The sequence below is a fragment of the Notolepis coatsorum genome (assembly GCF_963971535.1).
Source record: "Notolepis coatsorum genome assembly, chromosome: 8".
NCBI classification, from domain to species: domain Eukaryota; kingdom Metazoa; phylum Chordata; class Actinopteri; order Aulopiformes; family Paralepididae; genus Notolepis; species Notolepis coatsorum.
In genome coordinates, this window is record NC_140172.1 from 145,914,639 (window position 1) to 145,986,727 (window position 72,089).

Genomic DNA, 72,089 nt, shown 5'->3' on the forward strand with positions numbered 1-72,089 from the left:
AGTACAATGCCAAAGCAACAGATGGCGATGTACAAACATGAAGGCCATTTTCAGCCAATGAGAAGGGTGAACCTGTGATATCCGGTTCAGGCTTTGTCACTGTAGAGACGCCCACACTCACTCCTGTTAGAAAAAGTATCGACGCCATTGTTGTTGACGTTAGCTTACATGCTAACGTTAATGGCAGCGACCATAGCATTGTGGCTCGGCTAGCCTATCATCGCTTAATATAGCTAGTGAATGGATAAACAACGTTATTTAACATTGCAGAATGGGTACAATTACAATGCGGCTCAATACAAACAATTGTTAAGGGGCCCAGGGGGTGTAGACTGTTGTAGTTTGAGCTAATTTACACCATGCTCCAAAAAAAAAAAAAAAAATCTGCCGAGCGATCTGGCGCGGAGCTCGATTCAAGGTGAGCGGGGAGCGAGCGGAGAGCGACTTGGGGGCGGGGTCAACATGATCGATTAGCGGAGCGGACCAAGCTTTAAAGAGCGAAGAGCGGATTTCTCGGCCGCGCCGATCCGCTCACGTGGCCTGGTTACTGTGTGTAGTGCCTTCCATACACTTTGAGTCATTGCTGCCTAATTGTTCTTCAATCTTGACTCTGTAATCCTTTTTAGCTGCTGTGATCTCACTGCAGAGGTTGTACCTTGTTCTGTTCTCCTCTCTGTCCCCGGATCTGTGTGCTGTGTCCCTCTCTGCTAGAGCCACACGCACGGAACTGTTAATCCATGGCTTCTGGTTTAGAAACACACAGATTTCTTTCCTCGGCACAAGGTCCTCGATGCATTTCTGTATGAAACCATCTTACTTACTTATGTGTCCAATGGAGAATGAACTGTCACCTCATGCTATGTGTCCAATGGAGAATGAACTGTCACCTCATGCTATGTGTCCAGTGGAGAATGAACTGTCACCTCATGCTATGTGTCCAGTGGAGAATGAACAGTCACCTCATGCTATGTGTCCAGTGGAGAATGAACAGTCACCTCATGCTATGTGTCCAGTGGAGAGTCACCTCATGCTATGTGTCCAGTGGAGAATGAACAGTCACCTCTGTAATTTCACTGTAAGGCAGGGTTTATCAGAAGGTCTTAAAAGTATACATCTACACATAGCCTTAGACTGCCATTAGACAGCCAGTTTATAAACTCTTCATTTGAATGTTTCTGTCTCTCTGTTCCCCAGATCCACCCCCTGTCCTGCTGCCCGGCAACCAATAGAGACATGGAGGAATTGAGACGTCGTTCCTGTGACCAGTGTGGGAAGAGCTTCAAGACGATGAGAGAACTTAAAAGACACCACATGGTACACACAGGAGAGAAACTATACTGCTGTGACCAGTGTGAGAAGAGCTTCAAGACAAAGTCAGAACTTAAAAGTCACCACATGGTACACACAGGACAGAAACCTTACTGCTGTGACCAGTGTGGGGAGAGCTTCAAGAGAAAGTCAGAACTTAAACTACACCACATGGTACACACGGGAGAGAAACCTTACTGCTGTAACCAGTGTGGGAAGAGCTTCAAGACAAAGTCAGAACTTAAATGTCACCACATGGTACACACAGGAGAGAAACCTTACTGCTGTGACCAGTGTGAGAAGAGCTTCAAGACGATGACAAAACTTAAACTACACCACATGGTACACACAGGAGAGAAACCGGTACACACAGGAGAGAAACCTTACTGCTGTGACCAGTGTGGGAAGAGCTTCAAGACGATGAGAGAACTTAAAAGTCACCACATGGTACACACAGGAGAGAAACCTTACTGCTGTGACCAGTGTGGGAAGAGCTTCAAGACAAAGTCAGAACTTAAATGTCACCACATGGTACACACAGGAGAGAAACTTTACTTCTGTGACCAGTGTGGGAAGAGCTTCAAGACGATGAAAGAACTTAAACTACACCACATGGTACACACAGGAGAGAAACCTTACTGCTGTGACCAGTGTGGGAAGAGCTTCAAGACAAAGTCAGAACTTAAATGTCACCACATGGTACACACAGGACAGAAACCATACTGCTGTGGCCAGTGTGGGAAGAGCTTCCAAACAAAGGGAAATCTTGAAAGACACCACATGGTACACACAGGAGAGAAACCTTACTGCTGTGACCAGTGTGGGGAGAGCTTCAAGACAAAGGCAGAGCTTAAAAGTCACCACGTGGTACACACAGAAGAGAAACCTTACTGCTGTGACCAGTGTGGGAAGAGCTTCAAGACGATGGGAGCACTTAAAAGTCACCACATGGTACACACAGGAGAGAAACCGTACTGCTGTGACCAGTGTGGGGAGAGCTTCAAGAGAAAGGCAGATCTTAAAGTACACCACATGGTACACACAGGAGAGAAACCTTACTGCTGTGACCAGTGTGGGGAGAGCTTCAAGAGAAAGGCAGATCTTAAACTACACCACATGGTACACACAGGAGAGAAACCATACTGCTGTGGCCAGTGTGGGAAGAGCTTCAAGACAAAGGCAGAGCTTAAAAGTCACCACATGGTACACACAGTAGAGAAACCTTACTGCTGTGACCAGTGTGGGAAGAGCTTCAAGACAAAGGCAGAGCTTAAAAGTCACCACATGGTACACACAGGAGAGAAACCTTACTGCTGTGACCAGTGTGGGAAGAGCTTCAAGACGATGGGAGCACTTAAAAGACACTACAGATGGCGGAGGACACCATGCAAGGTGCCAACCTACTTATCGAGAGCAGTTAGGGGTTATGTGTCTAGCTCAAGGACACTTCGACACACTCCTCAGGACAAGCTGGAATCTAACCGGGAACCTTCTGATTACCAGACGACCGCTCTACCTCCTGAGCCACTGTTTAAGCAGGTGGTTATATCACTGTAATGATGTGTTTCGATGTAAATCAAGATCCGTGGTCCGAGGTATTAAGAATAGAAATTGGAGGTGGCTGGGTGGCGCAGCGGACTTAGCGCTCGTCACCAACGCGAGAGACACTGGTATCAAATCTGGCTGTCAGTGTTGCCTCCGGCTTGGCCGGCAGTCATACTGGCTCAATTGGCAGAATCAGCGGGAGGGAAGCCGGTGGGGTGGTATTCTGTTTGTTGTAAACAGCGACTCCTACAGGTCTGTCAGGGCGCCTGCACAGCGAGGGAGGGAGAAGTTGAGGGTAGTGTGACCTCCCACACGTTACACCTCACCAATGAGAGTCCGCGCTGGCAGGTGAAAAGATGCTGCTGGCTGTCTCCTATGTCTCGGAGGAAGCATCTGATAGACTTCAGGGCTCCCTAGACCGACCAGTGGGGGGCACATGCGAGCAACGACCAGGAAGGGGAGGGGGGAATTGGCATAACGACTAAATTGGGATGGGAGAAAAACAGAAAAACAGGAGGAGAAAAAGTGGATACAAAAAAAGAATAGAAATTGGAATACTAATATTGAAAGGAATATCCGAATGATTAGGGGACAATTCCTAAAGTTCAATAAGATTGTTTATTATAATATGGATTAGGGCTGAATGATTAATCAATTTTAAATCGAAATCGTGATTTGAAATGACGCAATTAGCAAATCGCAAAGCCTGCGATTTGGGATACGTTATACAGCGAGTCTGATTCAAGTTTTTTTCTTGCGTGCCAGTCATGCTTACCAATCAGAAGTGCTGTGCTCTCATTGCTCACCAATCAGAAGTAGCCCAAGGTAGCTACGTATACGCCCAACAACAACAGCTCATGAAACGCCTGTGTGTGAAGACGTTACAGCAGGGCTCCAGAGTGTGCCTATTTGGTCGTATTTTGCAACCCAAAATAAGTCCCTGTTTTTTTCCCCGCGCTGTTTCTATGTGCAGTGAAAACTCCAATGCGTCTAACAAGCTTTGCATCCTCGTCATTCCTGATGCCCACGTCAGGGTAAACTAACGTTAGCCACAGTGCTAACTAAGCTAAGCTAGCTAACCCTGCTCACAGACAGAAAACAGCAGAGTTTCAATAGTAGCGAAAGGGGGGCGGGCGGGGCTGAGCCTGTCTCTCTCTCTCCCTCCCTCCCTCTCTACTGTACGTTCAATTAACATTTAAGTATCAAAACGTTACACTATAAAAACGAACTGGATAGTTGATGATGATAAACATTTTACTTCATTAGCTGAAGTGTGTCTGTGCGCAAATTGAATCGCAATCGCAATATCTGTCCGAAAAATAGCTATTAGATATTTCCCCAAAATCCCTAATATTAGGGATGCCCCGATCACGTTTTTTGCCACCGATACCGATCACCGATCGTCGTGATCCATATCGGCCGATACCGATCCGATACCGATTGTTTTTGATTAAAAAGAAATTAAAAATTTTTATATAATTTTTTTTTTTTTTTTTTTTATAAAATATATATATTATATAATTAGACTTGTACTTGTATTATCTGCGACTGCGAGACATCGCCACCACGCAACAAGTCAAAATGCTCACTATCTGCAAACAGCTCCACTGTCTGTGTGTACTCTAGTAGCCCAGCTCAAAAGGATTCTCCGGCGCTGCAGCGGGACCCCATTGGTACAGTAACGTTAAGTGCTTTGGTCGTTTCACATTCAGCAAGCCCTCAGCTCGAATACGCATTAAATCAATGTTATAAGACATTGATATCAAGAGCTATCTGTAGCTACTGCTAGCCGGCTAGATGACGTTAAGACAGAACTTCGTTTTGAACAGTAAACGAACGTCAGCTAACGCAAGCTAACTGAGGTATGAACATGAACTACTAGACTTTCTGGATCATTTGTTGATATCAGGAGCTATCGGTAGCTAGCCGGCTAAATACCGTTAGACAATGCCTACTAAACGTGAATAGTTGACTGGGTAATTTTGTTTAAACAGTAACGATAGCTAGGTAGCTAACGTTAGCGCAGGTCGAATGCAGTGCACTACAGACTCGAGCAGAGGAGCCGCACCTCTTTGTTTACAAACTCTACACGGGGGCGGGCGGGGCTAGGGAGGAGGAGCAGCGGCAGTTTGCAGGTCGTGTGTGTCTGAGACAGACAGCGAGTGAGAGCTTCGCTTGATCGGTTTCCGCTATCGGCGAATATGACTAATTATCGGAATTCACAGATTGCATATTTATACTGAGTATCGGCCGATAACGATCGGTGGCCGATCGATCGGGGCATCCCTACCTAATATGGATCCATACAGTTTGTGAAGTAAAAATGCTCTTTCATCAGTAATAGAGTGGGGAAGAAGGGAGGAGAGGATAAAGAGCAGAGGATAGAAGAGACCGTAACACAGTAATGTTTTATATCTCTCACAGACAGAGAGTCATATTACTTGATACATATTTAACATGTAAATTCGGACATGTAAGTTCTCATGATGCATATACTGTGTCTCGTCTATGTCCATATCCATAATAAGGTACATCTCCCATTGCTGTTTATATATCATAGGCCATTTACCTTATAGTGTCAGAAGCAGATACTGAGCAGAGACAGGAGTGCATTCATGGCTATAGAGTGACTGAGAACATAGTGTACAGAATATGTTCACGTAAGGATGTGTGAATAATCTTTCCTCCTTACAATCACATTGTAGGAGTCATATGGTAGGTCCATATCATATAAACATCAGTAGCTATTCTCTATATTTACTAACTGCAATTAACACTTTGATCGCCATGGGTTAAATTCATAATTTACCATCCCTCGCCAGCTCTATTTGTCTATCGAGAAGTTCCCCTTCTTTGCAGGGCTATAACTTTTTAAATTCTATTGCTAAATTGCCATTATTATGGCCCATTCAATGTCCTATATGTATTGTTCAGGGTGTAGCAACGTTAAACTTTTTCATTCACATATTCATACTAAAATATGGTCTAAAGTATAAGTATGTTATCGTTTTCTGCAGCTTTCTTCAACGTGATTTATAGCCCTAAATGCATTATATTGATGATCAAATACAGTTTGGTAGGAATCTGTGCGAGATTAAAAAAAAATTCAACTGGACGTGGTTCTAGTAGTTTCTACGCATCATCTGATGATGACCGGATGGGCGGGGGATCGTTTATAATTCCGTGGGCAGCGTTAGATGATTCATCCAGAGTGGGTCATATGTTCATCATAGCAGTTTATATGGAACACGTTAGAATATAACGCTGAATCTTACCGTGGCTTCCTCGCGCCGCTGGCAGATGAGCGTGGAACAGAATTGTTTCTATTATGGGATGGTTGAAATGCCCGATCCATTCCCAGGTTGTATAATAGTATATACGTCCAAATCATGTTGTTTTTTCGAGTTATTTGCACCGATCGATGTTCACTGTGTCAATACGGAGTCTCTCTAACGATAGCGAGTGCCCGGACCACATATGGATGAGCACTACCGGTTCAAAGGGTAATTTCCGGTTGGCGATCTGCCGATCGGCCACCAGATGGCGCTCTTGAACAGCTAGAGAGTTGAGTGGAGCTTTGCAGTGTGTCTCAGGGCTCCGGAAAGGAAATATGATTTCGATGACAGATATTTGAAATATTGACATCAAAGACGAGTTACGGCGTCTTCGGCAGAATGAGCATGGCTAGGAATGACGTCTTAACTCGTCCACGGCGATCATCTATATCTATATTTACAAACAGGTAAAATATGACTATTCTTTATATTTACTAACTGAGGTAAAATCTGACTATTAACTATACTGTATTTACTAACTGAAGTTAAATCTGCCTATTCTCTATATTTACTAACTGAAATTAAATCTGACTTCTCTATATTTACTAACTGAAATTAAATCGGACTATTAACTATACTGTATTTACTAACTGAAGTTAAATCTGCCTATTCTCTATATTTACTAACTGAAGTTAAATCTGACTTATCTATATTTACTAACTAAAGTTAAATCTGACTATTCTCTATATTTACTAACTGAAGTTAAATCTGACTATTCTCTGGTATATATAGAGGTTGAGTAGTTTCCTGTGATATATCACATTCACACTCCAAGTGAGTTAGATTATCTGCAAATATACCCTACCTGCAGTATTTTAGCCTGGTATCACCCTCAGTACCTGCAGTATTTTAGCCTGGTATCACCCTCAGTACCTGCAGTATTTTAGCCTGGTATCACCCTCAGTACCTGCAGTATTTTAGCATGGTATCACCCTCAGTACCTGCAGTATTTTAGCCTGGTATCACCCTCAGTACCTGCAGTATTTCAGCCTGGTATCACCCTCAGTACCTGCAGTATTTTAGCCTGGTATCACCCTCAGTACCTGCAGTATTTTAGCCTGGTATCACCCTCAGTACCTGCAGTATTTCAGCCTGGTATCACCCTCAGTACCTGCAGTATTTCAGCCTGGTATCACCCTCAGTACCTGCAGTATTTCAGCCTGGTATCATCTTCAATGCCGGCATCAATATCTGTGTATCCACATCAGTATGCATGGGATGTATGAATCAGAGATTTGAACCTATACTGAATCGTCTAAACATGCACTCTTTAACTCTTCACAGTGTGAAAGTGCGGTGAAGACTGAAGCTTCACTTAAAGAGGAAGGGTTGGAACATGAAGATCTGCAACGTAAACAATCCATCGATCTAGACTCCACCTCAAAACTAGCAGCGGCGTCTGCCTCCTCTGACATAGAGGTGTTTGACTCTTTCAACAGTTTCCTAAAGGCGAAGAACATCAATTATGCCCACTGTGCCATTTTCTCTGCCCCAGAGGAGGAGGACAGCGACATTCAGACCGGGGATCAGAACCCGAGGCCACAAATGACACCTTCATGTGAAGTTGAGTCTGACCCTGAATGTGATGGGGACCTAAGTACCTCTGAAACTGAACACAGTTCTGATTACTCAACATCTTGAGCTTCCAAAGATCTCCCTCCAAGTCAGATAGTAAGGATGAAGAAGGCGAGGACATGTCAGACGTAGCCTATCGCAGAGTCCTCCTTTACCCGAGTCTGACTCTGAGAGTGATGATGGCAATTTTGCAAAGAATGTACGCAAGTGCGAAGAGAGGAGACTTCCAACCACAACCGAAAGCAATGACACTTCTGATGAGTCCGATTGTATGATAACAAACGGACAATCTGCTGAATCCAAAACTGCCATTCAGCGCAGGTCACCAACGACTTCAAGTGGCAAACACATGGCGACTTCTGAATCAGAACCTGAGCAGTACAGTGAGAACACACATAGGCTGAAGAGGAAACTAATCTACACTGCGCCAGAGGGAAAACTTCTAGAAAACATTTCAGTTCAGAGTTAAGATAAGGCACATCATCCTCCAGAGAAGGTTTGTCATCTTCGAGAGAAGGTTTGTCATCTTCAAGAGAAGGTTTGACCTCTTCGAGAGAAGGTATGGCCTCTTCGAGAGAAGGTTTGGCCTCTTCAAGAGAAGGTTTGGCCTCTTCAAGAGAAGGCTTGGCCTCTTCAAGAGAAGGTTTGGCCTCTTCAAGAGAAGGTTTGGCCTCTTCAAGAGAAGGCTTGTCGTCTTCAAGAGAAGGTTTGGCCTCTTCAAGAGAAGGTTCGGCCTCTTCAAGAGAAGGCTTGGCCTCTTCAAGGGAAGGTTTGTCGTCTTCAAGAGAAGGTTTGGCCTCTTCAAGAGAAGGTTTGGCCTCTTCAAGAGAAGGTTTGTCGTCTTCAAGAGAAGGTTTGTCATCTTCCAGAGAAGGTTTGGCCTCTTCAAGAGAAGGTTCGGCCTCTTCAAGAGAAGGCTTGGCCTCTTCAAGAGAAGGTTCGGCCTCTTCAAGAGAAGGCTTGGCCTCTTCAAGAGAAGGTTTGTCGTCTTCAAGAGAAGGCTTGACCTCTTCAAGAGAAGGTTCGGCCTCTTCAAGAGAAGGCTTGGCCTCTTCAAGAGAAGGTTTGTCGTCTTCAAGAGAAGGTTTGGCCTCTTCAAGAGAAGGTTTGGCCTCTTCAAGAGAAGGTTCGGCCTCTTCAAGAGAAGGCTTGACCTCTTCAAGAGAAGGTTCGGCCTCTTCAAGAGAAGGCTTGGCCTCTTCAAGAGAAGGTTTGTCGTCTTCAAGAGAAGGTTTGGCCTCTTCAAGAGAAGGTTTGGCCTCTTCAAGAGAAGGTTCGGCCTCTTCAAGAGAAGGCTTGACCTCTTCAAGAGAAGGTTCGGCCTCTTCAAGAGAAGGCTTGGCCTCTTCAAGAGAAGGTTTGTCGTCTTCAAGAGAAGGTTTGGCCTCTTCAAGAGAAGGTTCGGCCTCTTCAAGAGAAGGTTTGGCCTCTTCAAGAGAAGGTTTGTCGTCTTCAAGAGAAGGCTTGACCTCTTCAAGAGAAGGTTTGGCCTCTTCAAGAGAAGGCTTGTCTAAGCCCTCCAGAGAAGGCCCCTCCACTTCCAGACTTGCTCCATTCACCTCAAGGTTGAAAGAAAGTATTCTTTTCAGCGACTGTTAACCTCTTCCACCCGTGCGGTCAGCAGATGACATCACGTCATAAATCAATCTGTCTAGACTGTATGACATAATGTTGCGTTTCTTTTTACAAATGTATCCAAGAGTAAACACCCTAACCATGTCACAACAGCAGTCATAGTGTATATTTTCAGCAATACGTTTGTTTACCAATAGGTTAAAGTGTTATTAATGAGATTTTAGTTTTTGAAATGTGGTAATATTACCGTGGAGGTCGGCCATTTTGAATCGCCGACTGATGATGCTTTGTAGTCATATAAGCACAGGGCACCCAGAGCTCTCAATGAGTTTTTTTTATTTCTCTTATTTCTAGGGATACTATATCACAAAACTGAATGTTATTGGCATATATTGGAGTGCAGTTAGTGTGCCTACCTTCTGTGAACATGTAGCAACAATCCGCACTGCAAACAGATTAAAAATGGCGGACCTGTCGCACAAATAAAAAGCTGACTGTATTTACAGTAGATTTCATTCCCGGTTCTTCATGCACGCCTGGTGATACTAAATCCAAATTGAACTCTGCCATTGGAAAGAGTAGATTTGGCCCGATCCATAGATGTGCAAGTTGGCTATAATAAGGTCCTTTATAGGCCTCATATTCTATATTCTATAATAATATTTCAAATTGCATGGGTCCGGATGGCAGAATTCAGTACTGTATCTACAAAACCATCTATTTAATCATCTTCCCTTTATTCATTTCCTTAGAGCTCAGTGGCAGTTTTCATGTCTGGTCATTTTTAACAGGTGTTATTCACTGTCAAATATGCAAAGAAAAATCATAATTCATATTCTCCTTTGTTTCATCACAATTTAAGCAAGCCTAGTAATAGACACAATATTTCTGACACTGGGAATACATTCACTGAGGTCCATAGATGTCCCTAGATACCAAGAACATGCAAATGGGCTTGTAGAAGTGGAGCAATCTTCCATTTACTTGGGTATGTACTTTAGGCAGATTTTCAGAAAATAGGCCTCCAGGCTTAATTACTGTTATTACTATTGTCAGAACAGTATTATGTTTGTAGGTGAAGTATATATTTGCTATAGATACAATTAATGTTGCAGCAGCAGTGTTTCCCACAGGATTTTCAGAGACTATGGGGGGAGAACCTCCGACCCTCTAGGGGGGTCCAGGGGAATGCCCCCCGTAACTTTTTTTGTTTTGTACATTTTAAAGTAAAATGCATCAATCTGGTGCACTTTGAGAGCAAAATAAAGAGGCTAGATCTATGATGAACTTTGTGCTCAAAACACAAAATCGACTAGACCAGTGCTTCCCAATTCTCTCCTCGAAGCACCCCAGCCGTTCAATGTATTTGTTAAATTCCACCACCAGCACACCTGATTCAACTTAACTAGCCCTTTATTAGTTGAATCAAGGTGTGCTGGTGGTGGAATTTAACAAATACATGGAACGGCTGGGGTGTCTCGAGGAGAGGTTTGGGAACCACTGGACTAGAACTAGAGCATACATTTGAGCCATCAAAGAAATTAAGCAAAAGTGGTTACCTGTGTTGAACTGGTTAATTTTTTAGAAAATAAAAAAATATAGTGGATTACTATTACGACTACTACAACTGCCAATACTACTGATACATCCCTATTGGCAAACGTTATATTTAAAAAAATATATATATATATATATTTTCTTTTCTTTTTTAAACTTTTTTTTTGGTTCATTATACAACTGTGGCGGGACTAATTAGACTGTGGCGGGCCTCCACAGTCTAGGTAATTAATGGGAAACCCTGCAGCAGGCATGTATCCCCTCCCTACTTCCCATTTCCCCACGTGGAATGCACCTGATTGGATAAATGACATGCTGGTGCTCTAGTGCAGGGGTGGCCAACCAGTCAGAGACTAAGAGCCACAAAAATTACTGTGGTACCACAAAGAGCCACGCCATATACCAGCGTTTCTCAACTTTTTTTTCAGTCACGGCACCCTTCATGTGTTTATAGGTCCCACCCTCTGGCCTCTGAAGTTGCTAATGTCTTTTTTATTTGGGCCTCACAGGGTTAACCTCTTAAGCCCGAGATATACAGTAAAAGTGTATATTTTCAGCATTACGTTTGTTTACCAATTATTTTAACTGTTATTAGTGAAATATAAGATTATAAAAATCTCAGGGTATTGAGTCGGAAACCAGACAGGAGGAAGTGGCACAGCCAAAAGTGAGTGTAGTCTTTTGAAGGAAGAGACTCTGGGCTTTCGAATTTCGAAAATCTACCCTACCCAGCTCACACCAGCCCCTGTCAATCATCTGACTTCTGGATTAACTTTTTTATTTCTCTTATTTTTTGGGATTATCTCCCACAAACCTGAATGTTATTGCCATAAAACAGAACGCAGTTAGTTTCTCTACCTTTCTGTGAACGTCTTGCAAAAAACAGTGTTGCAATACGATGAAAAATTGTGGAGAAATTTACATTATAAAAAAGATGGCAGAATTCAGTACTGTATCTACAAAACCTTCTGTTTAATCATCTTCCCTTTATTCATTTGCTTAGATTTTTTCGGTCTGGTCAATTTTAGCATGGTGTTATTCACAGTCAAAGATAAAAAAAATAAATGTTAAATAGAATTGATATTCTCCTTTGGTTCATTACAATTTACTCAAGCCTAGTAACAGACACACTATTTCTGACACTGATCCATATATGTCCCTAGATTCAGATACCAAGAACATGCAAATGGACCATTTAAAAAAAATTGTAAATGTTTATTCTATGTCCTTGTGGAATGAGTGACATAAAAAAATTATAATATATTTATTTTTTATTTTTATTTTTTTATTGATGGAAGAGCCGCACATTGACGGGCAAAGAGCCGCGGGTTGGCCACCCCTGAACTAGACTATTACAAATTAAAATAAATAAATCATTTCATTTGGGCTGTGGGGGGGCTTAATGTAAAAGACTGACCTGAGGAAAAGGCTGCAGGGAGACCATCTGGCCGCTTGTATGCGTCTCAGCATCAATGGGCCCCTACCAGTGAATTCCCCACCAAAGAGCCCTGGAGCTTTTCTTTCAAAAGCCCAGGAAAATGAAATGCTCTAAGGCAGAATGTAGCCTATGCCACTGAGACTTCTTAGGTGTAAAGTGCTGTTGTAGTGTTATGGTTTGTGTATGTTAGACAGTTAGTATTTATATTATCTATTAAATCATCTATATCTATGTTCAATACAAATAGTGTACAAGTGTTGAGATTTAAGTGTTAAATCTTGACATTTACTTTGATTACAACTACACTGCAAAAAAAAGTATCTTATGAAGTGAACATATCTTATATATTTTTTTACAATAAGTCTATATTGAGTAGAATTATCTTGAATTATCTTATCCCACTGGCAGATAATTTAGCTTTTTTTTCCTGATTTTGGTCAATTTAATCTTGTTTTAAGAAAATGTTAAAATGACAAATCAAGAAGTGAATAAGAAATATTATCTGTGGAATAAGATAATTCTACTCAATATTGGACTTATTGTACCAAATACAAGATATTTTCACTTGATAAGATTTCTTTTTTGCAGTGTACAAATATGCAGCTACCTGGGCCTCCAGAGCACTTCTAGTGTCAGCGGACACACCAACAACATCCTAGCAAATTCACACGCACATGACTCCATGAACATGAACATGAATAAACTATCTCGAACAATTCTAAGGTAGTTTTAAGTTATTTCTCCGGCAGCGTGCGCTAATATGGATTCCGACGGCATGTGCACACGGCCGCACGCACAAATATGGATTCCGGCAGATTGCGTGCAGCACAGCACCGCTGTTGAAATTTTTTTCAGGGGAAACACTATGTTTATTATATATAGAGACTAGAGGGATTGGAATTTATTCAAAAGCTTATTTCTAGTATGTACCTATTGTTATTTTTCGTTCGGTCTCAAGTGTCGGAGAGGAGACGGGCAGAAATGACAGCTGGCAACAAATCCATTCCGAATAAGAGACAACGGACCCAGTACTTTGTTGGTGGTGTGAAAATATGCCTACAAACATTAAATATCTTTGGAACCGTTTGTATTCAATTATATCTGAATCGGGAGATTATCTTCTCTATCAAAATTTTAAGTGTATCTCTCCGTGCATAAAGGCTGGCTGTACAGTGGGCATAGAATATGGCATATTATTGAAATAATTGTTCTCTAATGAACACATCTATTTCTATATTTTATATAATTTCATATATACTCAAGTGCGCCGTCGGACAGATTCGGCCGTCAGACGTGCGTAATGGAGAGAGGAGCTCTTGTGGAGAGAACTAGGTCACAAGGTTGCCCTGACGACAGGCAGCTGGACTGCCCTGACGACCGAAAGCTATGTTACCGTCACTTGCGGGGGGATTCCCCGGCTGGCAGAGCTGGCAAAGTCTGCGACATCGGTACCATCCGAGTGAGTGTGTTTGGACTGATTGTGACCAGGCTGCATGCGCTCATGTCTGACACCCCGGGACCATGTGAGTCAGCTGAGACAGGCTATTTATGTTCTATTAGGCTATCTTGTTGCAAAATAATAATAATAATAATAATAATAATAATAATAATAATAATAATAATAATAATAATAATAATAATAATAATAATAATAATAATAATAATAATAATAATAATAATAATAGCCTCATTGAAAATACTCTTGGTGCTTAGTACAGTTGGTTATTTTCAGCGTTTATATGCGCTTATCTGTTATTTATTATCTGTTATATATTCTATTATCTGTTACATTTTCGTTGACATAAGTCGATTTTTCATTTTTGTTTATTTATGAAGTTAATATAAAACCGTGTTTAGAAATATTTTTAGTTCGTTAAATACATGCTTTCGATAATTTTTTGCGGGAAAGATGTTTTTTTGTTTTGTTGCTAATTTTCTCGCCACATATCAAGCAGGTACGCCCGCATCGTTAGTAGTGAAAGCTAATTAATCTGTCCTCGCTTAATTAAACCCTCCACTTAATGTTTTGGGGATTTATCCATGGTTAGCTTATTGGGGGGTTGGAAACTTAGCCACCTGCAGACGGCAGGGAGAGGCGCGGGGTGTTACATATATTTTAGTAGATGAAATATTAAACACTTTTTAATTTCAGTTATTTCCATAGTGGCTAAAGAGCCGCATGCGGCTCCAGAGCCACGGGTTGCCGACCCCTGTCTGAACTAAACATTAAATACAACTTCATTTCTCACTCAGAAAATATTACTAAATGAGAAAATATTTTCACTGGCACAGTGCCTAACTTCGGTCTAAAGATTCAGCACCATGGACAGGTCTGCTCAAAATAATTTTTTGGGGATGACATGACAAACAAATGCAATGACGAAAGATAGTGACAAAAACAAAGGATGCAATGCGTCATGAAAATACAAATTACGAAATAAACAAAATACAACACGAAATACAAATGGTGAAAAATACTGTTAAGAGCTTCCCTCTCCCTCATTTCGGGTTTATGTTTTAAACTGCTCCGCGAGCCAACTGCGCTGACATATATCAGGAGCAAATTGCACACCTATGGGCGTGTTTGCGCTAGGATATCATCCTTGCAATATGTTCAGTGAATAGCTCGCAAAGACAAATAGAGCAAATAGCGGGCACTAATCGTGCGCAGTTAGGGGTGCTATTAGCGCGCGCAATCCATTCTTTGTGAATTCGCCCCTATGTGACTTCCTTCCCAAGCTGTCTTAAGAAATCTTATGTATAAATGTATTTGCCAGGTAAATTACTCTGTAAATGAGATCTTATTGGTTTTGTCCTTCAATCCCAGCAGTGGAAACACTGAGACAGTTGTCTTTATGCAAGACATTAATCTGTATTTTGTTTTATTTTCTTATCTTTTAAACTATGTTTTTTCATGGTGCTTTTATATGTAATCTATTCTATGTATTGTCCTGTATTTTATATGGACCCGAGTCCGTAATAAAATGTAGATTGATTGACATCCATGAGGTGTTTAGGAATAATAAAAATTAAGAACAAAATTACTTTAAAGAATGTAAATAAAGTAGTAAACCGATCACCTCTGGCAAGCTTGTCTATGTCCAGCAGAACATCCTTGTTGCCACGGGTGATGGGAAGCATGTGGCCGTCTGGACAATCCATTAGGATTTTATCTAGACGTTGACACAAAGATGCCCAAAACAAATTCATCATGGTGGACGCAGTGGATTATTTGCCAAAAAACTAAAGGCTAAATTACAGCAGGTTAAGAGAAAAAGATACCTTCATGTCGTTCATAATGTACTGAAAATAGCCTAAATCTGCCAGACTTCTTTTTGTCGTACTGTACTTGTGCTGTATAATGACAGCTAATCTAATCTAAATGAGGGAAACCTCCACTTCCTAACAAGTTGAAATAAAGGTTTGAAACGGAAAAAAAGGAAATGTTAGCTTTAGGCTAGAGCGTGTTTACTTATGTCTTACTTTCACACTAAACTCTTGAGTCTCTTCTAAGGTTGATTGATTGATTGCTTGATTGAAAACTTTATTAACAGATTGCAGAATGGGTACAATACAGTACATCTCAATACACACAATTGTTAAGGGGATGCAGACCAGAGAAAGACTTTCGGCTCTCCAAACCATGCAACGTAAAATATGATTGTTATAACAGAACAGAACAATCACAAACTGAGAAGGTTTAGTCAAGCAAACAACACATTGGATATGTGACATGTTAAAATATGACTTACCAAAGAGCAGATAACTTTGCGTCGCTCCAGATGTAAAAAGGGATGTGGATAATTATATGTACTGACCACAGATATGTAGGATAGTTCTATGTACTGATCAGTCACAGACATGTAGGATACTGTGGTGGGAAGGAGCTTTTTCCAACTTAGGAGGCTGTCCAAGGTCAAACCTTTTTTATCCCGTTCCGTTTTTGAAATGGTTATCCATGCTTTTATGACCTCTCTCCCTCTCTCGTTTGCAGTTGGTGCAAAACGCCGCTGCCCGTCTGCTGACGGGAACGCAAAAGCGGGAGCACATTTCCCCTGTGCTGGCTGCCCTCCACTGGCTTCCTGTGCGTTTTAGGGTTGATTTTAAGGTTTTACTGTTCGTTTTTAAATGTTTGAACGGCTTGGCACCGGGTTACCTCTCAGACCTGCTGGAACCCTATGTTCCTCCAAGGTCCCTCAGGTCCTCTGACCAGCTCCTCTTGGCCGTTCCAAACTCCAGGCTGAAGCTTAGGGGGGACCGTGCTTTTGCAGTGGCAGCCCCAAAGCTCTGGAATGAGCTGCCACTGCATGTTAGGCAGGCCCCCACTCTGCAGGTGTTTAAATCACGCCTCAAAACACTTATTTGCTCTGGCTTTTGTTTTTTAAACCGTTTTTGAGAGACTGGCCTTTTTTATGTGACACATTGTACTGTTTTATTGTGTGCTTTTATTCAATTTTTATGTTTTATCCTATGTTTGTGGACTTGTACAGCACTTTGGTTTTGATTGATTGATTGAAAAGTTTATTAACAGATTGCAGAATGGGTACAGTACAGTACAGCTCAATACATCAGGGTCCCCCATTTTCAATTCATCATATTCATGTCAACTTTGTTGTTTTAAATGTGCTATATAAATAAAGTGGATTGGATTGGATAGTTCTATGTACTGATCACAGACATGTAGGATAGTTAGTTATATGTACTGATCACAGACATGTAGGATAGTTCTATGTACTGATCACAGACATGTAGGATAGTTCTATGTACTGATCACAGACATGTAGAATAGTTCTATGTACTGATCACAGACATGTAGGATAGTTCTATGTACTGATCACAGACATGTAGGATAGTTCTATATACTGATCACTGACATGTAGGATAGTTCTATGTACTGATCACAGATATGTAGGATTAGGCCTGCCACGATAACACATTTTGCTGGGCGATTAATTGCCCCTGAAAATATCGCGATAAGCGATATTATTGCGACCGGTTAGAGAATTTTTTTTTTTGAGACATTTATTTCCCAAAACTTTTATTTTGAAGCCCACCGCTCCGTCTTTTCCGGTGTTTAAGACTTTTATTTTGAAGCCCACCGACCGGACCGGAAGTATTGTTGTGATTATTTCAGGTACTTTTTGGGTACCAGAAAAGTCACGTGAAACACTGCAGACCACTGAATAGAGACGCGTCTCTAGGATTTCATAATCATTATGTTTGCAGCAGGCACAAGTGCAATAAACAAAGGATACAGTCACTGTGTATTCTGCCTCATTTATTGATTAAACAAAACCGACATCAACACAATTTGCCACCGAGCGGAGAGTTTAGTCTCGCAAAAAGATCGCTGACTTGTTAAGGCTTGTTGTTAGGTTAGGTGCTAATGTTGTGCTAGCGTTTTAGCATGGCTATCGTACATAGCGTGATCAATATAACTCGCTATTGATTGTTTGTATGAGTAACGTTAATGCTAGTAGAATAGACACAACGTGAGGTAATCACCATCCATTTTAAACCGGTTATTACCTAATGCTAACGTTAGCAAATAGACGCGACTGGTAACGTTACAGCTTGTTAGCCTAATGCTCGTTAACGTTAGCATAGACAGCCTAGCTAACGTTAACGCTTGTAGAATAGACACAATGAGAGGTAACGTTAGCGTTAGCAGAATAGACACAACGAGGGTCTCGTTAATGTTGTTATTGATTGATTGATTGAAAACTGTGTTTACTCTGTTTGTATGAGTAACGTTAATGCTAGTAGAATAGACACAACACGGACAGTGACTGACAAGGGGCACTGGGTCCGCCTCATTAAAACAAACGCGCAAATAGCAATTAATCGCGCCCGTCAAAATCATTGCATTCATTTTAATTATCGCGGCAATTAATCGATTTATTGCTTATCGCGGCAGGCCTATGTAGGATAGTTATATGTACTGATCACAGACATGTAGGATAGTTATATGTACTGATCACAGACATGTAGGATAGTTATATATACTGATCACAGACATGTAGGATAGTTATATGTACTGATCACAGACATGTAGGATAGTTCTATGTACTGATCACAGACAGGATAGTTCTATGTACTGACCACAGACCATTTGTGACCATGTCACAAATGTATGATCAGTACTAAATACCTATATGTCCCTATGCCATAAATGGCATGTATGTTGTGTATGTCATAAATGTCTATATGAATTGAAAATGGGGGACCCTGATGGAAACAAGACAAACGTCTTTCTCAGGTCTGCATCCCCTTAACAATTGTATGTATTGAGCCGTACTGTATTGTACCCATTCTGCAATCTGTTAAATAAAGTTTTCATTCATTCATTCATTCATTCAGACATGTAGGATAGTTCTATGTACTGATCACAGACATGTAGGATAGTTATATGTACTGACCACAGACATGTAGGATAGTTCTATACTGATCACAGACATGCAACTGTTAAGGTAGTGCAACAGAGTCCATTCTCTTCGGTTCAAATAACAAACTCAGCAAAACAGACGGCTTCTCAGTTACAGTGGGTGACAATATTGTCACAAGGAAAGATGAAATTACCTACCTGGGTTCCATCCTAGAGGCTAATCTTTCCTGTGACAAAATGGCATCCAATGTAATAAAAAAAGTCAATCAACGAACTCGATTCTTGTACCGGATCTCCTCCCTGGTAAACAAGAATACCCTGAAGACTCTGGCAGGAGCACTCATTCAAGGGTACTACGACTATGCTTGCACCTCATGGTACCAAAGCACCTCAAAGGCACTAAAAACCAAATTACAAACATCTCAAAACAAACTAGTCAGACTACTGCTTGACCTGACTCCTAGAACCCACCTCACCCCTGCACACTTTGCCAACCTAGGATGGCTTAGAGTAGACAACAGAGTACAGCAACTTGCAATGGGCCTGGTCTACAAGATACACTACACGACCAAGGTACCCATGTACATGTCAAAATACTTCCCAAAGGTCAGTGAATACCACGATCACAACACCAGAGGGAGCTCCACAAATCATGTAAAACCCAGATTCGGCTCAAACAAGGGACTAAACACGTTTCGCAATTATGCCACAACAATGTGGAACGCCCTACCCAAAGCTGTAAAGTAGGGATGTCCGATATTATCGGCCGACCGATATTATCGGCCGATATCGGCAGTAAAATGTGATATCGGAAAATATCGGTATCGGTTTAAAAAAAGAAAAAAACAATAACAATATTTGTTATATATATCCAGTGAAATGATTAGTTACCTGAAATTATTCAGTTTTTTTGGGGTGGGAAACCCTGCATATATCGGTATCGGTTGATATCGGTATCGGAAATTAAGAGTTGGACAATATCGGAATATCGGTATCGGTAAAAAAGCCAATATCGAGCATCCCTACTGTAAAGTAATGTAAATCACTACCCACCTTCAAAAACACTCTCAAAGAACACCTACGGGAGACTGCAATTCAAAACTGGCCCCTACAAATGTCCTAACCCAGTTGTACAATAAAGACCAAGCATGGCTTTGTCAGTATTCCAATGTACAGCCCTACCCAACCTCCTCCAATGTACAGTTTCCATGTCAAATGTATGTCAGTATTCCAATGTACAGTGTCCCCCCCCCCCCTACCCAACCCCCCACCTCCAATGTACAGCCCCACCCCACCTACCCAACCTCCCCCAATGCACAGTTTCTATGTCAAATGTATATACTCTTCTTCTGGATTTTTTTGGTATCACAAACAGTACTGTATTTGAAAATCTGGTATGTCATAAATGTATAGATGTAGCAGTACTGTCTATCTGTATGTCATGTGTGTCATATGATGAATTGAAAATGGGGGAACCTGATGGAAACAAGACGAAAGTCTTTCTCAGGTCTGCATCCTCTTAACAATTGTATGTATTGAGCTGTACTGTACTGTACCCATTCTGCAATCTGTTAATAAACTTTTCAATCAATTCAATCAATCATGTACCGATCACAGATATATAGGATATAGTTAACTTATACGTACTTATGTTAATTTACGTATCGTAAATGTCTATCGTCGATTACTTTATCAATTTTGATTGGAAGCTGGAATCAAAATGCTTGAATGTTCCGAGAGATTGTATCGCAAGCTTCGTAACAAAGACCTGCGTCAAGCTAGCGACAACAATCGTTGTTTCCGTTAATATGTCCATTTGAATATCACCAAAGCCTAAACACCACCAACACGTAGTCCATAGTAAACTATAGCTCAATACAGCAGAAAAAGCAGTATAGCATCACTTGTAAAAGGTGTAAGACATTTTAAAACATTGCCTACCTGGTGTTTGGGGCTCGCTATCAATGACGACACTCATTGTATTTCAGACTCGCATCCTGTCGCGCTCCGTGCAGAATCAATGCTACGCAGTCTGCTTCTACACTCTTGAGAGCGCCCTCTGCTGACCTGGAGGTATCGTAACATCTCTCTTCACATAAGCTGAAAGCATAATGTTTCTTTTAGACTAACCACACCTGTGTCTCTTAGACTAACTCAAAGAGTGTATTCCTGGGTTATGATAACATCCCATAACCTTAACATCAACCTTAAGCTTACCCCACATTTTGCATAAAACTAAATATTATACTGTATTCTTATAGCACATGCATGAGATGGTCTATTTTGAAAGGTAACATTCTGAAGTTTCTTACACAATAAAGAAAAATCACGTTGAGTGCTAATGTATTAGAGAAACAGAGGTTTGAAGTAAACACACTGAAATAAAATATGTTCTCCTTACTTTTGTGTTGACTTGCTGCCAGATGCCTGTTTTTGGGTTCCAGCTGAGAGGTAGGAGCTGAAGTCTTATGTAGTACAAGTTTATAAAAATCAGACAGAAAATGAGTGTTTAACAAAGGGTTTTGTAATGTGTGTACCGCAATAATTCAGCGTGATTATTCAAAATGGCTGTCCACTTCCATTCATAGACGTGCGAGTCAAAACAAAGAACAAAAGTCTTCTTCTGCCCCCCCAAAGATTCAGTGATTTTATAAAGGAAAAAACACCTTATCCTTCCCCATCACACCCCTGGACCCATGCATGCTGAACACATTCACAGGAGTCATTTTTACTTACTGTACTTAGATTGTACTTAGGTTGTACTTTAGATTGTATATTGTATTGTATATTCCTCTTGTAGACACGTGAATGTGTCTAACTATAATCCATTGTGCTCCAACTGTATTCCTTGCGACCTAACTGTATTTATGATAACTGCTGTGTAATCTCTTGACCCGTTTTGCCCTGGGACTCAGTGGGACAGTGTGGAAGACTATCGCCAGGGGGAGCTGGTGGGCGTTGGGCTGGCAAAGGAGACAGGTGAAGGAGAGGCTGGTATGAAGGAGGAGCTGGATACACGGGACTCTCTCTTTCGTCGAATTCCACAGAAGCAAGCAGGTGTGTCGGCGAAGAGCTTACCATACAAAGGACACGTGGGATACGGCTCCTGCGTCCAGTCCGAACAAGTAACGTCGCTGGCCAATAGGTTATCATCCCAGTATAGTGATTAGGGCACGTTGACCCCAGAAGAAGACGGTCGACAGCCGGACGGCACCGCTGACCCGCCGCGAGCAGCGTTTAGAACGTATAGTCGGGAGAATCGTTTGGTCACACTGACCAGAGCTTAGCTCCAAGTATAGGCCTGTTAGCCTAGTTAGCTCACGCGTCGCTCCGCCGTCTTCCAGCCCTCGGAGCAGACACCGCCGCCAGACTTCTCCGGACTTCACCCGCCTCCAACATTCTCCTAGCCGACCGCCAGTCCAGCGATTCGCCTGCCTAACGTCAGCCCAGCCAGCCCCCTTGCTATCACAGGTGACAACCACGGGACCGTACGACGGCCAACTCGCGTCCAGCGTTTCCGTTAGCCGGTAATTACCGGTATTTGACCGGCAAAATCTGTTGAAGTCCGACATATTTAATCTCTCCGGTCATAGTGTCCGGTGAAAATAGTTCCCTCTGGGCACAGTTTGATTATTTGAATTGTATTTGGATGGGCTGGAGTTGGGTGTCCTATGCGATGAACGAAACAATCATTGCGTTTGTTGTCGTTGCTTCGCTCAGCGAGAGCTTGCTGCTGGATTTGCGGAAGGCATGCAGCTGCAGACCCACAGAACCCACCAGCTTTGCTGGCACAGTGCGGTCCCCAGACCTGGAAAGCTGCTCTGCGGGTCTGCAGCTGGATGCTTCTTGCAAACTAACTGATAACAGCTTTCATTGTTGGACCGGCTGCTTGGTGGAGCAACGATGAAACGAATGTAATGAATCGTTCGTCGCATGGGCTATTTAATTTTGGCCTGTTTTGGTACGGTTCGGGTGGTCAAGTTGTGCTTGGAGGGAGTTGTTTTCACCGGACATTATGACCAGCACCAAGTCGTTGGGAGGTGGAGATATACATCACGCAAACCCACGATAATGTTGCCGTCTCTCTCTGCAAAATTTCTCAGTTCTTCGCTTGATATAATTAATACAAATGTCCAATATAACGGAATTCGTTAGCTCATAAAAATGTGATTATAACAGACTGCTGTTTAGTGTCGGACCGACTGCCCACATACGCGGTCTATTTTATTTCAAGTCAGCAGCAGCACGGAGTATCGAGGGATTTATTTTATTTGGAATATATTAATGACTGTATACGCAAAAGTAGCCTCGTTTTAAGTAATAATATTATAAATCTACATGCCTTGAGGATGACATTCTTTATATAGCCTGCCTATCAATTGTTTTAAAGCTCAATAAACTATGACCGGAATTAATCTCATTTGTCCGGTAGATTGAAATCTTGCAGGTCACGGAGACCGGCAACAATTTTTTCTAACGGAAACCCTGCTCGCGTCACAGACATTCGTTGCGGGAGCGGGCCAGCACTCGGTTGGTACACTCACAACAGGTACTGTTAGCGCTCCAAGCGCCCTGGAACATTATCGGCGAACATTCTCTTTTTCAATAGCATGCTCTCTATAGGGCGAAGAGGATAAGGTACTTTGAGCTTGCACGTGCACCAGCGATTAAGGACGCCCCAATTTTATTATTTTGGTAATGCCGGCATTTATAAAGTATTTTGATTTTCAGTGTGGGCCCACTCTCTTTCGTTTACTGTAATAACATGTGGTGCATATGGCACAATTGTGATTGTAATTATACTTGTTTTCCCACTATGTGCTCCCGGAGCGTTCCGCCAATCTCCTTGGTACTTAGTGTATGAAAAGCTTATAACCCATATGGGGACGTGTGCATGAGAGTGCATGTAAAGCTTCAGTAAAAGGAGAGGCGTAGAAATGGGACCACTGTGTGCGTGTCAATTACTGGGAATGAGTGTTTAACCCCTTCCTTCCGACAAATGTGTATTACTGTTTAACCCTTTCCTATCTACGGTCTATGCATAATTGGGGCAGGTGTTCTGGACAGGTCTCCACCAGTCAACAAGGAAAGGTACTGCTTTGGGGAGAAATTATATCATCTATCACTACTGCCACCGGGTGTGAGAGGGTGTGGGACGTATTAGGGGAAGTGTGGGTGTTTGGGGAAATACTGCAGTCGCCCTGGAGGGCAAGAAGGACCAGTGTAGAACCCCTAGGTTAGTAAATCCTAGGCCCCATTCGCGCCATTTGCTAAATCCCAATTCTAGTACCCCTACACTATACAGTCAGGGACTCAGCCGGACCCAGATCTGCTGTGCTCCCACTACCTAGTGACAGTTCATATCCACTCTCATAAAGTAGGGATAATCCACCCTTCTACACTCTTTTACTTACTTTTTTTACTGTATGAAGCACATTCTCAGGGCCAGGGGCTCATACAGAACCACGCCTTTCACCATAAAGTACATGTATTTTATTGTCACAATTAATAAACAAACTTGAAACTTGAACTTGTAAGTCAACCCAACCTTGAAATTAACTGGCCGACATAGCTGATAAAGAGTGATGGGTGTCCAAATGTCCAAATCCCCCCCCCCCCCAACCCCCTCCAATGTACAGTTTCTTCCCCTTCGGATGTATATATTTTTTTATTATCTCTTTTTCTTACACAGTAGGCCTACTGTATATCTGTATGTCATAAATGTATTGATGAATTGAAAATGGGGAACCCTGATGTAAACAAGACAAAAGTATTTTTCTTCTTAACACTTTGATCGCCATGGTTAAATTCATAATTTACCATCCCTCGCCATCTCTATTTGTCTATGGAGAAGTTCCCCTTCTTTGCAGGGCTATAACTTTTTAAATTTTATTGCTAAATTGACATTATTATGGCCCATTCAATGTCCTATATCTATTGTTCAGGGTGTAGCAACGTTATACTTTTTCATTCACATATTCATACTAAAATACGGTCTAAAGTATAAGTATGTTTTTATCGTTTTCTGCAGTTTTCTCCAGAACTTGATTTATAGCCCCAAATGCATTATATTGATGATCAAATACAGTTTGGTAGCGATCGGTGCCAGATAAAAAATTTCAACTGGAGGTACTTCTAGAAGTTACTACGTATCATCTGATGTTGACCGGATGGGCGGGGGGTCGTTTATAATTCCGTGGGCAACGTTATATCATTCATCTAGGGTGGGTCATATGATCATCAGAGCAGTTATTATAGAAGACATTAGAAAATATTGCTGAAACTCACCGTGGCTTCCTCGCGCAGTTGGCAGATGAGCGTAGAACAGAATTTTTTCTATTATGGGATGGAGAAATGCCCGATCCATTTCCATTTATAATAGTATATACGTCCAAATCATGTTGTTTATTGAGTTAGGGTGAGCGATCGATTATCCAGTGTGTCAAGATGGAGTCCCGGGAGCTATAGCGAGTGGTCGGACCGAATTTGGATGAGCACCAGTTTCCGTTTCCGGTTTGCTGTTTGGGCGATCTGCCGATCGGCCACCAGATGGCGCTCTTGAACCGTTAGAGAGTTGAGTGGAGCTCAGCAGTATATCTCAGATCCCCGGGGGAGAAATATGATTTCGATCACAGATTTTTGAAATGTTGATATCAAAGACGTGTTACGGCGTCTTCGGCAGAATGAGCATGGCGGGGAAAGACGAGTTACGGCGTTCCCGGCGATTAAAGTGTTAACAATTGTTTGTATTGAGCCGTACTGTATTGTACCCATTCTGCAATCTGTTAATAAAGTTTTCATTCAGTCACTCAGAGCAGCGACACTGATTGGCTGAGCATCGAGTCCCTGAGCGGGTAGGAGGACACCTGACAAACCGAGGCTGAGTTTCACTAAAGCATCTCGGCGCAAAATATTCTATTGTCTTGTGTAATTGTATTAATTTGCCTTTCTTGCAACAATTTACAATCTAGGATTGTAGATGGTATTGGGAAAACGTTGATTGTCAAAGAGACAAAGCAATTTTGAATAACGTGGCTTGTCTCTTAGAATCGTCACGCTCCTTGTTTGTACCTGATGTAGTAACAGGTTTAATTTAACTTGAGCCAGTGCCGTTCAGTACAGCGTTAACTTGTCTAGTTATTTTGATGCTGACAAGTTGACGTCCCACAGCCAGACACGTTACAGTGTGTGACTCTATTCCCTTCACATGTGATAATATATAATAATAATATATTGTCAATCATCATCCGTATGTCACCAGGTGCTACTCCTGGGTGGGCCGCACCGGGGGCAAGCAGGTGGTGTCCCTGAGCCGTCAGGGCTGCCTGTACCACAGCACCGTCCAGCACGAGCTGCGCCACGCGCTGGGCTTCAACCACGAGCAGACCCACAGTGACAGAGACAGCCACATCAGAGTCCAGTGGGAGAACATCATCGACGGTGAGATCTACACCCTACACCTCCAGCACCCAATCTGTCGGCGTGCTACAGTCTCTCTCTCTGGTTTTTGTAGTGGACTTTCCATTCTGTGATTTCAATAGTAGTTCTTTATCAAACAAATCGAGGGTGATCAACATATTTTATTTTATATACTTTATTTTAGGGCTGGGCGATATGACCAAAAATGTTATCGCGATAAAATTATAAAATTATTTTCATATAACTCTGTCAAGTTTAATTAACTTTTTATGCCCGGGGCCGATGGACGGGCTATTAATAGACTTGTTTTTCTACTGTGAATGTCATTAGTCATTTAGCTCAGCGGTTCTCAACAGGGGTTCCCGCGGCACACAGGGGTTCCGCGGAGAGCTGCCAGGGGTTCCGCGAGATGCCTGGCAATGTTCTTTAAAAATATAGAATGACAACAGTCTTATTTTGAAAATCCTATAGCGGGTCTCATTTATGCCCACGCGCAGCTCCAGCTATAATAACTAGGCTCCGAAAGCTAGCAACATTAAGGTCATTATGATACTCTTATTTTGAAAATCCGTGGTGTCGTGACTCATATCCGCTCCAGCACACAGCCAATAGGATGCATCTCCACACAGCAGGCTGAGCAGTGAGCAGTAGCGTCTCTCAGCTCAGCAGTAGTAGCGTCTGGATCTGGAACGCGGACATTGAAACACAGCAAGGGTAGTGTTTTTGCGACCCAAAACAAATCCCTGCGGTTTTATTCCGCAACGGGTCAAATGCATATAACATGCTTTGCAATCCTTGCCATTCCTTTATGACCACGTTGTGTTTAAGACCGGAATTAACGTCCTGTTACCATAAGCTAACAACAAGCTAAAAGCCCTGTTCAGAGCGACAGAGAACAGCAGGGTGGGGACTTAGGCCATGGTTAGACTAGTGTATTCCTGGCCTTTTTTTTATATGTTTTTGAATACGTTTCATGTCCCTATTACACAGAAATGCGTTTTTTGGCGTTTTTTTGTGGATACGGCTGAAACGCAAAATTGTGTTTGCGTTTTGGAGAAACGCTAAAATACGCGCCGTCAACAGCGTGTAGTCTGCACGGAGCCGTTGTTGCGAAAACGCCCATGCGCAGTAGATACCATCTGCGTGCCCTTCTGGTGACAACAGTGTGTGTGTTTGGGACATAGCTCCGTGTCCCAAATAGCTTCAGCTACCATGTGTTGTCAAGTTATTGTTATAAGGACCCCAGTCCAAGCTACAACAGTCTGCATTCCCTTAACAATTGTTTGTATTGAGCCGTATTGTATTGTACCCATATGCAATATGTTAAATAAAGTTTACATCCATTCATTCTGCTAGCATTACCGATTGCATGAGCAGCTGGCTAACGTGAGCTATCAGGATTCAGACCCTGTTAGCTCAGAGCTCCTCTTTCAACTTAACAAGCATTAAACAAAATGGCCCAGTCATCTATTCACCTTTGTTTAATACACACAGCGTTGTCTCTAATGTTATCTAACTACTGATAGCTCGCGATATCATCAGTTTGGTGCTGGCTAAGTAGCGTGAGCTAACGTTAGCTTCTAGCCACAATGCTATATTGTTATAATGGCATACTCCATTGACGTTAGCATGCAGCTAACAATGCTACCGATCTTTTTTTAGACTAAACTATCCGCTCTTGGTGGTCACTTGTGTTGATGTTAGTTTTGTTTGATTGATTGATTGATTGAAAAGTTTATTAACAGATTGCAGAATGGGTACAGTACAGTACAGCTCAATACATACAATTGTTAAGGGGATGCAGACCAGAGAAAGACTTTCGTCTTGTTTACATCAGGGTCCCCCATTTTCAATTCATCATAACATATATGACATACATGACATACAGATAGACAGTACTGCTACATCTATACATTTATGACATATCAGATTTGCAAATACAGTACTGTTTGTGATACAAAAGTGTCCAGAAAAGGAGTGTATATACATTTGGCGTAGAAACTGTACATTGGAGGAGGTTGGTTGGGTGGGGTGGGGTTGGGTGGGTTGGGTGAGGGCTGTACATTGGAGGTTGGGGGGGGGGGGGGGGTTGGGTAGGGGACACACACACATTTTACACTGTACATTGGAATATTGACAAAGCCTTACTTGGTCATTTACTGTACAACTAGGTTAGGACATTTGTAGGGGCCATTTGTAGGGGCCAGTTTCGAATTGCAGTCTCACGTAGGTGTTTTTTGAGAGTGTTTTTGAAAGTGGGTAGTGATTCACATTCCTTTACAGCTTTAGGTAGGGCGTTCCACATTGATGTGGCATAATTGCGAAACGTGTTTAGTCCCTTGTTTGAGCCGAATCTGGGTTTTACATGATTTGTGGAGCTCCCTCTGGTGTTGTGATCGTGGTATTCACTGACCTTTGGGAAGTATTTTGACATGTACATGGGTACCTTGGTCGCGTGTATCTTGTAGACCAGGCCCATTGCAAGTTGCTGTACTCTGTCGTCTACTCTAAGCCATCCTAGGTTGTCAAAGTGGGCAGGGGTGAGGTGGGTTCTAGGAGTCAGGTCAAGTAGTAGTCTGACTAGCTTGTTTTGAGATGTTTGTAATTTGTTTTTTAGTGCCTTTGAGGTGCTTTGGTACCATGAGGTGCAAGCATAGTCGTAGTACCCTTGAATGAGTGCTCCTGCTAGAGTCTTCAGGGTATTCTTGTTTACCAGAGAGGAGATCCGGTACAAGAATCGCGTTCGTTGGTTGACTTTTTTTATTACATTGGATGCCATTTTGTCACAGGAAAGATTAGCCTCTAGGATGGAACCCAGGTAGGTAATTTCATCTTTCCTTGTGATAATATTGTCACCCACTGTAACCGAGAAGCCGTCGGTCTTGCTGAGTTTGTTATTTGAACCGAAGAGAATGGACTCTGTTTTTCCCATGTGTAATGATAGTTTGTTGTCGGCGAGCCATATGCAGATTTTGCCTAGTTCCGAGCTGAGGGCTTTTTCAACCTGTAACTTGTTCTTGTCAGAGACCAGCAGGGCTGAGTCGTCCGCAAACAGGAACAAGTTGCAGTCACAAGCTGACGACATGTCATTTGCATAAATTAGGAATAGTAGCAGTCCTAGTATGCTTCCTTGTGGAACACCACAGCTCACTGTGAGGGGGGGGATAGGGTACCGTTTACTTCCACCATCTGTTCCCTCCCCTCCATCAACAAATGACAGGCAGAACACACAGTGAATGTATCCGTTTTGTTTATTGCACTTTTATTAGGCTTTGCTGAAAAAGAATTGCTGCATTGGGTAACTAGGCAAAAGATGGTGGCCGCCTTGTTGACATTTGCTTTGCAGGCACATTCAAGTTCTGATTGGTTGAAATTGCCTTCATGTTTGCCACCTACTGCCACCTACTGCTTTGGCAGTGTACTACATCAGTGTGCTCGGGTGACAAAAACGAGAAAAAAAAACGAAAGTGTGACTCGAGGCGCACAACGTCGCGGCGAAACGCATATGACAATGATACGAAAATGAAACGAAAGGTGTAACCGCACCCTTAGTTGGAAGGATGACTGGGAAGGAGGGGGGGGGGGGGGGCATTCTCCCTCTGTGTGTGTGCGTTTGAAAAGATGATGAAGTCAGACTACTATATTATATTGATAGTAAATGTACTGAGGGTGGACAGACAGATTATGTTGATATTTAAACATAAAAAATACAATACATAATAAATGTATCCATGATCATCATGCAACATAAAACAATTGCAGGAACGGTTTGGGAGAGGAAGGTTGTAACTGAGGGGTACAATTCCCTGACTGTATTGATAAGTATGGTATCATTAAACCACTACCGCTTTATGTACTTTAATTACTGGCCATACAGTACATGATATCTAAATATGATGAACACTTTCCACAATGAAATCGGTTCCACACAAAGTAATTATTAAGTATTTAATGGAGCAAAAGGTACATAATATACTTTACATTATACTTTGAATGCACTTGTAAGGCAAAGGAATATGCGTAGGCAAATCAATACTGAATGTCCATTCTCTGGTTACGCAGGAGGCAATTATACAACCTGAATCTTAGGGAATTATATCTATGGTACACTAGTAATATAGCGGGAGATACTGGAAGGGTCCCCCCGGTAGTAAGCCGGCAGGGGTGGGGGGTCTGTCGGTAGTAGAACGTCTGGTCAACGATGACTAGGGAGACTCCGAGTACAGGAGACGGTGCAGTAGCCTCTTGATCCACAGACGAATACAGCTGTTCTCTGTAGACTGTAGCTCCACAGTGAAGAAAGCTAGTCGGCCCCAGGCTCTCTGAGGCGCCGACTCGACTTGACTCCTCGCGGGGTAAATCCAACACGTGCAGGCGTCGGCGATTATCCGCTCCATAAATCACAGGACCAAAGCAAATATATTCCAGCCGCAAAGGGCTATGTAGTTGTCGGGTAGATTAATCCAGTGTACATGTCCACACGGTTCTCGTCTAGGTCTCCTCGGGTGAAAGCGCCATGTGGTCAGCCCAGCCTGGATAAGAACTCTAGCTAATACGAGGAAGCGTTGGAGATGCGAGTCACTGTAGAACTTTAGCCGCACGATACACTATACACAAATAGACTATTATTGACTTAATAGAAATATGTCGCACTCGACGGTATAGCGCCAAACTCTGACAAGTCAGTTATTAATTCGCACGCGGTCTCAATGCCCTATTCTGGGGCCAAACAGGCCATACTTCACCGCACGTTGTATCGTGGGTGAGGCTTCAACTTATTGGGTAACACTTGACTTCTGACTAAGTAAGACTAAGTGCTTCTGTATTCACCTGCGCTATATTTATATGCACAGCGAACAAACTAGTGCCAATCTCATTTCTGTCGCCGTATCCCTGGGCAAGGCCGGGCATGTACAGACATGTCATGTCGGTGACTTTGAACCTGACTCCGGAGGCCGGTCCCTGGCGCCGGTGGACCGCTGTCCAATAGGAGAATGAAATATTATGGTCTGGACTAGGCTAAAGGGACATTCCGTGTATATGTACAAGGAATATACAAGGGATATCAAACGATATACAAATACTATGCAATATATATCAATAAATAAATATATATATTCGGTTTAATCTGATCCTTTGTAACAAAGGTGTTTTAGGTTGCGTGTTCCAAAAAATTTACTTAAAGTTTAAAGCTCAATATATCAAAACGTGGCACTTTATAGTGAATCCAAATTCTTTTTGGATTACAGAAAATTATCCCTAAAGTGCTATCTGTTGCAGCTGCACTGTTTTCCATGAAAATACCATATTTGGATAAGTTTGACCATTTCTAAAAATCATTATTTAATAAAACACAGAAAAGGATCACCAAGTTACTCTGGATAAAAAAAAACTTTACAGACAACATTGAGACAAAGCTTCCAGACACATCTCCATCCAAACTCTTGGAAGAACTCATTGAAATCTCATCTGATACCACCTGGAGAGCTAGTTTCAGAGTGTGGTGCTGAGTACCAAGTATCTCATGATGCTGCAGTTAATGTGTTGATACCATTCAGCCCCACATATCTGTGTGAAGCTGGCTTTTCATCCATGACAGCTCTGAAAACAAAATATAGGGCCAAGTTGAGCCCTATATAACAGTGCAGCTGCAACAGATAGCACTTTAGTGATCCTTTTCTGTATTTAAAAAAAAAACTTTTGTCATCAGATTCAGATTCAGACAACTTTATTGATCCCGCGTGGGGCAATTCATATTTGCAGATTCACCAACAAGCAACAAAGACAAACAAACAACAAAACATCTCAACGACAGCACGGCAAATAAAGAGTCATTGTATCATCATTGTAGCAAAAAAGACAGGACCGGGAAAGTCTTTATCGTATGTAGGGGTGCCCTGGAATATTTTATTGAACACAGGGGTGCCTTGGCAGCAGAAAGGTTGAGAACCCCTGATTTAGCTGACGCTTTTATACAGGGCGACTTACAAGTTCTGTACAAGTCCCCAGGAGGGGCACAACTAGCGGCTGAATGACCACAAGAAATATTTAATTTAGAAGATAACCAAATTATGTTCAGAAAAATCCCACGTGTGTGCGATTTGGTGGGAGTGTAACTGTGGCCATTATATGGTTTCATCATTTATATGTTATTTCAGTTTGTAAGTGTAATATTTGAGAATGTATTTATGTTTCATTTCTTATTTTCTTTATTATTTAATTTGCTACAATTTATATTAATATAATATAAATTAATTATAATTAATTAATTAATTAATATATTCATTTTGACGTCTGGTCATATATGGTGTCCCGTTGGGCTGCTGTCGTGTTTTTACCTTTGGAACTGATTAAGACACCTGCGAGCAAGCGGCAGGAATGGACAGAGACGAGTTGTACAGGCTCTCTAAATTCTAAGAGTGTACCACTATGTGTAGTGTACCACTATCAAGACTGTTACCAAGAACAGAAGAATAAGACCCCTTTTTATGTAGCATGCAGCCAACGAGGTATTTAATGTTTGTTTGTATTTTGCTTTTCTGATGTGTTGTTTTCATACCGTGTATATTATTGTTTGTGTTGACCTGACGCAACGTATGTTTCTGTTTAAGTTTTCACGGTGGATTGGAGGACCAAGCCTTTAATAAACCCGTCGAAAGGAAACCACTTGTGTCTGCAGTGCTTGGAAGGAGTTACACACACTATTTCTGACACTGATCCATATACCGTATGTCCCTAGATTCAGATACCAAGAACATGCAAATGGACCATTTAAAAAAAAATTTAAATGTTTATTCTATGTCCTTGTGGAATGAGTGACAAAAAAAAAGTAAACAAAAAAAAAATATTATAATAATATATATATTTTTTTATTTTTTTATTTGTATTGATGGAAGAGCCGCACATTGACGGGCAAAGAGCCGCATGCGGCTCGCGAACCGCGGGTTGGCCACCCCTGCTCTAGTGTGACACCTTGTGGCTGAATGTTATCTATACTCTATACTATAGCACCAGCCAGGTGCTACAACCAGGAAATGCCCAAGAGAAAATTGTCTGTTATATCCATGCGCAGAATTTATTCCCCTCCCCCCCAGGTAATCTCTTAGTTACAACACAATTGTAACAGTAATGCATTTGTATGGTTCATACGTGACAAGGCTTTAATTTTGGGTAGTTTGGAGTTTGTTTGCTTTAAATAAATAATATAAATATTGTATTAAATATATAGCCCTATTAAATATACATAATACTACAGATATTACCTGAAAAAATACAATCAACAAGTAAACAAGTCAAGAAGAAACATCACAATAAGAGTCTTCCACTCTGTATCGAACTGAGACTGTGCACAGAATAAACTATCTTTTTTTCCCTATCCATTGACCTGCTCCTCTGATTTTGTGATCACAGAAATAAACGACTTTCTTTGGAATAGCTCATCTCAATTTCTGTAAACTCACTGGATTTGGTAAAATAATCTTTCACAACACCTCCAGGAATGTGGGAGAAGAATAGTAATATATGTGCATTAACAATATGTTTAAATAAAAAAGGCAGAGGGCATAAATTCTGTTTTGAAAAAACTATATTTATTTAGTAAGTAGTTGTGTAATGTGTGGCACATTCAATCAATTTGCATGCATGTTGAGAAAACGGGTACATGCGGCATTTAAACATCTGAGTCTTGGCTATTTTTTATTTTTAGTCTTAGTCATGTGTCAAATTCTCTTTTTCGTTTTCCTCATTTAGTCACCTTCATTTATTTTTCGTTTTGTCAGTTTTAGTCAACTACAGGTCAGCATTTTAGTTTTTGTTTTGTCTCGATTTAGTCTTTTTTTGTCTCGCCACTCAGTTACAGCAGTCAACGACCTCATTCCTGGTCCGTATACTAACAGCACTAGAGTCTGTTCAGCCTGTTTACTAACAGCACTAGAGTCTGTTCAGCCTGTTTACTAACAGCACTAGAGTCTGTTCAGCCTGTTTACTAACAGCACTAGAGTCTGTTCAGCCTGTTTACTAACAGCACTAGAGTCTGTTCAGCCTGTTTACTCACAGCACTAGAGTCTGTTCAGCCTGTTTACTAACAGCACTAGAGTCTGTTCAGCCTGTTTACTAACAGCACTAGATTCTGTTCAGCCTGTTTACTAACAGCACTAGAGTCTGTTCAGCCTGTTTACTAACAGCACTAGTCTGTTCAGCCTGTTTACTAACAGCACTAGAGTCTGTTCAGCCTGTTTACTAACAGCACTAGAGTCTGTTCAGCCTGTTTACTAACAGCACTAGAGTCTGTTCAGCCTGTTTACTAACAGCACTAGAGTCTGTTCAGCCTGTTTACTAACAGCACTAGAGTCTGTTCAGCCTGTTTACTAACAGCACTAGTCTGTTCAGCCTGTTTACTCACAGCACTAGAGTCTGTTCAGCCTGTTTACTAACAGCACTAGAGTCTGTTCAGCCTGTTTACTAACAGCACTATAGTCTGTTCAGCCTGTTTACTAACAGCACTAGATTCTGTTCAGCCTGTTTACTAACAGTACTAGAGTCTGTTCAGCCTGTTTACTCACAGTACTGGTCTGTTCAGCCTGTTTACTCACAGTACTAGAGTTCAGTTCAGAGTTTTTATTTGCCACATGGAATCATACTATCAGAGTTTCTTCATTACACAATCATAAATATCATTCCATGGACAAAAGGAGCAGGAAGAAGAATAAATCGTATAGTTACCTGCCCCTTATTCCTAAACTAAACAAGTATTTACTTAATGGTCGGTGTACAACCTAATTTACACAAATAATAATTTATACAATTATACAAGAAACACACAATCCACAGTTAAACAAGAAAAAATGTAATAATAATAAAGAATAAAAGAAAGAGAAAAAATAAAAAAATATCTCACTATTCAGATCACATTTGATTTTCATACTGACTCAATATTTTTTTTGTATTATTTTTTAAAAAACGATAAACACTATTACATCCCTTAAGCTCGCTATGGAGAGAATTCCACAACTTTACACCAATAACTGAAGGACACATCTGTTTAAGTGTGGTACGTGCAAACTGATGTTTAAAATTTTATTTTCTCCTACTAAACTCACTTTCTAAATGAAAAAGATTTTATAGTTTTTCTGGCAGTGTATTATTTCTTGCCCTAAACATAATTAACATTGTTTGAAACTTAACCATGTCTTCAAGTTTAATTATTCTAGATTTAATAAATAATGTATTTGTGTGTTCTCGATAACTCACTTTATGTGTGATTCTTACAGCCCTCTTCTGTAGTATATATAATGGTTTTATATTGGTCCCATAAGTATTCCCCCATACTTCAACACAATAACTGATATAAGGTGAGATGAGTGAACAGTAGAGTGTTCTCATTGCCTCATACTCTAACACATCCTTTACTTTATTCATAACAAAAATACTATATTTCTTTACGTGTGCTATGTGCGATTTCCATGTTAATTTATCATCCATAATCATACCAAGAAAACGAAATTCATTAACTCTCTATATCAACTCCATCTATGGTCCGTACTATATTTTCATCTAGTTTTCGATTGCCAAAAATCATAAATTTAGTTTTTTTCAGATTCAGTGATAGCTTATTTACATCAAACCATTTCTTTAGCTTTGTCATTTCATACACAATATATTCAGCTAGTTCCTTTAAATTATTTCCAGAGCAAAAAAAATTGGTATCATCAGCAAACAAGACAAACTGTAATAGTTTTGAAACATCACAAATATCATTAATATATAGTCTATATAGAGTCTGTTCAGCCTGTTTACTCACAGTACTAGAGTCTGTTCAGCCTGTTTACTAACAGCACTAGAGTCTGTTCAGCCTGTTTACTCACAGTACTGGTCTGTTCAGCCTGTTTACTCACAGTACTAGAGTTCAGTTCAGAGTTTTTATTTGCCACATGGAATCATACTATCAGAGTTTCTTCATTACACAATCATAAATATCATTCCATGGACAAAAGGAGCAGGAAGAAGAATAAATCGTATAGTTACCTGCCCCTTATTCCTAAACTAAACAAGTATTTACTTAATGGTCGGTGTACAACCTAATTTACACAAATAATAATTTATACAATTATACAAGAAACACACAATCCACAGTTAAACAAGAAAAAATGTAATAATAATAAAGAATAAAAGAAAGAGAAAAAATAAAAAAAATATCTCACTATTCAGATCACATTTGATTTTCATACTGACTCAATATTTTTTTTGTATTATTTTTTTAAAAACGATAAACACTATTACATCCCTTAAGCTCGCTATGGAGAGAATTCCACAACTTTACACCAATAACTGAAGGACACATCTGTTTAAGTGTGGTACGTGCAAACTGATGTTTAAAATTTTATTTTCTCCTACTAAACTCACTTTCTAAATGAAAAAGATTTTATAGTTTTTCTGGCAGTGTATTATTTCTTGCCCTAAACATAATTAACATTGTTTGAAACTTAACCATGTCTTCAAGTTTAATTATTCTAGATTTAATAAATAATGTATTTGTGTGTTCTCGATAACTCACTTTATGTGTGATTCTTACAGCCCTCTTCTGTAGTATATATAATGGTTTTATATTGGTCCCATAAGTATTCCCCCATACTTCAACACAATAACTGATATAAGGTGAGATGAGTGAACAGTAGAGTGTTCTCATTGCCTCATACTCTAACACATCCTTTACTTTATTCATAACAAAAATACTATATTTCTTTACGTGTGCTATGTGCGATTTCCATGTTAATTTATCATCCATAATCATACCAAGAAAACGAAATTCATTAACTCTCTATATCAACTCCATCTATGGTCCGTACTATATTTTCATCTAGTTTTCGATTGCCAAAAATCATAAATGTAGTTTTTTTCAGATTCAGTGATAGCTTATTTACATCAAACCATTTCTTTAGCTTTGTCATTTCATACACAATATATTCAGCTAGTTCCTTTAAATTATTTCCAGAGCAAAAAAAATTGGTATCATCAGCAAACAAGACAAACTGTAATAGTTTTGAAACATCACAAATATCATTAATATATAGTCTATATAGAGTCTGTTCAGCCTGTTTACTCACAGTACTAGAGTCTGTTCAGCCTGTTTACTAACAGCACTAGAGTCTGTTCAGCCTGTTTACTCACAGTACTGGTCTGTTCAGCCTGTTTACTCACAGTACTAGAGTTCAGTTCAGAGTTTTTATTTGCCACATGGAATCATACTATCAGAGTTTCTTCATTACACAATCATAAATATCATTCCATGGACAAAAGGAGCAGGAAGAAGAATAAATCGTATAGTTACCTGCCCCTTATTCCTAAACTAAACAAGTATTTACTTAATGGTCGGTGTACAACCTAATTTACACAAATAATAATTTATACAATTATACAAGAAACACACAATCCACAGTTAAACAAGAAAAAATGTAATAATAATAAAGAATAAAAGAAAGAGAAAAAATAAAAAAATATCTCACTATTCAGATCACATTTGATTTTCATACTGACTCAATATTTTTTTTGTATTATTTTTTTAAAAACGATAAACACTATTACATCCCTTAAGCTCGCTATGGAGAGAATTCCACAACTTTACACCAATAACTGAAGGACACATCTGTTTAAGTGTGGTACGTGCAAACTGATGTTTAAAATTTTATTTTCTCCTACTAAACTCACTTTCTAAATGAAAAAGATTTTATAGTTTTTCTGGCAGTGTATTATTTCTTGCCCTAAACATAATTAACATTGTTTGAAACTTAACCATGTCTTCAAGTTTAATTATTCTAGATTTAATAAATAATGTATTTGTGTGTTCTCGATAACTCACTTTATGTGTGATTCTTACAGCCCTCTTCTGTAGTATATATAATGGTTTTATATTGGTCCCATAAGTATTCCCCCATACTTCAACACAATAACTGATATAAGGTGAGATGAGTGAACAGTAGAGTGTTCTCATTGCCTCATACTCTAACACATCCTTTACTTTATTCATAACAAAAATACTATATTTCTTTACGTGTGCTATGTGCGATTTCCATGTTAATTTATCATCCATAATCATACCAAGAAAACGAAATTCATTAACTCTCTATATCAACTCCATCTATGGTCCGTACTATATTTTCATCTAGTTTTCGATTGCCAAAAATCATAAATTTAGTTTTTTTCAGATTCAGTGATAGCTTATTTACATCAAACCATTTCTTTAGCTTTGTCATTTCATACACAATATATTCAGCTAGTTCCTTTAAATTATTTCCAGAGCAAAAAAAATTGGTATCATCAGCAAACAAGACAAACTGTAATAGTTTTGAAACATCACAAATATCATTAATATATAGTCTATATAGAGTCTGTTCAGCCTGTTTACTCACAGTACTAGAGTCTGTTCAGCCTGTTTACTAACAGCACTAGAGTCTGTTCAGCCTGTTTACTCACAGTACTGGTCTGTTCAGCCTGTTTACTCACAGTACTAGAGTTCAGTTCAGAGTTTTTATTTGCCACATGGAATCATACTATCAGAGTTTCTTCATTACACAATCATAAATATCATTCCATGGACAAAAGGAGCAGGAAGAAGAATAAATCGTATAGTTACCTGCCCCTTATTCCTAAACTAAACAAGTATTTACTTAATGGTCGGTGTACAACCTAATTTACACAAATAATAATTTATACAATTATACAAGAAACACACAATCCACAGTTAAACAAGAAAAAATGTAATAATAATAAAGAATAAAAGAAAGAGAAAAAATAAAAAAATATCTCACTATTCAGATCACATTTGATTTTCATACTGACTCAATATTTTTTTTGTATTATTTTTTTAAAAACGATAAACACTATTACATCCCTTAAGCTCGCTATGGAGAGAATTCCACAACTTTACACCAATAACTGAAGGACACATCTGTTTAAGTGTGGTACGTGCAAACTGATGTTTAAAATTTTATTTTCTCCTACTAAACTCACTTTCTAAATGAAAAAGATTTTATAGTTTTTCTGGCAGTGTATTATTTCTTGCCCTAAACATAATTAACATTGTTTGAAACTTAACCATGTCTTCAAGTTTAATTATTCTAGATTTAATAAATAATGTATTTGTGTGTTCTCGATAACTCACTTTATGTGTGATTCTTACAGCCCTCTTCTGTAGTATATATAATGGTTTTATATTGGTCCCATAAGTATTCCCCCATACTTCAACACAATAACTGATATAAGGTGAGATGAGTGAACAGTAGAGTGTTCTCATTGCCTCATACTCTAACACATCCTTTACTTTATTCATAACAAAAATACTATATTTCTTTACGTGTGCTATGTGCGATTTCCATGTTAATTTATCATCCATAATCATACCAAGAAAACGAAATTCATTAACTCTCTATATCAACTCCATCTATGGTCCGTACTATATTTTCATCTAGTTTTCGATTGCCAAAAATCATAAATTTAGTTTTTTTCAGATTCAGTGATAGCTTATTTACATCAAACCATTTCTTTAGCTTTGTCATTTCATACACAATATATTCAGCTAGTTCCTTTAAATTATTTCCAGAGCAAAAAAAATTGGTATCATCAGCAAACAAGACAAACTGTAATAGTTTTGAAACATCACAAATATCATTAATATATAGTCTATATAGAGTCTGTTCAGCCTGTTTACTCACAGTACTAGAGTCTGTTCAGCCTGTTTACTAACAGCACTAGAGTCTGTTCAGCCTGTTTACTCACAGTACTGGTCTGTTCAGCCTGTTTACTCACAGTACTAGAGTTCAGTTCAGAGTTTTTATTTGCCACATGGAATCATACTATCAGAGTTTCTTCATTACACAATCATAAATATCATTCCATGGACAAAAGGAGCAGGAAGAAGAATAAATCGTATAGTTACCTGCCCCTTATTCCTAAACTAAACAAGTATTTACTTAATGGTCGGTGTACAACCTAATTTACACAAATAATAATTTATACAATTATACAAGAAACACACAATCCACAGTTAAACAAGAAAAAATGTAATAATAATAAAGAATAAAAGAAAGAGAAAAAATAAAAAAATATCTCACTATTCAGATCACATTTGATTTTCATACTGACTCAATATTTTTTTTGTATTATTTTTTTAAAAACGATAAACACTATTACATCCCTTAAGCTCGCTATGGAGAGAATTCCACAACTTTACACCAATAACTGAAGGACACATCTGTTTAAGTGTGGTACGTGCAAACTGATGTTTAAAATTTTATTTTCTCCTACTAAACTCACTTTCTAAATGAAAAAGATTTTATAGTTTTTCTGGCAGTGTATTATTTCTTGCCCTAAACATAATTAACATTGTTTGAAACTTAACCATGTCTTCAAGTTTAATTATTCTAGATTTAATAAATAATGTATTTGTGTGTTCTCGATAACTCACTTTATGTGTGATTCTTACAGCCCTCTTCTGTAGTATATATAATGGTTTTATATTGGTCCCATAAGTATTCCCCCATACTTCAACACAATAACTGATATAAGGTGAGATGATTGAACAGTAGAGTGTTCTCATTGCCTCATACTCTAACACATCCTTTACTTTATTCATAACAAAAATACTATATTTCTTTACGTGTGCTATGTGCGATTTCCATGTTAATTTATCATCCATAATCATACCAAGAAAACGAAATTCATTAACTCTCTATATCAACTCCATCTATGGTCCGTACTATATTTTCATCTAGTTTTCGATTGCCAAAAATCATAAATTTAGTTTTTTTCAGATTCAGTGATAGCTTATTTACATCAAACCATTTCTTTAGCTTTGTCATTTCATACACAATATATTCAGCTAGTTCCTTTAAATTATTTCCAGAGCAAAAAAAATTGGTATCATCAGCAAACAAGACAAACTGTAATAGTTTTGAAACATCACAAATATCATTAATATATAGTCTATATAGAGTCTGTTCAGCCTGTTTACTCACAGTACTAGAGTCTGTTCAGCCTGTTTACTAACAGCACTAGAGTCTGTTCAGCCTGTTTACTCACAGTACTGGTCTGTTCAGCCTGTTTACTCACAGTACTAGAGTTCAGTTCAGAGTTTTTATTTGCCACATGGAATCATACTATCAGAGTTTCTTCATTACACAATCATAAATATCATTCCATGGACAAAAGGAGCAGGAAGAAGAATAAATCGTATAGTTACCTGCCCCTTATTCCTAAACTAAACAAGTATTTACTTAATGGTCGGTGTACAACCTAATTTACACAAATAATAATTTATACAATTATACAAGAAACACACAATCCACAGTTAAACAAGAAAAAATGTAATAATAATAAAGAATAAAAGAAAGAGAAAAAATAAAAAAATATCTCACTATTCAGATCACATTTGATTTTCATACTGACTCAATATTTTTTTTGTATTATTTTTTTAAAAACGATAAACACTATTACATCCCTTAAGCTCGCTATGGAGAGAATTCCACAACTTTACACCAATAACTGAAGGACACATCTGTTTAAGTGTGGTACGTGCAAACTGATGTTTAAAATTTTATTTTCTCCTACTAAACTCACTTTCTAAATGAAAAAGATTTTATAGTTTTTCTGGCAGTGTATTATTTCTTGCCCTAAACATAATTAACATTGTTTGAAACTTAACCATGTCTTCAAGTTTAATTATTCTAGATTTAATAAATAATGTATTTGTGTGTTCTCGATAACTCACTTTATGTGTGATTCTTACAGCCCTCTTCTGTAGTATATATAATGGTTTTATATTGGTCCCATAAGTATTCCCCCATACTTCAACACAATAACTGATATAAGGTGAGATGAGTGAACAGTAGAGTGTTCTCATTGCCTCATACTCTAACACATCCTTTACTTTATTCATAACAAAAATACTATATTTCTTTACGTGTGCTATGTGCGATTTCCATGTTAATTTATCATCCATAATCATACCAAGAAAACGAAATTCATTAACTCTCTATATCAACTCCATCTATGGTCCGTACTATATTTTCATCTAGTTTTCGATTGCCAAAAATCATAAATTTAGTTTTTTTCAGATTCAGTGATAGCTTATTTACATCAAACCATTTCTTTAGCTTTGTCATTTCATACACAATATATTCAGCTAGTTCCTTTAAATTATTTCCAGAGCAAAAAAAATTGGTATCATCAGCAAACAAGACAAACTGTAATAGTTTTGAAACATCACAAATATCATTAATATATAGTCTATATAGAGTCTGTTCAGCCTGTTTACTCACAGTACTAGAGTCTGTTCAGCCTGTTTACTAACAGCACTAGAGTCTGTTCAGCCTGTTTACTCACAGTACTGGTCTGTTCAGCCTGTTTACTCACAGTACTAGAGTTCAGTTCAGAGTTTTTATTTGCCACATGGAATCATACTATCAGAGTTTCTTCATTACACAATCATAAATATCATTCCATGGACAAAAGGAGCAGGAAGAAGAATAAATCGTATAGTTACCTGCCCCTTATTCCTAAACTAAACAAGTATTTACTTAATGGTCGGTGTACAACCTAATTTACACAAATAATAATTTATACAATTATACAAGAAACACACAATCCACAGTTAAACAAGAAAAAATGTAATAATAATAAAGAATAAAAGAAAGAGAAAAAATAAAAAAATATCTCACTATTCAGATCACATTTGATTTTCATACTGACTCAATATTTTTTTTGTATTATTTTTTTAAAAACGATAAACACTATTACATCCCTTAAGCTCGCTATGGAGAGAATTCCACAACTTTACACCAATAACTGAAGGACACATCTGTTTAAGTGTGGTACGTGCAAACTGATGTTTAAAATTTTATTTTCTCCTACTAAACTCACTTTCTAAATGAAAAAGATTTTATAGTTTTTCTGGCAGTGTATTATTTCTTGCCCTAAACATAATTAACATTGTTTGAAACTTAACCATGTCTTCAAGTTTAATTATTCTAGATTTAATAAATAATGTATTTGTGTGTTCTCGATAACTCACTTTATGTGTGATTCTTACAGCCCTCTTCTGTAGTATATATAATGGTTTTATATTGGTCCCATAAGTATTCCCCCATACTTCAACACAATAACTGATATAAGGTGAGATGAGTGAACAGTAGAGTGTTCTCATTGCCTCATACTCTAACACATCCTTTACTTTATTCATAACAAAAATACTATATTTCTTTACGTGTGCTATGTGCGATTTCCATGTTAATTTATCATCCATAATCATACCAAGAAAACGAAATTCATTAACTCTCTATATCAACTCCATCTATGGTCCGTACTATATTTTCATCTAGTTTTCGATTGCCAAAAATCATAAATTTAGTTTTTTTCAGATTCAGTGATAGCTTATTTACATCAAACCATTTCTTTAGCTTTGTCATTTCATACACAATATATTCAGCTAGTTCCTTTAAATTATTTCCAGAGCAAAAAAAATTGGTATCATCAGCAAACAAGACAAACTGTAATAGTTTTGAAACATCACAAATATCATTAATATATAGTCTATATAGAGTCTGTTCAGCCTGTTTACTCACAGTACTAGAGTCTGTTCAGCCTGTTTACTAACAGCACTAGAGTCTGTTCAGCCTGTTTACTCACAGTACTGGTCTGTTCAGCCTGTTTACTCACAGTACTAGAGTTCAGTTCAGAGTTTTTATTTGCCACATGGAATCATACTATCAGAGTTTCTTCATTACACAATCATAAATATCATTCCATGGACAAAAGGAGCAGGAAGAAGAATAAATCGTATAGTTACCTGCCCCTTATTCCTAAACTAAACAAGTATTTACTTAATGGTCGGTGTACAACCTAATTTACACAAATAATAATTTATACAATTATACAAGAAACACACAATCCACAGTTAAACAAGAAAAAATGTAATAATAATAAAGAATAAAAGAAAGAGAAAAAATAAAAAAATATCTCACTATTCAGATCACATTTGATTTTCATACTGACTCAATATTTTTTTTGTATTATTTTTTTAAAAACGATAAACACTATTACATCCCTTAAGCTCGCTATGGAGAGAATTCCACAACTTTACACCAATAACTGAAGGACACATCTGTTTAAGTGTGGTACGTGCAAACTGATGTTTAAAAATTTATTTTCTCCTACTAAACTCACTTTCTAAATGAAAAAGATTTTATAGTTTTTCTGGCAGTGTATTATTTCTTGCCCTAAACATAATTAACATTGTTTGAAACTTAACCATGTCTTCAAGTTTAATTATTCTAGATTTAATAAATAATGTATTTGTGTGTTCTCGATAACTCACTTTATGTGTGATTCTTACAGCCCTCTTCTGTAGTATATATAATGGTTTTATATTGGTCCCATAAGTATTCCCCCATACTTCAACACAATAACTGATATAAGGTGAGATGAGTGAACAGTAGAGTGTTCTCATTGCCTCATACTCTAACACATCCTTTACTTTATTCATAACAAAAATACTATATTTCTTTACGTGTGCTATGTGCGATTTCCATGTTAATTTATCATCCATAATCATACCAAGAAAACGAAATTCATTAACTCTCTATATCAACTCCATCTATGGTCCGTACTATATTTTCATCTAGTTTTCGATTGCCAAAAATCATAAATTTAGTTTTTTTCAGATTCAGTGATAGCTTATTTACATCAAACCATTTCTTTAGCTTTGTCATTTCATACACAATATATTCAGCTAGTTCCTTTAAATTATTTCCAGAGCAAAAAAAATTGGTATCATCAGCAAACAAGACAAACTGTAATAGTTTTGAAACATCACAAATATCATTAATATATAGTCTATATAGAGTCTGTTCAGCCTGTTTACTCACAGTACTAGAGTCTGTTCAGCCTGTTTACTAACAGCACTAGAGTCTGTTCAGCCTGTTTACTCACAGTACTGGTCTGTTCAGCCTGTTTACTCACAGTACTAGAGTTCAGTTCAGAGTTTTTATTTGCCACATGGAATCATACTATCAGAGTTTCTTCATTACACAATCATAAATATCATTCCATGGACAAAAGGAGCAGGAAGAAGAATAAATCGTATAGTTACCTGCCCCTTATTCCTAAACTAAACAAGTATTTACTTAATGGTCGGTGTACAACCTAATTTACACAAATAATAATTTATACAATTATACAAGAAACACACAATCCACAGTTAAACAAGAAAAAATGTAATAATAATAAAGAATAAAAGAAAGAGAAAAAATAAAAAAATATCTCACTATTCAGATCACATTTGATTTTCATACTGACTCAATATTTTTTTTGTATTATTTTTTTTAAAACGATAAACACTATTACATCCCTTAAGCTCGCTATGGAGAGAATTCCACAACTTTACACCAATAACTGAAGGACACATCTGTTTAAGTGTGGTACGTGCAAACTGATGTTTAAAATTTTATTTTCTCCTACTAAACTCACTTTCTAAATGAAAAAGATTTTATAGTTTTTCTGGCAGTGTATTATTTCTTGCCCTAAACATAATTAACATTGTTTGAAACTTAACCATGTCTTCAAGTTTAATTATTCTAGATTTAATAAATAATGTATTTGTGTGTTCTCGATAACTCACTTTATGTGTGATTCTTACAGCCCTCTTCTGTAGTATATATAATGGTTTTATATTGGTCCCATAAGTATTCCCCCATACTTCAACACAATAACTGATATAAGGTGAGATGAGTGAACAGTAGAGTGTTCTCATTGCCTCATACTCTAACACATCCTTTACTTTATTCATAACAAAAATACTATATTTCTTTACGTGTGCTATGTGCGATTTCCATGTTAATTTATCATCCATAATCATACCAAGAAAACGAAATTCATTAACTCTCTATATCAACTCCATCTATGGTCCGTACTATATTTTCATCTAGTTTTCGATTGCCAAAAATCATAAATTTAGTTTTTTTCAGATTCAGTGATAGCTTATTTACATCAAACCATTTCTTTAGCTTTGTCATTTCATACACAATATATTCAGCTAGTTCCTTTAAATTATTTCCAGAGCAAAAAAAATTGGTATCATCAGCAAACAAGACAAACTGTAATAGTTTTGAAACATCACAAATATCATTAATATATAGTCTATATAGAGTCTGTTCAGCCTGTTTACTCACAGTACTAGAGTCTGTTCAGCCTGTTTACTAACAGCACTAGAGTCTGTTCAGCCTGTTTACTCACAGTACTGGTCTGTTCAGCCTGTTTACTCACAGTACTAGAGTTCAGTTCAGAGTTTTTATTTGCCACATGGAATCATACTATCAGAGTTTCTTCATTACACAATCATAAATATCATTCCATGGACAAAAGGAGCAGGAAGAAGAATAAATCGTATAGTTACCTGCCCCTTATTCCTAAACTAAACAAGTATTTACTTAATGGTCGGTGTACAACCTAATTTACACAAATAATAATTTATACAATTATACAAGAAACACACAATCCACAGTTAAACAAGAAAAAATGTAATAATAATAAAGAATAAAAGAAAGAGAAAAAATAAAAAAATATCTCACTATTCAGATCACATTTGATTTTCATACTGACTCAATATTTTTTTTGTATTATTTTTTAAAAAACGATAAACACTATTACATCCCTTAAGCTCGCTATGGAGAGAATTCCACAACTTTACACCAATAACTGAAGGACACATCTGTTTAAGTGTGGTACGTGCAAACTGATGTTTAAAATTTTATTTTCTCCTACTAAACTCACTTTCTAAATGAAAAAGATTTTATAGTTTTTCTGGCAGTGTATTATTTCTTGCCCTAAACATAATTAACATTGTTTGAAACTTAACCATGTCTTCAAGTTTAATTATTCTAGATTTAATAAATAATGTATTTGTGTGTTCTCGATAACTCACTTTATGTGTGATTCTTACAGCCCTCTTCTGTAGTATATATAATGGTTTTATATTGGTCCCATAAGTATTCCCCCATACTTCAACACAATAACTGATATAAGGTGAGATGAGTGAACAGTAGAGTGTTCTCATTGCCTCATACTCTAACACATCCTTTACTTTATTCATAACAAAAATACTATATTTCTTTACGTGTGCTATGTGCGATTTCCATGTTAATTTATCATCCATAATCATACCAAGAAAACGAAATTCATTAACTCTCTATATCAACTCCATCTATGGTCCGTACTATATTTTCATCTAGTTTTCGATTGCCAAAAATCATAAATTTAGTTTTTTTCAGATTCAGTGATAGCTTATTTACATCAAACCATTTCTTTAGCTTTGTCATTTCATACACAATATATTCAGCTAGTTCCTTTAAATTATTTCCAGAGCAAAAAAAATTGGTATCATCAGCAAACAAGACAAACTGTAATAGTTTTGAAACATCACAAATATCATTAATATATAGTCTATATAGAGTCTGTTCAGCCTGTTTACTCACAGTACTAGAGTCTGTTCAGCCTGTTTACTAACAGCACTAGAGTCTGTTCAGCCTGTTTACTCACAGTACTGGTCTGTTCAGCCTGTTTACTCACAGTACTAGAGTTCAGTTCAGAGTTTTTATTTGCCACATGGAATCATACTATCAGAGTTTCTTCATTACACAATCATAAATATCATTCCATGGACAAAAGGAGCAGGAAGAAGAATAAATCGTATAGTTACCTGCCCCTTATTCCTAAACTAAACAAGTATTTACTTAATGGTCGGTGTACAACCTAATTTACACAAATAATAATTTATACAATTATACAAGAAACACACAATCCACAGTTAAACAAGAAAAAATGTAATAATAATAAAGAATAAAAGAAAGAGAAAAAATAAAAAAATATCTCACTATTCAGATCACATTTGATTTTCATACTGACTCAATATTTTTTTTGTATTATTTTTTTAAAAACGATAAACACTATTACATCCCTTAAGCTCGCTATGGAGAGAATTCCACAACTTTACACCAATAACTGAAGGACACATCTGTTTAAGTGTGGTACGTGCAAACTGATGTTTAAAATTTTATTTTCTCCTACTAAACTCACTTTCTAAATGAAAAAGATTTTATAGTTTTTCTGGCAGTGTATTATTTCTTGCCCTAAACATAATTAACATTGTTTGAAACTTAACCATGTCTTCAAGTTTAATTATTCTAGATTTAATAAATAATGTATTTGTGTGTTCTCGATAACTCACTTTATGTGTGATTCTTACAGCCCTCTTCTGTAGTATATATAATGGTTTTATATTGGTCCCATAAGTATTCCCCCATACTTCAACACAATAACTGATATAAGGTGAGATGAGTGAACAGTAGAGTGTTCTCATTGCCTCATACTCTAACACATCCTTTACTTTATTCATAACAAAAATACTATATTTCTTTACGTGTGCTATGTGCGATTTCCATGTTAATTTATCATCCATAATCATACCAAGAAAACGAAATTCATTAACTCTCTATATCAACTCCATCTATGGTCCGTACTATATTTTCATCTAGTTTTCGATTGCCAAAAATCATAAATTTAGTTTTTTTCAGATTCAGTGATAGCTTATTTACATCAAACCATTTCTTTAGCTTTGTCATTTCATACACAATATATTCAGCTAGTTCCTTTAAATTATTTCCAGAGCAAAAAAAATTGGTATCATCAGCAAACAAGACAAACTGTAATAGTTTTGAAACATCACAAATATCATTAATATATAGTCTATATAGAGTCTGTTCAGCCTGTTTACTCACAGTACTAGAGTCTGTTCAGCCTGTTTACTAACAGCACTAGAGTCTGTTCAGCCTGTTTACTCACAGTACTGGTCTGTTCAGCCTGTTTACTCACAGTACTAGAGTTCAGTTCAGAGTTTTTATTTGCCACATGGAATCATACTATCAGAGTTTCTTCATTACACAATCATAAATATCATTCCATGGACAAAAGGAGCAGGAAGAAGAATAAATCGTATAGTTACCTGCCCCTTATTCCTAAACTAAACAAGTATTTACTTAATGGTCGGTGTACAACCTAATTTACACAAATAATAATTTATACAATTATACAAGAAACACACAATCCACAGTTAAACAAGAAAAAATGTAATAATAATAAAGAATAAAAGAAAGAGAAAAAATAAAAAAATATCTCACTATTCAGATCACATTTGATTTTCATACTGACTCAATATTTGTTTTGTATTATTTTTTTAAAAACGATAAACACTATTACATCCCTTAAGCTCGCTATGGAGAGAATTCCACAACTTTACACCAATAACTGAAGGACACATCTGTTTAAGTGTGGTACGTGCAAACTGATGTTTAAAATTTTATTTTCTCCTACTAAACTCACTTTCTAAATGAAAAAGATTTTATAGTTTTTCTGGCAGTGTATTATTTCTTGCCCTAAACATAATTAACATTGTTTGAAACTTAACCATGTCTTCAAGTTTAATTATTCTAGATTTAATAAATAATGTATTTGTGTGTTCTCGATAACTCACTTTATGTGTGATTCTTACAGCCCTCTTCTGTAGTATATATAATGGTTTTATATTGGTCCCATAAGTATTCCCCCATACTTCAACACAATAACTGATATAAGGTGAGATGAGTGAACAGTAGAGTGTTCTCATTGCCTCATACTCTAACACATCCTTTACTTTATTCATAACAAAAATACTATATTTCTTTACGTGTGCTATGTGCGATTTCCATGTTAATTTATCATCCATAATCATACCAAGAAAACGAAATTCATTAACTCTCTATATCAACTCCATCTATGGTCCGTACTATATTTTCATCTAGTTTTCGATTGCCAAAAATCATAAATTTAGTTTTTTTCAGATTCAGTGATAGCTTATTTACATCAAACCATTTCTTTAGCTTTGTCATTTCATACACAATATATTCAGCTAGTTCCTTTAAATTATTTCCAGAGCAAAAAAAATTGGTATCATCAGCAAACAAGACAAACTGTAATAGTTTTGAAACATCACAAATATCATTAATATATAGTCTATATAGAGTCTGTTCAGCCTGTTTACTCACAGTACTAGAGTCTGTTCAGCCTGTTTACTAACAGCACTAGAGTCTGTTCAGCCTGTTTACTCACAGTACTGGTCTGTTCAGCCTGTTTACTCACAGTACTAGAGTTCAGTTCAGAGTTTTTATTTGCCACATGGAATCATACTATCAGAGTTTCTTCATTACACAATCATAAATATCATTCCATGGACAAAAGGAGCAGGAAGAAGAATAAATCGTATAGTTACCTGCCCCTTATTCCTAAACTAAACAAGTATTTACTTAATGGTCGGTGTACAACCTAATTTACACAAATAATAATTTATACAATTATACAAGAAACACACAATCCACAGTTAAACAAGAAAAAATGTAATAATAATAAAGAATAAAAGAAAGAGAAAAAATAAAAAAATATCTCACTATTCAGATCACATTTGATTTTCATACTGACTCAATATTTTTTTTTGTATTATTTTTTTAAAAACGATAAACACTATTACATCCCTTAAGCTCGCTATGGAGAGAATTCCACAACTTTACACCAATAACTGAAGGACACATCTGTTTAAGTGTGGTACGTGCAAACTGATGTTTAAAATTTTATTTTCTCCTACTAAACTCACTTTCTAAATGAAAAAGATTTTATAGTTTTTCTGGCAGTGTATTATTTCTTGCCCTAAACATAATTAACATTGTTTGAAACTTAACCATGTCTTCAAGTTTAATTATTCTAGATTTAATAAATAATGTATTTGTGTGTTCTCGATAACTCACTTTATGTGTGATTCTTACAGCCCTCTTCTGTAGTATATATAATGGTTTTATATTGGTCCCATAAGTATTCCCCCATACTTCAACACAATAACTGATATAAGGTGAGATGAGTGAACAGTAGAGTGTTCTCATTGCCTCATACTCTAACACATCCTTTACTTTATTCATAACAAAAATACTATATTTCTTTACGTGTGCTATGTGCGATTTCCATGTTAATTTATCATCCATAATCATACCAAGAAAACGAAATTCATTAACTCTCTATATCAACTCCATCTATGGTCCGTACTATATTTTCATCTAGTTTTCGATTGCCAAAAATCATAAATTTAGTTTTTTTCAGATTCAGTGATAGCTTATTTACATCAAACCATTTCTTTAGCTTTGTCATTTCATACACAATATATTCAGCTAGTTCCTTTAAATTATTTCCAGAGCAAAAAAAATTGGTATCATCAGCAAACAAGACAAACTGTAATAGTTTTGAAACATCACAAATATCATTAATATATAGTCTATATAGAGTCTGTTCAGCCTGTTTACTCACAGTACTAGAGTCTGTTCAGCCTGTTTACTAACAGCACTAGAGTCTGTTCAGCCTGTTTACTCACAGTACTGGTCTGTTCAGCCTGTTTACTCACAGTACTAGAGTTCAGTTCAGAGTTTTTATTTGCCACATGGAATCATACTATCAGAGTTTCTTCATTACACAATCATAAATATCATTCCATGGACAAAAGGAGCAGGAAGAAGAATAAATCGTATAGTTACCTGCCCCTTATTCCTAAACTAAACAAGTATTTACTTAATGGTCGGTGTACAACCTAATTTACACAAATAATAATTTATACAATTATACAAGAAACACACAATCCACAGTTAAACAAGAAAAAATGTAATAATAATAAAGAATAAAAGAAAGAGAAAAAATAAAAAAATATCTCACTATTCAGATCACATTTGATTTTCATACTGACTCAATATTTTTTTTGTATTATTTTTTTAAAAACGATAAACACTATTACATCCCTTAAGCTCGCTATGGAGAGAATTCCACAACTTTACACCAATAACTGAAGGACACATCTGTTTAAGTGTGGTACGTGCAAACTGATGTTTAAAATTTTATTTTCTCCTACTAAACTCACTTTCTAAATGAAAAAGATTTTATAGTTTTTCTGGCAGTGTATTATTTCTTGCCCTAAACATAATTAACATTGTTTGAAACTTAACCATGTCTTCAAGTTTAATTATTCTAGATTTAATAAATAATGTATTTGTGTGTTCTCGATAACTCACTTTATGTGTGATTCTTACAGCCCTCTTCTGTAGTATATATAATGGTTTTATATTGGTCCCATAAGTATTCCCCCATACTTCAACACAATAACTGATATAAGGTGAGATGAGTGAACAGTAGAGTGTTCTCATTGCCTCATACTCTAACACATCCTTTACTTTATTCATAACAAAAATACTATATTTCTTTACGTGTGCTATGTGCGATTTCCATGTTAATTTATCATCCATAATCATACCAAGAAAACGAAATTCATTAACTCTCTATATCAACTCCATCTATGGTCCGTACTATATTTTCATCTAGTTTTCGATTGCCAAAAATCATAAATTTAGTTTTTTTCAGATTCAGTGATAGCTTATTTACATCAAACCATTTCTTTAGCTTTGTCATTTCATACACAATATATTCAGCTAGTTCCTTTAAATTATTTCCAGAGCAAAAAAAATTGGTATCATCAGCAAACAAGACAAACTGTAATAGTTTTGAAACATCACAAATATCATTAATATATAGTCTATATAGAGTCTGTTCAGCCTGTTTACTCACAGTACTAGTCTGTTCAGCCTGTTTACTAACAGCACTAGAGTCTGTTCAGCCTGTTTACTAACAGCACTAGAGTCTGTTCAGCCTGTTTACTAACAGTACTAGAGTCTGTTCAGCCTGTTTACTAACAGCACTAGAGTCTGTTCAGCCTGTTTACTAACAGCACTAGAGTCTGTTCAGCCTGTTTACTAACAGCACTAGAGTCTGTTCAGCCTGTTTACTAACAGCACTAGAGTCTGTTCAGCCTGTTTACTAACAGCACTAGAGTCTGTTCAGCCTGTTTACTAACAGCACTAGAGTCTGTTCAGCCTGTTTACTAACAGCACTAGTCTGTTCAGCCTGTTTACTAACAGCACTAGAGTCTGTTCAGCCTGTTTACTAACAGCACTAGAGTCTGTTCAGCCTGTTTACTAACATCACTAGAGTCTGTTCAGCCTGTTTACTAACAGCACTAGAGTCTGTTCAGCCTGTTTACTAACAGCACTAGAGTCTGTTCAGCCTGTTTACTAACAGCACTAGAGTCTGTTCAGCCTGTTTACTAACAGCACTAGAGTCTGTTCAGCCTGTTTACTCACAGCACTAGAGTCTGTTCAGTGTTTGATTAGAAACCCATTACATTACAGGGACCTTGGCACCATCTATGACATGGCCTACACTGTAGTAGATCTTCTCATCTTGAAGAACAAACAGCCCAGATTCCTCCCTGCTCTTAAGTCACTACGTGTGAATAGCTGCTAGTATTTGGTGGTGAAACAAAGTGAGTACTGTAGGCGTGAGCTGGTCTTGTACATACCTCTCGTACTGCATCACACAGTTGTAGTCGTAGGGGGTTCCCTGGTTCAGAGTCTCGATCTTGTTGAAGTTGTACTTCATGTCTGAGTGGAAGAGAGAGAATAGGTGTATATCAATTAATTAGAAATAATAAACGCAATGTAGAAGAAGAGAGAGAGAGGGTCCAGGACAATAAACAGTTTATGGATCAATAGATGATCGGACCATCAAAGAATACAGACCTATATATAAAATAAAATATGTTGATCATCCTCGATTTGTTTGATAAATAACTACTATTGAAATCACAGAATAGAAAGTCCACTACAAAAACCAGAGAGAGAGACTGTAGCACGCTGACAGATTGGATGCTGGAGGTGTAGGGTGTAGATCTCACCGTCGATGATGTTCTCCCACTGGACTCTGATGTGGCTGTCTCTGTCACTGCGGGTCTGCTCGTGGTTGAAGCCCAGCGCGTGGAGCAGCTCGTGCTGGACGGTGCTGTGGTACAGGCAGCCCTGACGGCTCAGAGACACCACCTGCTTGCCCCCGGTGCAGCCCACCCAGGAGTAGCACCTGGAGGCGTGGATATTAAAGGCAACCAACTTGTGTTCAGCTTTTCGTTCAGCGTTTCTCTGATTGGCCACATGGCCACGTGACCGCCCTAGCACACGCCCTTATCCGCTGTGAGACGCGGCAGACGCGGCAGAGAGTGAGCTGGGATCATTTGGTGGTCGAACCAGTTCAGACAGAGGTGTTTATTTATATTAATATTAAACATATCTACTAGAAACACTGGTGTTCTGTTGTGTGACTGTGCTAAACTCTTCCACCACATGACCGACATTTGACATACAGTACACCGAATAAACGATATCTTAAATTATGGCGACACATAGCCTAGAAGAAGCATAGCATAGAAGTCATTGATAAGCGACAGCCATATTAGACACATCGCCATAATTTAAGATATAGTTTATGCATTTGCAAAATATGAGAGCGCTGTCATTGAAGGGCTTCTACAACGGAGCACGGCCGCTGCTGCGTCAAGCTGGCGGTGGCGCACGGAAGCCGGGGACAAACCACTGCGTCGCCCCGCTGGCGCTTCAGCAGCCTCCACGGGCGAAATAACATATAACGTTACAGCGTACAGTTCCACACTGATGTACAGTGACACCCAGCAGAGTTTCTAGTTACAGTAGTGACGCGTGAATCGAGATAGTCCTAACAGTGTTTATTATTAAGAGTCAGATAGTCCGCACAGTGTTTATAGTCCTAACAGTGTTTATTAGTAAGAGTCAGATAGTCCTAACAGTGTTTATTATTAAGAGTCAGATAGTCCTAACAGTGTTTATTATTAAGAGTCCTAACAGTGTTTATTATTAATTAACGTCATAAACCAACTACCAGATTTATTTTGCACCAGGGAACTTGAAGGTTCCTGCCGCTTGTGCTCGCGGCAAAAGGGGGCGGGCTAGCGGCGTGGGGTCGTGGCCAATCAGAGAAAAGCTGAACACAAGTTGGTTGCCTTTAATATTCACGCCACCTGGAGACATACGGATGATGATTGACAATATATGTAGGCTCAATTTGCCTATCTAAGCCAGGATACGTCTTCAACGCGCTCACACCACATTGACTTGGGCTGTCTTGTTACTCACTGTTTGATGTTGTTGATAGTTGCATCCGATGGGTTCGAACCGGTTGAGTTTTATGGAAGGAGTTGCGTAAAGTTTTAAATAATAACGGGGCAAACAAATGAAACAAAACAGGCTCCAGACTTGTACTAAATAGGTTTCAAAACAAACGGGCGCAGCAAAAGGGTTTCAAATAAACTCATAATGATTCTAAGCAAAGTCTTTCTTTTCAGTCTTTCATTCATTCAATCTGCGCTGTGTGTGTGTGTAGCAAGCGAGCGGTTGAAAAACTGTTTCTCGTCTGGCGTGCGTTTACACACAGCTGTGCCATAATTAATAGGAGAACCATGGTGCCATTTTACGAGGCGACCAGTGGCGGCGCTATTTAGTCAAAACTATTAAATCAAATGAAATGGCTCCTACATAGCCGGCCCCTATTGTTATGGGCAGGCTCTAATAACAATACAAAATCAAAAAACTGCTGGAGCCATACAAAATGTTCAAAACAAAATAAATACTTGTGAGGTGGGAAACAGGCATGGTGTATAGGCCTGTTTGAATCTTCAGTACCTAATTTGAGTTTGGCACCAGCAGGCAAATCTTGCTGATGGGCCTTTCAAGTACACTGGTTTTTGTCTGAAGACGCACACTTCTCACAAGTCCTCTTGAGTCTGGCATTGTTTCCAGGACTCTAGCCAACATCCAGGATCCTCTTGGTGCATTCGTGTCAGCTATGATCACAATGTCTTCCTTTTCAAAGTTCCTGCGGATGCGGTTCCATTTTTGACGTACATTCATAAGAGGTAGGTCTTCTTTTATCCATCTAGTCCAAAATACATCCAACAGGTACTGTACTTGTCTCCAATGGCGCTTTGCATACACATGGTCTTTTGGGAGGATAGCAGGGTGCTTTGCATCTTCTGGCATGGCTGCTCTGCTTAATCTCCCACCCACTCTTATGGCTTCGTTTTCAAGTTTGGGATCAAGCTTGTAGGTTGAACTGTGTTTCTGCATGTTCAAACTTCCTTTCTGCAATGTTTTGATTTCCTCTTGAAATCCTTGGTTGAGACAGAATTTTACAACGGCTATCTCTGAAATGTCCAGTTCATCCAGAGAGAGTTTGTGTGCCTTTACAGTGTTTTTGAATTTTTTCATCCACTTCAATTGTCTGTCTTTGTTTGTCTGCGTCTGGTTCTTGAATTTGCATCAGATCTTTCCTTTTTTTACTCAACTGCAAAAGGTGAGTTCTCAAATACAGCATCCATGCTACAGCTCTTTTCAATTTGTAGAAACTTGAGTAGTGGTGTATGAGAGTGCTAGTAGGATCTTGATCCATCATCTGAATGGTATTGACTGTAACCTTCTCTCTTTTGACTTCCGGATCGTCGGCTGGTATGGGGGTGAGATCAGCAGGTAAGTTAGGCCATGTCTCTTCTTTTTCCTGTAGGAAGTCCGGTCCCTTCTTCCAGTCTTCACACTTTAAAAATGCATCAGCTGTAAGACCTCGGGACACATGGTCTGCAGGGTTGATCTTGGTGTTCACTTGGGTTCTGAATGTATCTTCATCCACATTCCTGTTCACTTTCACTGCTAGTACTGCAGCAGTAAGTTCCATTCTGGGTGTTGTAACCCGTTTCAAGGGGGCGTCTCTTGCCTTTGCCATGATTACACGCAGTCTGCGTTTCTTTGGGTGGCGTACTCCATGGTGAGTCCTTCTTTCCTCTAGATTTAACTGCTCTTGTGGCACAGCTTCAGCATGTCCCTTTTGAATGACACTTTCAAGAAAGTCAGTGTACTCTTTGTGAAACTCCACATATTTCTTGAATTTCCTTTTTTGGATCATGAGGTCATTCAAATGTATTATTGATATGCGATTGCCGGAAATATGGGTTGGCTGCTTATGGCTTATTGTGGGTTTGTGTAGAAGCCCACTAACCACCCATCCAAGTCTTGTCTTTACAGCATAGGGCCCATTACCCTTGCTATTAATTACTGCCCACGGTTCCATAAACTTAGCTGCATCATTACCAATCAGGAGTCCAATATCTGCATCAATATATGGCAACTTAACCTCTTTTAGGTAGTTCCATTCTTGCACATCATCCTGAGTGGGAATTTGCTGCTTGGTTACAGGAATTTCTGTTTGAGTATAGAGTGGTGGCAGTTTTAGGAAATCATCTCCTTCAAGACTTGACACTTCCAGCCCATTGATTCGGTTAATACTTATGACCCTTTCTTGTCCTAGAGTACGAAGTAGGATTCGAGTTGGTGTCGCCTTAGCATTCAGTTGCTTCCTTAAAGCTTCAGTGCAGAAGGTTCCAGTGCTTCCTGGATCAAGGAAAGCGTACGTTTGAAGTACCTGATTCGAATTTGACAACTTGACTTGCACAGGAACAATTGACAATTTTTGTTGGTCACCGGCCCCAGTATGGATAGGCCTTTTCATGGTGACTAATGCACTGCCCACTGACATGCTATCGGTGCTTGGACTAGTTTGACTTGTATCTTTTTTAAATTCAATGTGCAACACGGTAGGATGCTTCTTTGTACATATCTTACAAGTCACACGTCTTTCACAGTCCTTACTCATGTGACCTTGAGTCACACAACCGAAACATAAACCATTTACTTTAAAGAACTCAACTTTGTCTTTGTGTATTTTCTTATCCAATGTCTTGCACAGGTCTGTGCTGTGGTTCTCTTTGCAAAAGAAACATGTTTTCTGTTGCACGGCTGCAGAGCTGCTTGTGCTTGACTGTGACTTTGGTTCTGAGGATTCGGTTACTGTGGCAAAACTGCTCTTAGTGTATGATGAAACTGGTATGTATTTCAAATTACTATTTCGGGGAGAAGGGATTGTCCTCTTGTCTTTCGGTTTTGTGTCTTGTATTTCTCCAAAGAGGGGATCAATGGCAATGTTTGCTTGCCTTTCAATGAAATTTACAAGTTGTGGGAACTTAGCTCTTCTGTGTGTACGCTCATAGTAACCATATGCTACTGTCCTCCACCTCTCTCTGTGCTTGAATGGCAGTTTTGACAAGACAGATTTCAAGTATGTAGGATTGTTCATGTCTTGCAGAATTTCATTATTGATCATAGCATTGCAGCATGTTCTCAAGAAGAGTGAGTATTTGTGTAAGGCTTTACCATCTTCTGATCGGATTGCATCCCAATTCAGAATTTGTTCCTCATAGGCAGCAGCAATGAGAACCTCATTTCCAAAATGTTTGCGTAGCAGCCGTTTTGCTTTGACATAGCCTTTTTGGGAATCCATGTGAAGGCAGCTTCTCACAATTGCCTTTGGTTCTCCATCTGTAAACTGTTCAAGAAAGAGCAGTCGATCTCTGTTGTTACTTGTCTTGCTTTCTATACAATGTTCAAATGTACTAATGAAAGAGACATAACTTAATGGATCACCCTTAAAAACAGGAATCTCTCTAGAAGGCAAGAGTGAGAACCTCTGTTCTTGAATTAACATTTCTGTGATTTCATTTTGTTTTCTCAAAATGTCCATCATGGCTCCGCCTGGTTGAACATTAACCTGAGCACCATCCTGCAAGCCAAAGTTTGGGTTAGGCTGTTGAGGTTGTTGGTGAGCAACAGGCATTCGTGACCTTGTAGGCTGCTGAGCAATTTGTTTCTGTGGCTGCCGTAATTGGCCACTAGGGGCATGTTGAGACCTTCGTCTCAGTGGTGGATGGGAAGCTGCTCCTTCAAATTCATAATTTTCATCATCATCATCATCATCATCATCATCATCATCATTATTCTCTTCAGCCTCATCATCCTCATCATCCTCTTCATAGTCATCATCTTCCTCTTCATCATCCAATCCATGATTAACCTTCTGGCTGTCCACTGGTAAGGATTGCATTGAGTCAAAATATTCATTGATGTGGATTAAGGGGTTAACATCAAGCCTGGTGTCTACATGTTTAGTAACATCCAGAACTTTTAACATGGCATCAGCAGCTGCAATTTCCACTTGAATGAATGAATGAATGAATGAATGAAAACTTTATTTAACAGATTGCAGAATGGGTACAATACAGTACGGCTCAATACATACAATTGTTAAGGGGATGCAGACCTGAGAAAGACGTTTGTCTTGTTTCCATCAGGGTCCCAATTCAAATGCTTCCTTTCTTGCTTTGAGCTGTGCCTCCTGGAATTCAAATGCTTGTCTTTGTTTGAGATAAGCAGAACGTGTGGCTAGATTGGCTCTTTCGGCCTCTACCTGTCTTAATGCTGCGGTGCTTGAAGTGGATTTCATGCCAACTGAATTATTGCCAAATGATTTCACACTTTGTGCTGGTGTCACTGCTGGTGTCACTTCTGGTGGCTTTTGTGCCATAGCTGCAGGGGCATTATTTATCCATTCTATAACCTTATCATGAAATTCACATATGATTTTGAACTTCGGCATGTACCACTGATCTTGTTCTTCTGCCGCTTCCTCTTCTGATAACAGCTGCTGTACTGTTTTGTGAAGTGATTTGAAGTCATTTGTTTTAGAATTAAATTCATTGTATTCTTGTTTAACCAATTCAACATTTCTGTAATCAACCATAAGTGCTTGTAACACATTTCTTTTGCTTGTGAGTTGTCCAAGTTTAGCTTTTCTTCGATTACATTGTTTTGTATAATTAGCCTCAAGTGCCCGTTGCGTGGGTTTCACTTGTCTCTTTCCCTCAACCACAGGCAAGTTAACATTTGTATCAGAAGTGTGAACGGTGGTAACTTCAGTCACAATAGCAGCTGCATCAGAATGGCCCAATTCCTCTTTATCTTGTTCTTGTCCAGACATCGTTAAGCAGCATCTATTTATCTATTTATAACGGTGCACAGGTTTATTTGATGACGACATATTCATTCAAATCCACTTTAAATGCGCGTATTTGGCGTTCATTTATCCACATGATATCGCACATTGCATTATCTTTAATAGAATCACACATCCATTAGATACTTTGATCCTCCAATTCTATTTTGAAATGCGCGTCTTTCGCGTTCATTTATTCAATCATATTGCACACATTGTTTTCAATAGCGTGACACATCCAGTAGATCCGTTTGATACCATTTTAAATGCGCGTCTTTCGCGTTCATTTATCCAATCATATTGCACAGTCCATTGTTTTCAATAGCGTGACACATCCATTAGATCCGTTTGATACCATTTTAAATGCGCATCTTTCGCGTTCATTTATCCAATTATATTGCACATTCCATTGTTCTCAATAGCGTGACACATCCATTAGATCCTTTTGATCCATCAAATTCCATTCATTGTGTCCGTATCAGAGAGTTTTTCAACTTGAATGTAGGCTCAATTTGCCTATCTAAGCCAGGATACGTCTTCAACGCGCTCACACCACATTGACTTGGGCTGTCTTGTTACTCACTGTTTGATGTTGTTGATAGTTGCATCCGATGGGTTCGAACCGGTTGAGTTTTATGGAAGGAGTTGCGTAAAGTTTCAAATAATAACGGGGCAAACAAATGAAACAAAACAGGCTCCAGACTTGTACTAAAAAGGTTTCAAAACAAACAGGCGCAGCAAAAGGGTTTCAAATAAACTCATAATGATTCTAAGCAAAGTCTTTCTTTTCAGTCTTTCATTCATTCAATCTGCGCTGTGTGTAGCAAGCGAGCGGTTGAAAAACTGTTTCTCGTCTGGCGTGCGTTTACACACAGCTGTGCCATAATTAATAGGAGAACCATGGTGCCATTTTACGAGGCGACCAGTGGCGGCGCTATTTAGTCAAAACTATTAAATCAAATGAAATGGCTCCTACAATATATTATTTGTAGCTAAGGGGCTACACAACCCTGACTGTATTTAGATTGTTTAGATTAAACCACTGCTAAAGAATATATTAATGGCCAGACAGTATAGGTAGACAAAATGGCGGACACTCCATTAACTGCGCGGGGACAGGGATACAAGTTGAACAAGCATAATTTTAATGTCAATAGCAAACATACATATTATTTATCACAGTTCTCCTTTAATAATAGAATGTCAGTGCAACAAAGTCAGCGGTAACGATAGTTCCTATACTACGGATACTCGACCGGTGGAGCTCTGAATGGAGTGAGACGAAGCGAGGCGGCACAGGGAAAAGCAAGATGGTGGCTGGAGACGGTGGTTCTCTCTAGAGCTCCGGCTCCAGAGAAACTGTAGACTGTTGGGATAATCCTGTCGTCGCTGGGAGAAGGGGTCTCGTACGGAACCGGTCCTTGTATTCCTAGCGCCCGATGGCAGGGTTAATAGCTATTAATCCAAAAGCCTGTTGGCATAGATGATAGCTAGTTAGCTCCGTCTGTACTGGAAGCTAACCTGCAGGCGGTCTCCAATGAGTAGTTATGTCCAGAACGTCGCTGGGTTTAACTATAAGTCTCTCCACGTTACTTCGCTTACACAAGTCACTATACTGTGCCAATAATGGCTCGACAATATTATAGTGGTATCTAATTAGCCATGCGGCTCTCTATAACGATACACTGCTCTCGGTCTGTGTACAACTGCACCAGACGTCTTCTCTCTCACTCTGTTAGTTTCCCTGTAATGCTGCTGCTGTACGTTGTCTACCCAACATACTCTATATTAGTTCCCTGTTGGTCTCCGCCTGTTCACCTGTACAGAATCAATGCGCTCGCTCCCTTGAACGGGCATGCCTGAACATGTTCTGAAAACATGTCTAGGGGGGCGCGCGCCCTGGCGCCTACGGCGTTAAGAATGGGACATACAATAAACGAATGATGAATACTGGTAGGTAAACAGATGACGTAAAGATATATATCTTATATATATAAACAATATATAAGTTATACAAAATAATAAACGCAGACTTTCAGTGTTAATCTGGACCTTCAGAACATTATTATTATATATTATCACATGTGAAGGGAATAGAGTCACACACTGTAACGTGTCTGGCTGTGTGACGTCAACTTGTCAGCATCAAAATAACTGCACCAGGATAGCTTAGCTTAGCAAGTAGCTAATCAGACGCTTCTTGGATTTGGTACACACCCATTTATTATCAAAATATAAGGTTAGGCTTATGACCATACAATGCCTGGTCATACGGCTTTATATTAATTCAATGTACATATTAAATAATAGTTTCACAGACACATCGTTACTAGAGAAGTAGACAAGTTAACGCTGTACTGAACGGCACTGGCTCAAGTTAAACCTGTTACTACATCAGGTACAAACAAGGAGCGTGACGATTCTAAGAGACAAGCCACGTTATTCAAAATTGCTTTGTCTCTTTGACAATCAACGTTTTCCCAATACCATCTACAATCCTAGATTGTAAATTGGTGCAAGAAAGGCAAATTAATACAATTACAAGACAATAGAATATTTTGCGCCGAGATGCTTTAGTGAAACTCAGCCTCGGTTTGTCAGGTGTCCTCCTACCCGCTCAGGGACTCGATGCTCAGCCAATCAGTGTCGCTGCTCTGAGTGACTGAATGAAAACTTTATTAACAGATTGCAGAATGGGTACAATACAGTACGGCTCAATACAAACAATTGTTAAGAGGATGCAGACCAGAAAAATACTTTTGTCTTGTTTACATCAGGGTTCCCCATTTTCAATTCATCAATACATTTATGACATACAGATATACAGTAGGCCTACTGTGTAAGAAAAAGAGATAATAAAAAAATATATACATCCGAAGGGGAAGAAACTGTACATTGGTGGGGGGGGGTTTGGACACTTGGACACCCATCACTCTTTATCAGCTATGTCGGCCAGTTAATTTCAAGGTTGGGTTGACTTACAAGTTCAAGTTTCAAGTTTGTTTATTAATTGTGACAATAAAATACATGTACTTTACGGTGAAAGGCGTGGTTCTGTATGAGCCCCTGAGAGTGTGCTTCATACAGTAAAAAAAAGTAAGTAAAAGTGTAGAAGGGTGGATTATCCCTACTTTATGAGAGTGGATATCAACATTTGGAGATACGACATGTGCTGTGTGTGAATGGTGTAGCTTGTGTAGCTTGTGTAGCTTGGGTAGCGTTGGGCCATTGGCCAAAGCTGTGTGTGGCCTGGTGTCTCACAGTACCTGGCTAGCCTATTTAGCTGATGTCGGCCATTGGCTCCTTGCTTTGGTTTCTCTGGTATACCCTGCTCTTCTTGTTGGATTTAAGTGTTGATCTTTGTCCTTTTGAATCTGTCATACATGCTCTAGTCTCTCTCTAACACACACACACATGACAAACACACATGTTCTCTCTCTCTCTCTCTCTCTCTCTTTCTAACACACACAGTCTGCCTATGGCGGCCTTTCTCGATGGCTAGGCTGTGCTCAAGGATCTTCAGTCACAGTGCTCAGGTATTCTGCCACTGTGTACTCTCTGTTTAGGGCCAAATAGCATTTCAATTTCTTTCCAATGTGTCTCTCTCTCTCTCTCTCTCTTTTGATCTTTGTCCTTTTGAATCTGTCATACATGCTCTAGTCTCTCTCTAACACACACACACATGACAAACACATGTTCTCTCTCTCTCTCTCTCTGTACACTGTATATTGACTGTAGAACGGGAGCTCTCTCTCGCTCTCTCTTTTGCTATATGTTGACTGTATCATGCCCCGCCTCGGGCAGCGCTATTATTTAAGAATATGTTGACTGTATATATAAAAAAAAAAAATATATATATATATATATATATATATATATATATATATATATATATATATATTTTTTTTTTTTTTTTTACCTTTGGGGGGGGGGGGGGGGGGGGGGGGCCTCGCGTTAAATCTCGCACAGGGCCTCGCATTTCTCCCAGGCGGCCCTGCTAATAGTTACCTTACAACACGATGACCATACTTGGCTGAAAATAAATCTTGCTGCCTGTTGTGAATGTGTTTAATACATAAGTGGCATACATTTGCATACATTTTTGCAGTTGAGCAAAAATTTGCAGTTGAGTAGGCCACCCACCCAACCACATCCAATGTACATCAAATGTATATACTCTCTTTTCTGGACTCTTTTTGTATCACAAACAGTACTGTATTTGCAAATCTGGCATGTCATAAATGTATAGATGTAGCAGTACTGTCTGTGAATGAATGATGAATGAAAACTTTATTTAACAGATTGCAGAATGGGTACAATACAGTACGGCTCAATAGACACAATTGTTAAGGGGATGGACAAGGAAAGATGAAATTACCTACCTGGGTTCCATCCTAGAGGCTAATCTTTCCTGTGACAAAATGGCATCCAATGTAATAAAAAAAGTCAACCAACGAACTTGATTCTTGTACCGGATCTCCTCCCTGGTAAACAAGAATACCGTGAATACTCTGGCAAGAGCACTCATTCAAGGGTACTATGACTATGCGTGCACCTCATGGTACCAAAGCACCTCAAAGGCACTAAAAACCAAATTACAAACATCTCAAAACAAACTAGTCAGACTACTGCTTGACCTGACTCCTAGAACCCACCTCACCCCTGCCCACTTTGACAACCTAGGATGGCTTAGAGTAGACGACAGAGTACAGCAACTTGCAATGGGCCTGGTCTACAAGATACACTACACGACCAAGGTACCCATGTACATGTCAAAATACTTCCCAAAGGTCAGTGAATACCACGATCACAACACCAGAGGGAGCTCCACAAATCATGTTAAACCCAGATTCGGCTCAAACAAGGGACTTTGTAATCAATGTGGAACGCCCTACCCAAGGCTGTAAAGGAATGTGAATCACTACCCACTTTCAAAAACACTCTCAAAGAACACCTACGGGAGACTGCAATTCGAAACTGGCCCCTACAAATGTCCTAACCCAGTTGTACAGTAAATTACCAAGTATGGCGTTGTCAGTATTCCAATGTACAGTGTACAGAATTGAAAATGGGGGACCCTGATCTAAACAAGACGAAAGTCTTTCTCTGGTCTGCATCCCCTTAACAATTGTATGTATTGAGCCGTACTGTACTGTACCCATTCTGCAATCTGTTAATAAACGTTTCAATCAATCAATCAACCAAATAACGTTATCATTCATTTTATTATCGAAATCATCATGGCAGTGATGGCACACACAAACTACCTCAGGCTCCTCCTGCTGCTTACTGTCCCTCCTCGGCCCTGTTCCTCACAGCTGCACTACTGTCGCTCTAAGCCGCATCTGTTCTGCTCACACGAGAAACAGGTGAGAGAGGAGGGGGGGGGGGCTTATTAAGAGTTGTGATTGGGCGGCGGGCCAGCGTGGCGGGGGGGGGGGGGGGGGGTGCTTAGTAAGAGATGTGATTATTGGGCCAGCCCAGTGTCAGTCAGTACCAAATGGGCCGCTGTCCCAGGCTAGTAGTGGGCCGGTCTTTTTTTTTTATAAATCAATTATAACGGCCCAAAGGTGCGTTGGCCCACCAGGAAAATGTCCAGATTACCAGTCCAGCCCACGGCACTGCTGTTCTGTCACAAGCGCGAGCATGCTTTGAACAAGTCACGTTAGTTCAAAGCAAAGCCACCTGCATGTCCCCTGCCTGGGCAGAAGCGACCGAGTATAGTGCTGTAGCGATGCAGGGGGGAGTACCTTTTTTATTTTTACACAACGGCCAGATTGCCACCCATCGACTTCCCTCATGCTAACTCTGCCAATTGAGTTAGTATGACGGCCGGTCCAAGCCGGAGGCAACGCTGACACCCGGATTCGAGACCGGAGTCTCCCGCGTTGGTGACGAGCGCAATGCCCGCTGCACCGCCCAGCCACCCAGGGGGCGGGAGTACCTTTGCCAAACATCAGACATTACCGGACATTTTCAACTCCCGACTGTACATTTATATTGTGATATTTCTATAAAAAATGTAACCCCCACAATTCTTCACTTTCCATCTAAGTGGAACTACACGATTAGTACCTATATATTCAAGGACTGCTCAATGACGAGAATACAAATGTATATTTATTGTTTAATGTCTATTCACTATAAACAGAATGTGAAATATATTGTAACAATATAATAGATTTACTGTATGGTAAGAGAGTCATTAAAAGAGTTATATCTTGAATGCATAAACATGTTACTTCAGAGTTACTTTGAGAGGATTATGTGCTCCAATATATTCCACTCAGTACTATTAATCTATATATGCAGAGAGACATGTCCTCATTGTAAATACATCACATATAAACATACCACTGCATTCATGGCACAATCTTGATGTAACTAAGACATTCTCTGAAAATAAAAAAAATAATTTCATGCATGGATTACTAGGTTTCAACAACAATACAATATGTTCTCTTGGGCCTTTCCTGGTTGTTAACCAAGGTGAAAATAGTGGAGCTAAAGCCTGGTCTGGTTCAACAAAGGAAATAAATGATGAAATAACAACAGACTGGCCGCTGGTGGTGCAGGGTTGATTGAGTAGGACACCATGACTCAACGAGGCCTTCTGATAGCAGGTGGTCCGGTTCGGTTAAATGTGTGCTTCAGGGTAGCCCTGAGATCCTGCGTCCGACTAAGGTAAACCCTCAGTGCACGGACAGGACACGACAGGTGAAGGCTCGCCTCCAACCCACTAGCGTGAGGAGGCGGATGAAACGCCTGAACCACAATATCCCTGGAGCGAAAAGAGCTCTGGATATTCTTTGGCACGAAGACTGCATTAGGCCTCAGAGTCGCACTGCTATCGGCCCGAATAGACAGGCACTCAGGCCGCACTGAGAGAGCACACAGCTCACCCACGCGCTTAGCGGAGGTGATGGCCAAAAGGAACGCGGTCTTAAATGGTCAAAAGAAGCTGAAAGAGGTAGAATTTAAAGCCAGATTGATACTGAATTACTTTTCACCTGCTAAAGCTCTTAAAGCAAACTGTAATGGCCAATTCAGGAGGCTCAATGGACTCAGATTACTGTCTGCTTCTATGACATCATCCGTATCTACATACTGTATCTACATGTGAAGAGACCAGTGGTGACTGACAGGAAGATTATCCACCTCCAATCAATAAGTGATAATCACATGTGAAGCTCACAGGGCAAACCGCCGGCCGATGGAGCCAAGTTGAAACCAAGAGTCCGGCTGAGACTGATGCTTGGTCAGAGGTCAGAGGTCAGAGGTAGACTAGAAGTTTATTTGAAGTTACTGGCCAGTAAGAGCAAACACAGTTACAGTGGCTTTCTGTTCCTGGAGTGCTGCCGAATGAGAATAGTACACAGATATTCATACCTAGGGTAGGTGGCCTTCACATAACATAGAGCCATAACATATTGGAATAGGATCCCATTACATATCATACGGATGGAAAACAAGGACAGTTTCAAAAAGAAACTTAAAGGAGCCATAATCCGGAAGGAAATCAATATATGTCATGCATGAGTGTAGCTGCCATGTTATCCAAAACGTCTTCTGTTTACTTTGTTTTTGTTGGAAATGGATTCACCTATGACCGTCTTTTATGAAATGTTTTATTGATTATGTATGTGATATATGACTGATTTAGACTGAATGTTTCATATTTGTATGTGTATATCTGTTAGGACCCCAGGAAGAATAGTCAACATGTCGATGATGACTAATGGGGATCCAAATAAACATATCTTGTACAAGGGAGTCTGCATATGTCTGGAAACAAGGTGGAGCCCCTCCTCTCTGCCCGGTCTCTTTGTGGACAGTCTCTGTACCAATGTCCCTCCTCTCTGCCACAGTTGAAACAGACGTTAGCTCTGATTGGGTGAATCTTTCACGTCCTCCTCATCCTTCCTGGAAGTTGCCCCGCCCACTCCTTCGGTTGTTATAAACTAATCTTGTTGGCCTCGTCCCTGGTTCCGGGACCCCTGCTGGCGCTGCTGGGATGGTGCAGCCGCTGGGTCTTGTTTCAGGCTCAGGTCTGAAACTACTTTGATGAGGGTTAACTGGGCCTGTTGTGTTTGTTTTGTTTCTTTCTCACCTGCTTGGGGGGGGGGGGCGACAGTAGTCAGGAGGTAGAGCGGTCGTCTGGTAATCGGAAGGTTCCTGGTTCAATTCCCACTCCTCCCGGGCAGCATGTCGAAGTGTCATTGAGCAAGACACTTAATTGCAACCCCTAATTGCTCCCAATGTGCAGGTTGGAACCTTGCATGGTCGCCTCTGCCATCTGTGAGTGAATGGGTCAAATGTGAGGAACAAATTGTAAAGCTTTGGATAAAAGCTGTTCTGTAAATGCACCATTTACCTGCTTCCTGCAGTGTTTTCCATTGATGACCCGATGCAGGAGTTCTTCACCTTGACACACAGCGTGGTCCTTGTCCATAGCCTAACCTTAACACTCCTTGTCCATAGCCTAACCTTGTCCATAGCCTAACCTTAACACTCCTTGTCCATAGCCTAACCTTGTCCATAGCCTAACATTGTCCATAACCTAACCTTAACACTCCTTGTCCATAGCCTAACCTTGTCCATAACCTAACCATAACTCTCTTTGTCCATAGCCTAACCTTAACACTCCTTGTCCATAACCTAACTTTAACACTCCTTGTCCATAGCCTAATCTTAAAGGTGACATGTACTATAAATGTAATTTTTCAGTCTCTATCATTGTATTGTAGTAATAGGAGTTCGTATCAATGTGTTTTAGTGTCTAAATACCATATTGGCGGATTGCTCTGATTCAGCTCAGCCCCTTTCCTCCTCCAGTAAATCAGGCCATTTTGATTTGAACGTCTGAGTCACGTCATTCGGACGCTGGGTAGCGCACAGTGATGCGATTGGCTCTGTGGTTGGAGCTAATGCCCGCCCCCATTCTACCTAGACTAGACAGCGAGTGGAAGCCACTTCCTCATGCTGCGAGGCGGAGTGGAGCCCAACGCCTCTGCGTGCGCTCTGGAGGGAGAGAGGGAGAGAGAGATGGAGAGAGAGGGAGCACTTGGGGGGGGGGGGGGGGGACCTGCTGCGCGGCACACGGGAGAGGGGAGGAAGGGGTCCCCCCCCCTCCCTCTCTCTCTGTCTCTCTCTCTCTCTCCGGAGTGTGTGCAGAGGTGTCGGGTTTCGCTCTGGAAGAAGCTCTCTCTCTCTCTCTCTCTCCCACCCCCCCCCCCCCTCTCTCTCTCTCTCTCTCTCTCTCTCTCTCTCTCTCTCTCTCTCTCTCTCTCTCTCCCACCCCCCCTCTCTCTCTCTCTCTCTCTCTCTCCCACCCCCCCTCTCTCTCGCTCTCTCTCTCTCTCTATCTCTATCTCTCGCTGTCTACCAGTCGCTGTGTGGGCTGACTGTCACTCAAAGTGCTTATGGGCGGAGCCAGGCCATAACAGCCTGAAATCTTGAAGCTGGAAAATGATGGTTTTGAGTACTTGATTAGAAATATAAAACAATGCATTTTTTTTTAAAAGCACCTTACAGATGTCTTCAATAGACTAACAGGAATTGTGTAAAGTTGCCCAAATAGTGCTAGGAATAGGAGTACATGTCCCCTTTAACATTCCTTGTCCATAACATAACCGTGTACATAGCCTAACCTTAAAGTCATTGTCCATAGCCTAACCTTGTCCATAGCCTAACCTTATTAACACTACTAGTCCTTAACCTAACCATAACCTAACAAGGAAAACATCAAAATAGAACATACAAAAATTATAACATGTTGACTATGAGATCTGTGGCCTCCACCAGCGTCCATCAGCAAGGTGTCTCCAGTTACAATGTCCACTCTTCAGTTGTGAGATGTGTGTCCTGCATGGTGTTTACCGTTCTTCTACTGGATACAGAGAAACACTACAAGACAAGTCCCATCCATAGGTCCCATCACATGCTTGAGTTGTGTTTAAAATGGAATCCAATAATAAGTGCTACAGTGACACCTATTGGAGTGGAGATGTTATATAGCAAGGCTTGTTGGTTTACACTGTAAATGTACAGTGGTTCTCTAGTCTCAGCATGTCAAGAACCACCATATTGGTGCATAGTGATACGATTTTATCCCAGGGACCATCTGAGAAGACTGTAGTTAGATGTGATTCTGTCCAGAATGAGTCCATAACCGCCTGTACTGTAGGGCAGATAACAGCGTGAGTGAAATTATTTTGTTGGGGACCCCCTGGAACCCCCGGACACCATTTTGAGAAGCTGTAAAACACACAAACAACACTGAATACTGACACCAGCGAGGTCTGTTACAACCCCTGAATACTGACACCAGCGAGGTCTGTTACGACCCCTGAATACTGACACCAGCGAGGATGAGGTCTGTTACGACCCCTGAATACTGACACCAGCGAGGATGTGGTCTGTTACGACCCCTGAATACTGACACCAGCGAGGATGTGGTCTGTTACGACCCCTGAATACTGACACCAGCGAGGATGTGGTCTGTTATGACCCCTGAATACTGACACCAGCAAGGACTGTTACGACCCCTGAATACTGACACCAGCGAGGTCTGTTACGACCCCTGAATACTGACACCAGCGAGGATGAGGTCTGTTACGACCCCTGAATACTGACACCAGCGAGGATGTGGTCTGTTACGACCCCTGAATACTGACACCAGCGAGGACTGTTACGACCCCTGAATACTGACACCAGCGAGGTCTGTTACGACCCCTGAATACTGACACCAGCGAGGTCTGTTACGACCCCTGAATACTGACACCAGCGAGGTCTGTTACGACCGCTGAATACTGACACCAGCGAGGATGAGGTCTGTTACGACCCCTGAATACTGACACCAGCGAGGTCTGTTACGACCGCTGAATACTGACACCAGCGAGGATGAGGTCTGTTACGACCCCTGAATACTGACACCAGCGAGGTCTGTTACGACCCCTGAATACTGACACCAGCGAGGATGAGGTCTGTTACGACCCCTGAATACTGACACCAGCGAGGTCTGTTACGACCCCTGAATAGTGACACCAGCGAGGTCTGTTACGACCCCTGAATACTGACACCAGCGAGGTCTGTTACGACCCCTGAATAGTGACACCAGCGAGGTCTGTTACGACCCCTGAATACTGACACCAGCGAGGTCTGTTATAACCCCTGAATACTGACACCAGCCAGGACGTGGTCTGTTATGACCCCTGAGGTCTAAGGGTAAAGGGCTGTATCATAAAAATTGGTTGACAGAAATGATGACCAGGTTTGTAAACAAAAAGGATATTTATTAAAATAAAAGGAAGCACAGGTAAGGGTGAGCCAAGGCCAAAACAACAAACACCACTATCTCAAAACAAACCAACCTAACCTATGGTAAAGGAAAATACATTCAGTAACCTAAACCATTAACTAACAAAAACAGGAGAAAACAATACTCAAATTAAATGGCGGCTCACTCCATCGGTGCTTCTTGAAAACGAGAAAAACACACATTAGTCATATAATACAAAGATATGGAAGAACAGAAAACAATTGCCAACTAAGGCCCATGTTAGACTAGTGTTTTTGTGGTCGTTTTTTGAATACGTTTGAATACGTTTCATGTCCCTTTTACACAGAAATGCGTTTTTTGGCGGATACGTTGTGGCCCCTACTGAAACGCTAAATTGTGTTTTCCGTTTTTGAGCAGCGCCAAAACTCGCCGACAACAGTCGTGTAGCCTTCACGGAGCCGTTGTTGCGAAAACGCCCATGCGCAGTAGATACCATCTGCGTGCCCTTCCGGTGACAACAGAGTGTGTGTGTGTGGGTGTGTGTGTGTGTTTGGGACAGAGCTCCGTGTCCCAAATAGCTGCAGCTACCATGTGTTGTCAAGTTATTGTTATAAGGACCCCAGTCCAAGCTACAACAGTCTGCATTCCCTTAAACAATTGTTTGTATTGAGCCGTATTGTATTGTACCCATTATGCAATATGTTAAATAAAGTTTAC

General features: G+C 39.4%; 1 protein-coding gene across 1 annotated transcript; it reads right to left on the bottom strand.

The window, feature by feature from the left end:
• Positions 1-32,157: 32,157 nt before the first annotated feature.
• Positions 32,158-58,941, bottom strand: LOC311233626 (hatching enzyme 1.2-like; the record flags this gene model as incomplete). The annotated part of the gene is made up of 4 exons (XM_084320592.1): positions 32,158-32,164; positions 53,655-53,736; positions 54,030-54,208; positions 58,811-58,941. 4 exons carry the CDS (start codon positions 58,939-58,941, stop codon positions 32,158-32,160), a joined length of 399 nt encoding a protein of 132 aa, XP_084176718.1.
• Positions 58,942-72,089: the final 13,148 nt, after the last annotated feature.